The 71,120-nt window shown below is 34.4% G+C and overlaps 8 protein-coding genes across 8 annotated transcripts; 6 read left to right on the forward strand and 2 right to left on the reverse strand.

Moving 5' to 3' along the window:
• The first annotated feature begins 4,898 nt into the window (after positions 1–4,898).
• Positions 4,899–6,162, forward strand: LOC146914665 (uncharacterized). The gene is made up of 5 exons (XM_085722272.1): positions 4,899–5,012; positions 5,176–5,255; positions 5,350–5,564; positions 5,659–5,697; positions 5,787–6,162. The coding sequence occupies exons 3-5, from the start codon at positions 5,375–5,377 to the stop codon at positions 5,969–5,971; spliced, it is 414 nt and encodes a 137-aa protein (XP_085578398.1). The 5' UTR covers positions 4,899–5,012; positions 5,176–5,255; positions 5,350–5,374; the 3' UTR covers positions 5,972–6,162.
• A 534-nt stretch (positions 6,163–6,696) lies between these two features.
• On the forward strand, positions 6,697–9,445 carry LOC146914666 (uncharacterized; the record flags this gene model as incomplete). The annotated part of the gene is made up of 2 exons (XM_085721112.1): positions 6,697–6,829; positions 9,051–9,445. Coding segments are annotated over 2 exons (432 nt in total), but the record flags the coding sequence as incomplete, so codon positions are not given.
• A 1,263-nt stretch (positions 9,446–10,708) lies between these two features.
• Positions 10,709–14,905, reverse strand: LOC146914667 (polyadenylate-binding protein 3-like). The gene is made up of 8 exons (XM_085722273.1): positions 14,846–14,905; positions 14,508–14,752; positions 12,463–13,229; positions 12,215–12,292; positions 12,041–12,130; positions 11,483–11,767; positions 11,193–11,390; positions 10,709–11,094 (listed from the first exon to the last, which is right to left on the reverse strand). Exons 2-8 carry the CDS (start codon positions 14,740–14,742, stop codon positions 10,882–10,884), a joined length of 1,866 nt encoding a protein of 621 aa, XP_085578399.1. The 5' UTR covers positions 14,743–14,752; positions 14,846–14,905; the 3' UTR covers positions 10,709–10,881.
• A 6,939-nt stretch (positions 14,906–21,844) lies between these two features.
• Positions 21,845–23,069, forward strand: LOC146914668 (F-box/FBD/LRR-repeat protein At4g00160-like). The gene is made up of 3 exons (XM_085721113.1): positions 21,845–22,446; positions 22,480–22,705; positions 22,785–23,069. The coding sequence occupies exons 1-3, from the start codon at positions 21,845–21,847 to the stop codon at positions 23,067–23,069; spliced, it is 1,113 nt and encodes a 370-aa protein (XP_085577239.1).
• A 14,464-nt stretch (positions 23,070–37,533) lies between these two features.
• LOC146914669 (polyadenylate-binding protein 3-like) lies at positions 37,534–40,061 on the forward strand. Its single transcript, XM_085717451.1, has 6 exons — positions 37,534–38,294; positions 38,463–38,540; positions 38,634–38,723; positions 39,059–39,346; positions 39,439–39,636; positions 39,734–40,061. The coding sequence occupies exons 1-6, from the start codon at positions 37,539–37,541 to the stop codon at positions 39,866–39,868; spliced, it is 1,545 nt and encodes a 514-aa protein (XP_085573577.1). The 5' UTR covers positions 37,534–37,538; the 3' UTR covers positions 39,869–40,061.
• Positions 40,062–40,455: 394 nt separating this feature from the next.
• On the reverse strand, positions 40,456–44,179 carry LOC146914670 (uncharacterized). The gene is made up of 4 exons (XM_085717454.1): positions 43,976–44,179; positions 43,495–43,828; positions 42,219–42,347; positions 40,456–41,316 (listed from the first exon to the last, which is right to left on the reverse strand). The coding sequence occupies exons 1-4, from the start codon at positions 44,036–44,038 to the stop codon at positions 41,021–41,023; spliced, it is 822 nt and encodes a 273-aa protein (XP_085573580.1). The 5' UTR covers positions 44,039–44,179; the 3' UTR covers positions 40,456–41,020.
• A 1,036-nt stretch (positions 44,180–45,215) lies between these two features.
• On the forward strand, positions 45,216–48,925 carry LOC146914671 (DEAD-box ATP-dependent RNA helicase 39-like). The gene is made up of 5 exons (XM_085717453.1): positions 45,216–45,737; positions 47,721–47,810; positions 47,930–48,106; positions 48,398–48,538; positions 48,625–48,925. The coding sequence occupies exons 1-5, from the start codon at positions 45,291–45,293 to the stop codon at positions 48,784–48,786; spliced, it is 1,017 nt and encodes a 338-aa protein (XP_085573579.1). The 5' UTR covers positions 45,216–45,290; the 3' UTR covers positions 48,787–48,925.
• Positions 48,926–53,709: 4,784 nt separating this feature from the next.
• On the forward strand, positions 53,710–55,021 carry LOC146914672 (uncharacterized). Its single transcript, XM_085722274.1, has 3 exons — positions 53,710–53,904; positions 54,222–54,302; positions 54,434–55,021. The coding sequence occupies exons 1-3, from the start codon at positions 53,831–53,833 to the stop codon at positions 54,858–54,860; spliced, it is 582 nt and encodes a 193-aa protein (XP_085578400.1). The 5' UTR covers positions 53,710–53,830; the 3' UTR covers positions 54,861–55,021.
• The last annotated feature ends 16,099 nt before the right edge of the window (positions 55,022–71,120 follow it).

Raw genomic sequence — 71,120 nt, forward strand, 5'->3', positions numbered from 1 at the left:
GACACATAATTAGATAGTTAATGGTGTTTGTCACTTAGAGTAATAAATTAAGGGTCTAGATTAGAGAGTATAGCAGAAAACATAATGTATATTAAAGAGAAATATGTCAATTTTAGATTTAATTAATATAAATGACATATATAATATACAACTTACTATACTCCTTTTCCTTTCAAAAAAAAAAAACTTACTATACTCCTTTTGAAAACAAAATATTATTAAGACCCTTAAAATCAATTTGTGACAAGAATCAGGCACAAGTGTCTAAGTTCAAATATGTCACCAAAAGAATGATCAATTACTGGACTTTGGATTTTTATGCTAAGACAATATGAATTAAAGAATATATTAAATTCAATATATTTGGCATTAGAATTAATAAAATTGAACCTTCTAAAAAATTCACAATAGTTTAAGCTCAAATATTGAGAATACATGATTTGAAATAAATTATTCTCAATTTAATTGATATCTGATCCTTACAAGATTTGACAAAATTTTGAAATTCATGCATCAAAAATACAATATCAACAATTCTCAAAATATATTAGTTTATACAAGATATTTGATACAAGAATATAAGACTGAGTCTAAAGATTCTTCACAATACTAACACTTTAAAAGAATAATTTACATAAGTGTTATATTTTAGACTCAAATCTAAAGAATGCATGATTTAAAAGAACATATGATTCTCATATCAATTTACATAAAAAAAAAAAAATTAGAGATTTCAAAAGTGATTTAAATCCCAAATTTTAAGGGTATAAAATAAATCTAATCTTCTGAATATTTTGGGCACAAGATAAATTATATTTATATCTCAAAATAATATAATATAATATTTACTAGTTAATTAGGGATGTAAAATTCCTCATTGACACATCAATCTCAAGTTTGAGGGGGTAAGATTTCTCATAAATGTCAATCAAGAGTAAGGAATATTCATGTAATTTTCACACAACAAAAAATGTGAGAATGTTATATTTTATAATATAATTTAATTATACCCAAATAACAACATATAAAATATCTACATGTGTCAAAAAAAAATTCCAAAATTATACCAAAATAATCAGAATATAATAATAATTATATTATTCGGCACAAAATAAAATATTTAGAATATCGACCCAAAATCACAGCATAAAAAATTAGGTCTCACTGTGAAGACAATTTTATTGAAAATTTGGGTTTATGGCAGTTACGCATATTCAAAACAATCTCAAATGAGAGAAGAAATTTTGAGACTGACTCAACAATAATCGAATCAACAAATTAAGGATTCTTCTGATGATTCATATCACAAATCAATTATATAGAATTCAATGATTATAATATATATAAAAAATAAATTGATTTGGGTAAGATAGTTCATGCGATTAGGAAACAACAACATTCAAGCCGTTCAATTAACAAAGAAAGAGACGCGATCATGATGTTTAACAACAACATAGGATTTAACAAAATAGCCATAACCGTATCTATTTGGCTCTGATACCAATTGATGAAAGTTTTAATTTTTAGCCATAGATCACTAGATACAAATTATAGCATATCATCAATAACAAAGAAAGAACAAGAGATTGTGTACCTTTGAATTAGGTTGATGAAAGATAACCGTAGACAACGCCGACAACTATGAGAGGGGTAACTACCCTCATTCCGTCTAGCTCTAGGTTTTCTCACCAATCTTCAGAATAATTAACCGTCTAATGGGATGACGTTTAAATAGCTAAACGGCTGAGGGCAGGGACCTCTCATTGGGCTTATCTAAATGGTCCAACCCATCACGGTCCATTTAGTAACAAAAGCCCAATCACTCAAATTCATCATATAATTAGTGCTTATCACAATAGACCATAATTTATATTATGACATCAACTTATAATAATTGATTATTGTCAATCCATAATTGATTAATTAAATAATTAATCCAACACTATCATCATCTTGTCTGATTAGTCTTGTAGTATATGCATCATGAATTTTGAATTGATTTTTAATCTTGAAAACAAAGTTAAAATAATCATGAGCCTGGCTTTCTTTGGGTCTAAAAGCTACTTTAAAACAAAGTTAAAATATAGCCCTTTAAGAAAAAAGCTAAAGCTGTTTGGTTTCTTTATTTTTTTTTAGTTCTAAGGTTATTTTTAAGTTAAAAGTTGTTTAGCAAAATATTGTACAAACTTTGAATTTATTATTTTTTTGGTGGTGTCTGGGGTTCGAACCCGGAACCTTGTATATATTTATGCATTGTCAATAAATAAAAAACTTTGAATTCATTATGAATTAACATAATAAAGAAAAAAATGTCTAAAATATTTTTTGAAGGGAAAAAATGTTTAAAATATAAAAGATATATTTTTACAAATACTATATTTACTCAATGACGTTTATTTTGTGTAACATGAATACAAATTTGTATCATCATATAAAGGACTTGTTAAATATTTGAATAGGAGAAATAATTTAAGGAGGCTCAAATAATAACAAAAATAATATCAAAGTAGTTTGAAAAATTAAAAACAATAATCATCTTTTAAAAAAAAAACATAAATCATCACAAACTCAAACATTTCTACTCTCCATCAACGCAACTCCTATTTGATTTCTAACTTTATTCATGTAGCCTCCATCTTGTACTCTTCCTGGATCATATGAACTGATTTCTTCATTTATATTGTTTTCTTCGTCACGCTCAATCATATATTCAGAGATAACATCACATTTATTAAACTCTTCATCTTCAACTCAACACATTCGAATAAAGTTGTGGAGAGCTGTTGTTGCAACTATGATCTTTTGTTGTTTGATTAGTGAAAATGGTCGCATATCACGTTGTTTGATTAGTGAAAATGGTCGCATATCACATAAGATATGTATATGTGAGTGTATATATAATGAGAATAATTGGTTTTTTATTTTCCAATTATACTCTATAACAAATTTTGTTATAACAAATTTTGTTATAAGAATACCATATTTTTAGTGTCAGTCAAAAAGATAAGAATTTATATTATATAATATTATATTTGTTACATTGTTGGTGTCATTGAAAAAGCTTTGTTTAGTTTTTTTAATAAGAAAAAGATATGCACAGTTTGTTACAATACAAATGTGTAAAATATATATAAGTATAATTTTTTTAGGAAACTACACTTGTACTTTTAATTAAAATCAAAATTTTATAAAAATAATTATACGCATTATGCAACACTAAAAAAAATTATACGCATTAGCATAACAAAAAAAACAGAAAGATGAACATAAAGTATTACTCTAAACGCTAATGTGTGTATGTGTGTGTGTGTGTGTATTTCCATGGTTGAAGAAAAGGAATAAAAATATTCGGTGTCATTCATTGACAGCGTGAATAAAAATATTTGCGAGGTTGTGTTAATCAAAAGATATTGAAATTAATATATAAGTGATAAAAAGATAATAAAATTTCTTAAAAAATAGATAATAAACTTAAATGGAACCTCATTAAAAAAAATCAAATGGACCGGTTCAAAAAAATAAAATAAAATAAAATGGAAGAAAAAAACATATTGAAAAAATAAAAGAAAAGGTTGCCGGCGTGAGTTGAAGAGAGGTGCTTGTGAAATAAATTGGGGAGAAATAGTTTTTTGAAGTAGCATTGGTCAAAGCTTATTCCATTCCATTTTACGCATTCTAAAAAAAGTACTTTTTTTCGAAGGTACTTGATCTTTCTCCTTAAAAACGTAGAGAAGCTGAAAATTCTATATACTTGATCTTTCCCAATCACTTGGTGATTAATGAGTATTTTTTGTTGGTGTTAGTACTTTTTATGATAGAAATTACACCGACGTATATTTTGGGGTCGAAATTGTAACGCCAATTTTTTGTGGCCAATATATAACTAACATTATGTAATTTATATAAATATATGATAATATGACTTTTATGTGGTGAAACTAGTGCAATACTTATTTATTCGTTATTAATGTTTACGCATTTGATTTATTCATTATTCTTTATTGGTTATTATGTTTCATTTAACTTCATTCTAATGTATGATTTTATTTCATAAAGCTTTTGTGACCTGAAACATGTCTGAGGTTGCAAAAATTGAAGACCGTGTTAGATACTCCGCTTTTAAAAAGACAATTAAGGTTATGATTACGCCGACCGACTCTCTTGATGATTGAAGGCATAAGTTAACAATTATTTTGAGCATATTGGTGAAACTCAATATACACGTCACTTATTTTCTCAGATGCCTTGCATTGACCACCTTGGAGTAGATAAACATAAAGATGAAGACATGTTCAAAACGGCGACCTATGGGCCTTGACTTATTCAGGACGATAGCGACGTCGGATTTATGTTTCGGAATATGGTGGAAGATAATATATTATATTTGTATGTTCGTTCCATTTGCAACTGCATTGAATGTCACTAGAGATTTCATTTAACGGTATGTAATGTGTTGTTTAATTATAGACACTCTTTAATGTTTTGATGAATTTCAAACATCCGTGTAATTTTAACTCTATGTTGGATTGATTTAATTATGGATAACTGTAAAAGATAGTGCATTTTTCTTGTTTATGACCGAGTATAAATGTTGTACGAATAGTATTGACTCGTGAAATGTTCTGGTTGAATTTCAAGTAAAAATTGGCCGAAAATGGCTTGGTTCAATTATGCAGAACCCACCGTCTGCATAATTGTTTTCCTCGGCAGTTAACTGCCGATTGATTATTGAAACGGGCTGCAGTTAACTGCCGAAGAAACTTCTGCAGTTACGTGCCAAGGATTATTAAAACAGACGGCAGTTAACTGCCGATGGGTATTTGCATCTTTTACATGTGTGTTTCAGCCTTATAACTTATGTGAACAACAATTTTCAAACCCTTTTCCCTGGATCACTATATAAACACACAAACTCTTCGTTTCCTCTTCATCTTACGCCACACACTCACGCTGCTCCCAAAACCCTAACATACGCTTTATTTCTCTCTCACGGTTTCCAATGGAATTTTGGGGTAACCTCGTCTTTCTCCTTTCATCATCTATCTTTCTTCGCTGATTAACCATGATTTTGAGTTTTTTTGTTGTAATTACTCGTTTAATTAACCGAACCACTCTTGATTTTCGATTAATTTATCGTTGATCTGAACTCTGTTATTGTTAATTTTTATGTGTTAGGTGCTGAGGTTAAGGTTGGAGAAACTATCAAGATTGACCCGTATGATCACTTTAATGTAGCAGCTATTCACCTTACTCAGGTTAGGTTTGGTTACGTTAGGTTAGGGTTTTGTTGTTGTTATGAACCGTGTTTTTGTCTAGGGTTTCCTAAATTGCTGGTTGGTTATTGTATAGGTTGCACTTGGTGAAACAAATAAAGATGAACCAAATGAGTACGTGGTTATTTATCTCAAATTTGGTAACCAGAAGCATGTTTTGGGAAACCCTAAGTAGGGACAAAATTACTCAAATATCCCTTGATCTTCCTATGGAGAAGGAATTTGAGCTTTCTCACAATTCCAAAGCTACCAGTGTTTATTTCTGTGGATATAAAGCTATTTACGATGAAGGTGAATCTCTGAAATTTGTCATGCAATTGTTTAAGGCTAGATTAAGATTGTGTTGGTTGCTTAAACATCGTTGTATTGTCTTTGTGTTGAACAGATGGTGAAGACATCTCCTTGAGTACCAAAGAGCTGAATGGTATGTGTTTCCTCTCGGTCTGAATTATTTTGTTGGTTATTACTTTAGAAATAATCCTAAATAACCAATGTTTTATTTTGGAAAACCAGAGCCGAAGGAGGAGAAAGATGAACCAAAGGAGGAGAAAGATGAACCAAAGGAGAAAGATGAAGATTCTGACTATGAAACTGATGAGGAGGAGAAAGATGAAGATTCTGACGAAGATTTTGATGAAGATTCTGACGAAAAATTTGTTAGAGAGGTTCTTCCTGAAGATACAAAGCCAAAACCCTGAAAACCCCCAAGTCAGGGGGACTCTTTGTAGTAGTTGCAGCAAGTATGCTTTTAACAAAACCCGAAGCATATATTTGTTACTTTTAGATGGGTTGTGATTAACCTTTCTTACTTTGTTTTAGTTTATCGAGTAAATTGGGCTATTTATGCCATTTTTTGAATTGTTGCTAATCTGAAACTGTCTTACGGTAATGTTTACTGAAATCTACGTTTTACTGAATTGTACTCGCTAAAAAGTGGGTAGTTTTTTTTAACAAAACCCGAAACATATATTTATTACTTTTAGATGGGTTGTGATTAACCTTTCTTACTTTAGGACTGTAGAACTGTAGGACTAGGAGCATATAGGACCCTGGTTTGCTATGCTGAACACATAAAATAGTAAATTAAAGTTGTTGGAAGTGTTTGGAATTTTATTAGCTGATGTTGGAATGTGATCGCCTGATTTCACCAAACTGTTTTGATTTATGAAGTGAAGTGAGGAATAAATTATTTTCCTGAACATGAAGTGTATGACGTAACCACGGATTGAGCTGAACAGAAGATGATATAGAATGGTCTTAGACTTTAGTTTATCAGTTTATAGTAACTATATATACTGTATGAAAAAGGGTAACACTATAATCATGTAGCATATAGCAAAAGTAGTTCATTTTCACAGCTTTAGGTTGCTTTCGTTTTGATAAGCAGTGCTGGTTTTGTTGCACTTTGGATCGATTGAATTGAACAGAAGACGAATTTGAGCCTTTGGTAGTGACTGAGTTGCCCAATAACATGCTCAAGAAGCGCAAATCAGTGGATAATTCAACTTCAAGATGTGGCAGGCGTTTTAAAAGCCCGCTGTTCCAAAACTCTCAAGGTGAATATTCCTTATTGCTTATGTGTATGTGGTTGTAATCAGTAATTCAAGCTATTCAATTAGTTTTGATGATGTTAAGAATTGAAAACAACAGATTTTACCAATTGTAGTTAGTTAAAGAGAGATAAAAAATGAAACTAAAATCATTGCATTCGTCAGTTTGTTTTGCAATTTGATCTACTTGAGCTTCGCTGTAAAACAGAAGCGAAATAACTATATGTTTTTCATGATATTAGAGTTGGGCATTTAGGCTATATTTGCCGCTGAAAAACCATATATGCAGCAAAATTTTGACTGAATGGTACAACAAACAAATGACACAAATATATTTGGCTAATATACTCGTACAGACAGCTTTAATAGAGATTACTATTGTTGCACACGGATGATTATTCGAACACTCATTCACAACATATTGAACTTTCACTTACTTCCACACAATTTGGATTTTGTTTTGTCCCAATCAGTGTTGTCAAATAGCAGATGTAGCATAGCCGAATTTGAATAAACCGCAATTTTTTCCGATGCACAATTGACAACACTGACCCAAGCAATACCGAGACACTTAAATATGCCCCTGAAGCTCAGAAGTAAAAGGGAACTTTCAACAAACAGAGATTTAAACATAATTATTGATTGAGTAGCTTGCAATAATAAATTATTACCTAAAGCTAAATAATTGATTATGGAAAGGGCATAATTGATTATCATTCTTCTATAACTGATTTAAACAACTCTAACTCATTTCAAAATCCTTGAAGATTAGATTATAATATCTAATTCAGCAACTTTGTTAAACAAATTGTTCTTGAAAAACCATTGTATTCCACATATTTTGTGATCTATTAAAATTAAGTTCCTACCTATATTTGAACTTCCTTCAAGCCTTAACTTCCTTCAAGCCTTGGAATTTGATCTTGCCAATTACTTTGTTTGACACAGTGTTGCCAAATAGAGGCGGTAAAGCGTAGCAGAATTTAAACAGACCGCTATTGTTTTGTGATAGCTATTTAGTACAAAGTGTTGTCAAATAGCGGGCTCTATATCATTATCACATTTGTTTTATGATAACAAACAATCTAATGATAAAAACAATAAATTAGTCTACATGATAATCAGTCTTCTTTAATTTTACCTTTGTCAATATTCATACCAAAGGAATCTTGCTTCACATTGATGCAGAGGAGTAAATGAGAGACTGAAATCTTGAACTTCATGTTATATATAAATGCAGTATTATTAACTTAAATGAGTGTAAAACTTACTTTATTGATAGCATAACTGAGTATTTATTATATAGGCTTCAAGATGATTACATAAGGATAACAAAATAGATTAAAAGATATGATAAAGCTGTGATCTAGGATCTTATTTAAAATAGAAAAATCTTAACCCAACTAACTTACCGATAACATATCTTATCCTCACAATCCTTCCTGTAAACTGATAGCAAACAATAGGTACTGACAGGTACTTCAGGTACGCCTTTGGTTATTAAACATATATACATTTTCACTGAGTTTACCATGTAAAAAAGGCAGAATTGTCATCTTGCTGCTATATATTTCATTTTTATATGTGCATTGAGATCTGTAATCATCTTCACAGTATTGCTACAGGGGTAAATATTTCATTGTAATCCACCACATGCTGGTACGCCTTAGCCATTAGCCCTGCTTTATATTTGTCCACCTTGCTAAATACGTTCAATTTTGTTTTGAAATACGTTTAACAACAATCGTCAATTTCTTTCGACGATGCTAAGAATAGAAAACAGCAGACAAATGAACTAAACTCATTGCCATGTTACTTTCTTGTGCAATTTGATATACTTGAGCTTCAGGGAAAGAAAAAAGTTAATAACCATATGCTTTTAATGATATCAGAGTTTAATATTATTAGGCTGTTATTATTTGGTGCTGAAAAACCACACATAGAAATGATCGTTTGACTGAACGGTAGGGCAACCAGATGGAACAAAGTTTGGTGCTCCATTGATCTTCTTAAGGCAACACAGTGTTACTGTAGAGGGATGAGGAGTCAGATCTATGGGTTGTTTCACAATGTAGAAAATATAAATTTGTTTCCAAATTCTTTTCTTTAAAAAAATACATATAACTTTGTGATTGTGATATATGTAAGAGAAGAAAGTATAATAAGAGATAAGTCCTTACTTGAGTATATCGGTTGATTTGAATTAACAGTATCTTGATGCACACAGATGTAGGGGAGCCAGTAAAAGATCAGGGAAGAATCACATTATTGACTGAAAGCAATTCACAGAGAAATAACATAGCGACAACAGCTAATCAGATGACTCAAAAATGCAAACAAGCAATCAACCGTTCAGCCTCCAAATGGAATGATTACTTAACTGAGGACAACTTAGAACATGATGGATACAAGAAGAGAGGCTTTAACTTAAAGGACACTTCAGCTTCATGGAACAACAATGACATCTTAGAGGCCATAACTGGTGTGCAAAGAGTAGAAGATGATATCCACCCTGATTTCATGTGATTGGTATAAAATCAGGTGTTACATAAAAGTGTTTGATTCTGTATAAGTGTACAAATAGTCTAAAAACTCCTCGCATGTTTCTTCTGCTCTCATTTATATGGATTTCCAATGGTACGGATTTGGATACGGTATCATACTCATATTCAAGCTATATTTGTAATTGAACTATTCTTGCATGAATAACAGTTTTAGTACATACATTCTTATCCATTGAGTGTTGATGATTGTGCTTGAACTCATATCCGTCAAAGAAATAGTTAAGAAGAGATCACAAATCAATTTTTCTTGCACACTCATTCCAATCATGCATGCCATGTTCATTCATCTTTAGAATGATATTAATTATATTCCCTTCTTGCTTGAAAGAAAAATGTTGCATATGAAATTCGAATCTTTTGGAAATTAAGTTTGAGAGGATATGGATAAAACATCTTATTATGGTAAAAGTTAGTTGTCAAAATAAGTTATGAATTGCATTTATAATAAATGTATACTCTAGCCTCTAGGTATAATTTGGTGGTTCATTAACTTCTTTTTTTCTACACAAAGTGTGTGAAGCCTTAAGAAAAAAAAAAACAGACTTACTAGTTGAGGTAAAGAGACACCTTAAAAATCATCGGTTAAACCTGAAACACCTCAATAGATTTTATTTTATTTTTTGACAAAGAAACATCTCAATAGATGTTGACTGGGTTTTAGATCGTCCATATCTATCACACATTCTATAATGATTAATACATCAGCACAACTATTTGGGCTTCAATTAAATCCAAATTAATCGGAAGTATCCCAATATCTGCATAGTGTTACATATTAATCATCCTCTTGGAGGAAGTTTTTTGGCGGTTTAATGAAGGATAGCTACTCTGCGTGTTGCGGATTTGCTTGCTGCCACTGCTGCAAGTAGTTAATTTTGCCTCGTCCAAAAGTGGAATCTAACATATACATAGTATGTTTGAAACTCCTTTGAAATATAATAACATATCAAAGAATGATGTAGCAACAAATAATCGGATATTGGATAGTATACTTGACAAAACATTAGGCATATGCTGTTTTCACAACTATATGATATAATGCCTATCTTTTCTGAAATGGCATATGCTGCAAGTTTTGATCAACCAAAAAACACACATCAGCTAATGATATGCATACCATTGGGTGAAGATACACAACGGCCAACATCATCTGTTGTGTTTAACATAATAAGGATAAACTCAACCAAATAAGGCAAATGCTAATCAATCAGAAAGCCAGCTATAAACATTGGGTGAATTTTCACCGCAGATTTTGGAAACTAATCCACTTGGATTGAATTCCTCAATCTAAATTAGATTCACCTGCAGAAAACAAAATTAATTCCAAACAAGGGTAAAGGGATTCCCAACAAATCATTATTAATGTAACCAATCCAAGATGAAATAAATTCATCACACACATGAAATCCATAATACAAATATCCTGACAGAAAATGGGGAAAATCCTGACAAGTATCCAAAACAACATCTAAGATCATTTCATTCACTTAGTGATTAAGAGCCAATCTGATCACCAACTGCAGGACCTTGTGAAGCTTCACGAAGGAACCGCATAGCTTCAGACACCTTCATCTTCAGCTCCTCAGGTGAGTCAATCAGATGGATGACCTCCGACTGGTCCATTTCAAGCAACATTCTTGTCACCTTTGCAGTTTGATTGGTTGGTGTAAGACGACCGACCAGAGGAAACAAATGTTCTTCCAGCATCTGTTTAACCAACAATGCATTATAATATATCGACACAGTATTGCACTTCTGAGAAGAAAATTCAAAGGTTAACATATAGCTAGCAAATTTTTACATACCCGATGTTGATTTTCTTGAGTAGCAGAAGCCAAAGCTGAAGCAAGCGACTTGTTAGACAATGGACCATGATGGTTATTGTCAATGGAGGTTGTAGCACTTGCAGATGGATCCATCATTTGACTTCCGGGATCGACAGACATACCCACGCCATTTTGACCATTGTATTTAGACCCTTTGTTCGGGTTATGAGGTCGCATCTAGGTTCAAAATTAAATTTGTTTCAAATATTATGAGTTATTTAGTAATATTAATTACAAAACAAAAAAACTTAGATTTATGGAATAAGTACTTGGTTTTGCTTGTGTCTCACTTGCTGGAAGTTACCATCTGGACGCCCACCCATCCTATTCCCTAGATTTCCATGCCTTTGAAGGTGATATGGCGGCAAGTAATTTGGAGTAACAAAGCCAGTTCCCACACCTGACATGAACTGTGGCTGGAAACCGTATCCGTCTGGCTGAGGCGACATGAGACCAAATGTACCTTGCGCATAATAAAATTGTTGCGGAGCAAGTCTTTGTACACTTGAATTGTATCCAGTATTTCCCAATACTTGAATTGCAGAAAAATGAGCCTACAATTACACAAGCTTGTGAATCTAACTGTTGAATTTGTACAAAATACAATACAAGAAAGACTAAATTTGTTTAGGATTGAAAACCAAAAAAAATGAAAGTAAGCATGTTTCTGAAAAGACCAAACTTCTACTCACAGAGCAACATTTGGACAGGCACGACAAATAAAGCAAATTGAAAAACTTCTCCAAATCAAATTGTAATTGAATAATTGATTTATCCATAATATCATTATAAGGTCAATTTAAATAATATGTTTACACAAGCTTTACCTGCAATTGAGCTTTCCTGTCCTCTTTGCGTTGGGCCACAGAAACATATAAGGGCTTCTGTCCAATCATCTTCCCATTCATTTCATTGATCTAAAAAAAACATAATACAAATCAAGCATCTCATAAAGAAGGATATATTTGGTTGAGCAAAGTCTTTTTTAACAAATGACATACGGCTTTACTCGCTTCCTCAGGTGTGGAAAAAGCAACAAAACCGACGCCCTTGCTGCGGCCACGAGCATCAGACATTACCTGAAGAAACATATTAAATGCAGTTAAACTTTCAGATATTCAAATAATTATGAAGTGAGTAATGACACAAATGCATGTTACACACAACCATGGAGTATATCCACTCACATGCACTAGAGAAATAAATAAACAAAGATACGAATATTATTCAAAGATAAGTTTTGATATACCTTGCAAGATGTTATTGTTCCAAACTCAGAAAACAGCTCCTTCAGTTTTTCTTCATTAAGACTCTTATCAATGTTTTTCAGGTATAAATTAGCACCTTGTAATTTCTCATATCTTTTTAGCTTTTCTTGCTCAAAAAAAGCTTTCAACTCTGCCTCCCTTTCTGATTTTTTCTGAGCCTTCCCGACAAATAAAACCTTCCCATCATTAGTTGTGCTCCCATTCAACTTCTCAACAGCAGTAGCTGCTGAATCTGAGCTTTGGAAATTCACAAAACCAAAACATTTAGAGTTCCCATTCTCATGTTTCATTATCACAGCACTTGTTATTACGCCAAAAGTGTTGAAAAGCTGCTTAAGGTCCTCATCAGTATATGATTCAGAAAGGTTTTTCACATACACATTAGTGAACTTAGGTGATGACCTTTCTTGACGCCGAACAAAATACCCTACATAAACTTTCTTATCATTTATCAGCATGCCATCCAATTTTTCAATGGCAATTTTTGCAGACTTATCATTGTCAAATTGAACAAAACCAAATCCCCTAGATTGACCATTGCTATCCATAGCAACCTTACAAGAAAGCACATGTCCAAAAGCCGAAAAAGTATCATGTAATGCCTTGTTATCTATTGATGTTTCTAGATTCTTAATGAACAGATTTGCAAATCCAGTTTTCCGAATGAGAGGATCTCGATGAGAAAACATAATACGAATGGGCTTTCCATTCAGGGTAACATAGTTCAAAGTCTCCATCGCATTAGCAGCTGCAGTACAATTTTTTTGAAGTTAAAGAAACAGATATAGATAAAATAATGTTTTTATAGATGATTTTATAAATTGAACACATTTTTCTTTTATTAATGAATGCATTGTCTTATAATATGTACTTCAATTTCGAATGTAACTCAACATCACAAAATCAACTTATCAGCTGAATATTACCTCAAAATTACTATAATATAGCTGTGAGTAACATAAATTCTGATAATCTTGTTCTTCCCCACTAATTTAATTAAAAAATAATTCTTTCATCATGCTTATAACACAACCTACAACTCATAAATAAAAAGACTTCATCTTGTGATATCAAATGCACTCATAAACTACCCATAACAAGAGTAACAACTTAAATACTAATGTAAAACACAGTCTACGTGCCAATGGTAGTCATATTACTACTGCAGTTGCAGCCGCATTTGTCGTGTTTGACTACAACTTTCTATATTACCAAGGATCGCAACAATGATTTAAATCATGAATGATGTTGAACATGATTTCAAAGAATAGCCACATCAGAAATTGTGACTACGATATTTAATGTTCCCATGTTAGTAACGCGGCTGCAATGAATTATAACATTTAAAATTGGGATCGAAGAATCCCGACACAATATTAAAGAATCCCGACTTAACCACGACATAAAAACATAATTTAATTATTGGGGTTTTACTCAGAAAAAGGAATTTACTTCACTCCTTTTGTAATCAGAGTCATAAAAATCAATTAAGAATTGCAACAAGTTGTGCAAATCTTAACAACTTTAGTAGTCACGATGCCAAGGTTTATGATATTTCCACAATCACTTCATTAACGCAATTGCAGACGTATCAATCATACTTGACAACAACTTTCAACAGTATCAAAGAATTGCTTCCATGATTTCAATGACAAATGATGTCAAATAGGGTTTCAATCACAAACACAACAACAATTGTGGCCGCTTGGGCGTATTTGGCAGTGATTCTCTACAATATGAAATAATCTCAGACACAAACAAGACTTTAAAACATGATTATAAATACTAGGGTTCTACTCTTTCAGAAAAAATAATTGTACATTAGTAATCATATATAGGCATCAAATTTAATTAAGATTTGCCATAAGTTTTGAAAAACTTAACCCTTATTTTTTTTCTCTCCAAACAAAAAAAAATTTCAATAAGGTATTCACACAATCACAATGCATTCCATCAACAAGAATATATTATCCAAAGATCGAATTCAAAAAACACATAATAAAAGAATGAAACTCGAAATACAAACCATCACGAGCGTTTGAGAAGTTGACATAACCATAACGAAGAGATGACTGTGTCATCTGATCCCTGCAAATCCTAACAGAAACCACTGGAGCAATTTGGCTAAACAGTTCATACAGTTGAGCATCATTCACGTTCCCTTCTAGATCACCAACATACAAGGAAGCGTTCTCAAATCTTCCAGCACCGGTCAAAGCCGCGGGAACAACGATCTTTGGCGATGAAACAACTGCTGCCATTGCTTCAACACTGAAACAATATAACAGTAGAAAACATTTTTATTGTGAATAAAACTAAAAAAAAACAATGAAGAGAGAGAATGAGAAGAAAAAAAAAACATACAGAAAGGAAGAACTGGTTTTCTGGTTTTCTTTCAACACTGTAATAGAGAGAGTGTTTCTTTGGAGTGAATAAGGTTGTCTGATACAAGGTTTTTATATGTCAAGTTTTGCTGAATCGAATCGCAGCGTTTTATTTTAATATTTTTTTTTTAATTGTGACGCACTTTGACTTGACTTGACTTTGACAAAAGCATTATTTTCCTGTATTATTTTGTTTTGTTTGCTGCATGTTGAGTTGACCTTCACATAAATGTTTTTTATTTTTTTTTGAGGGAGCCTTCACATAAATGTTAAATTGTAAAAAAAAAAAAAAAACTTTATATACACTCACTAATGGAAGCTTCCTAATAAACTTATTTTCTAAATCAATTAATTAATGAATATTTTTTTATATATGAAGTTATTTGTGGACTTTTATATTTTTAAAATTATCATTTCATAAGAAAAAACATCATTTTATTGTCTATTAAAATCATACTATACATTTTATTGTAAAAAATAATTAGTATTCACTATTACGAATAGTCAAAATAAAAATATAATTTTATTTCACGATTAAATTCTTTTTTTGGTGTTGTCCGGGTTTACCTTGCATATATTATGCATTGTCTTTACCAACTGAGCTAAACTCACGGGGACATCTCACTATTAAATTCTAATGTTATAAAAAAAGTTTTATAAAAAAATCATTTAACTATTAATTAAAAGACTTGGTGTTCTGGTACACTAAAAATTTTCAAGTGTAATTAAAAGACTTGGTGTTCTGGTACACTAAAAATTTTCAAGTGTACCGTGAACAATGTCAAAAAATATCACAAAAATGTGACTGGTTAACTTTTTTTTTTGAACAAAAAAAATGTGGCCGGCTAACCGATACGCCATAATTGAGTTGTCCAAAAGATATAAATCGACTATTAAATTGCATACTTTCATTCGAGTTTTAACTCGAGATCTTGCAATAGTGTGTGTAAATTTTACGTGGTGCTTGTTATTTCCGTTCACAAACCAAACTTCAAACTTCAATATTTATTATTTTAAATTTGTATTTTCTTCTTGAATTTTAATAAATTGTTCGTTTGACTTTACCTTTATTTTTTTGAAAGAATTTGACTTTACCTATTACTTTATTTTTGTGTGTTACAATGACTATCTAAAGTAAAAAATTATAAAAATTTAATATTTTGAAATATTTGTCGAGACAAATCAAATAACATCTTACGTGCTAATATTTGTATTTATACATTAGTAAAACAGTATGGTCAAAGTAAGTCAAGTGAATAATGCACATTGCAAAAATTGGACATGTATTTTGAAACGGAGGGAGTATTTTAAAATTCAAAATTCTTTGAATCATAATTATATTAAATTTTAATATCTTATTGAATTTAATAGTTTTGTCGTCGTGAGCTCAGTTCAGTTGGTTGAGACCTTGCAAGGTCTGGGGTTCAAACCCAGGCCATCAGCAAAGAAAATATTCATTTTATTTAACTTTTACTTTATAATATTGATTTTTTATAATATTGATTTATATGAATTAAGAAATATTTTATTCAAGATTAATCTAGAAGATATTTATTTAAAATTCAAATTCAAAAAATAACAATCATCTCAATTTCATTTATTACTTCTTTTTTATTCAAGATTTATTACTTCTTTTTTTTCAAGATTTTATTCAAGATTTATTACTTCTTTTTTTTGTGGTGGCCGGGATTTGAACCCCGGACATTGCATATATAATGCATTGTCCTTACCAGTTGAGCTAAGCTCACGATGACAATGTCATTTATTACTATATATTTTAAAAAAATGATTGATTCAATTTATTTGAAATATTTAAATGTTAAATTTTTTTTTTTGGAGAGAATTTAAATGTTAATTTTGAATAGAATAATATAGATTGGTCGGTTCCTTTTAAAAAAATGTAGGTTGTTCTTATCTTAAGCTATGAATTAATGCATTATTTTATTTTGATTCAAGTACTTGTTTTTTTTAGGCACTTAGGTTGCACTTGTTGTGCAAACAAATAAAGAGTTGGACATGACAACTTCAATTGTATTGTGTTTGATTGTAAAACTGTTTATAGATATGAAAAACTATGAGGCAAGACACATGATAAAAAACTGAAATTATTATCCATCGTTAATCCATAAGACAACTTTTTGTTTCAGGTACAATTTATCTAAAATATCAAAACAACATTTTGTCCACCAAACATTGTATAAAACAAATATTTGTTCAATACCATAAAAGTTAATCATGTGTTGTTTTGTTTTATAAAGTTATGTTTAATATTTATTTTTTAGCAGATCAAATGGACCAAAGTATATTATTTTTTTGGCCACAACTTTTATTTGACTTGCAATAGTAATATAACCAAATGTTAATTGCGTTTTGGGAGTGTGCTCCTCTGCAAGGTTTCAGGTTCGATTCTCTCCGGTGCCAATTTGGGTGGGGCTATTTAGCTTCTTAAAAAAAAAATAAAATTTAATTTTTGGTCAATATATAACCTTCTTTTATTAAAAAAAAATGCAGTTATCTAAGGGATCATACACTCCACGACAATTGTGTTCAAGACTGTAAGAGTCAAACCAATCAATCACAGACGAAGTTCAAAGATGTAATTAAAGCCAATTAAATTGATTTTTTGTGTGCATATATATGTTTGAGTATAAACCTATCCAAACCTGACATCAATTTCTTCACATATTTACATGTAGAGGTGTTCAAATCTGAACCAATCTAATAAAAAAAACGTAAATCGAACCAATCAAAACCAAAATCGCAAAAAACTGCATTTGATTCGGATGTATTCGGATTGTTTTCTTAGTCAACGACATGGTTTGGTTTGGTTTGTGGTTTTTATTTTACCAATCGAACCAAATCAAACCAAACCACAACATAAGAAAAACACTAATTAAATATATGTTATCTAGACCAATATTCATAGAAACTAAACTCAAAAATATTTGTGTTACTTGAACATTTAGAGAATGATAAAATCTTAGGATTTTTATTTCTTGCAGAATAAGATTATTTTTTGGACACGTTTTTAATTTGGTTTATGTTGTTGAGAATTGTTGAGGCAAAATCCCTAATTAATTTTAAAGATAACAAACTTTAATGATTAAAGATTAAATGGACTTTGATTAATTCCTTGGTATTTAATTTGTGCTCTTGAGTGTTCTACTAAGACAGGAACAAGGTTTAAATCATACCAAGATACAAGAAATCAAAGGTCATTGAATTCATGAACTAACTCTGAAGTTCAGAACGTTAGTTTAGAAATGTTGATCAGTGAGTTGATTAGAACGTTCTAATAGAAGTTCAGAAGTGTGTTCATAAGTAAACCCAGATTCATCAAGAACGTGAAGAACATGCAAGTACACTTGACATGAATAAAAGGTCCAGAAAAGTACATCTGCATGGATCTATCAACAATAAAGGCATGGACAAGGAACTATGTCTAAAGAATCTTTAATGTTCATCTAAGACTATGAACATTAAAGTACTAGGAATATTCCGATAAGAATATTATCCTAGATGTTGCATTCACTGCACTTTAGTTGTGTCTTTACTATTAGGATTGATTACGTCAAAAGTAAGTCTTATAAATCATCCTAAAGTAAGAACAAAAGGAACATTCTGATGGTTAGAATGTTCATCTCTGCACATGCTTCCAGCTATGGACAGTGTAGTTGGTGGAAAGATGAAAAAGGTAGCAAAAGGAGATCTTGCATCAGAGACTTTATCCAGTAACTTTTGATGCATATGAAGAAGTAACTTTTTAAGGATAAAACCTGAACAAATCTTATGTCACGCATTGAACAAACCCATAAACTCATCAGACATTTATCATTGATGAACCCAGATGAAGAACATCATGAATATCAACATTCTGATGAAGAACACAACAACATTCTGATGTTCATCCTGGGAACACAAACAACATTCTGATGGTCTGAATGTTCACCCATATTTTCAAATAAAAGCTTGTGGGGCCCAGGACACATGGCATAACACCATTCGTCACCTTACAACGGCTAAATGAGCCCAAAAACTCTATAAATAGAGATCAAAGGCTCAACATTACTTGCACCATTGCACAACATACAAGAAAATAACTTGAATTATTTGAAGCTCTTGCAATTGAAATTGATCATCACTGAAGGCTCTTTTTACCTTCTTTGTAATGTAAATCAATACTCTTTGTTATCTCTTTTAAAGATAACTTCTTCTTCCCCATCCTCTAATTAATTCTCAAACATTCAAACTTCTCACAAATTGTAATCAACTCTCGTCTAGCTTTAGGGGTACTAAAGTGTTAGTTTGAGCAAAGGTTGTAAAAGTCTAAGTGGTTAATTTAGCAACAAGGTGCAAGTCTGCCGAGGCTTAGAGAATACAGAGTTGTAAGTGTTCACGTGAGCACAGATTGTAAGGTGCAGGATTTGAGAGGCTATCTCAAGCATCATAGTGGAAACTCTCACAAGATTGTGAGGAGTGGACTAACCCACATTGGGGGAACCACTATAAATTTCTGTGTATTGATTCTCTCTTCCCTATACTCTTTAAGATAGGGGAAAATGCAATTAATCCTATTATTATTTTTAGTGTTAATTATAGAAATTAACCCTGTAATGTAGTAGAAGTTTGAAAAATGACCTTGTAAAATAAAAAACACATTCTAACCCTGAAATTTGAGATCATTATTTTTTTTTACCCTATAGTATAGTTTTTTTTTTTTTAAAGAAAAGGAATATGCTTATAGCATTTCATTAATAATAAGAGAGTTTATACAATGAGATACACGATAATAAATAGTGGGACTAGCGGTTGATGCGGCAACCCTAGCAAGGGTGTCAGCTACCTCATTTGCTTGTCGCCTGTTGAACTCAACCTTAGAGTTTGAGAAGTGTGTGCTGAAAAGACTTCTGCATCCTGAAATTACTTGTCCAAATTCCGTAACATCAACCCGATGATGGTGGAAGGAGTCTATTGTAATCTTCGAATCCAAGATGACATCGACGTCGTCAAATTGCATGTCACCAAGCCATTGTAAGGCGTGGAATAAACCCAAGGCTTCTCCTATAACAACAAAATACACAGGAGAGAACAGGATAGTTTGAGCCAGTACAAAGGTACCTTCATCATCACGGATACATATTCCAATATTTGTTCTATTCAACTTATCCAAAAATGAAGCATCAACATTACATTTCAGACGACCTCACTGTGGACGCTACCACCTGTCTAAAGCCATATCACTTGTTGTTGTTGAAGAAGAAGAAATTCGAGTTGTAACTGAATTGCCTTGTCTTATCAGTGTTATTGTTGTCGTCTAATCATTACAAACTGAATTTATTGAAATGTTGTTTCGACTAGCTATCGAAAGATTAGGGTTAGCTACATGCCAATCCTCCGTAAGGTGACAAGCTCGATCTACTACATGAGCATATGTTTCTGTGGCATCTTGCCAAAGTTTGAGATTTCTATGCTTCCAAAGGCTCCAAAGGACAGTTGCAAATCGTTGACCAAGATCTTGTGAGAGCTGATGTAACAATTTGAAAATGGTATCACCTGCTGAATTCTTTTTGAGAAAGACCTCGTGAACCGCATTCCAAAGACCAATCTTAAGCCAAACCTGCACAGTAAAAGGACACTCAAAATAAATATGTGAAAAGTCCTCATGCAGGCCACCACAACTCACATAACTTGTGGTAAATTGCAGTCTTTTATCTAGAAGTCGAACTCGGGTAGGCAAATACCCATGACACATTCACCAAATCAAATTCATTACTTTTGACGGAACTTTCAGTCTCCAAATAACATACCAAAATCCTGGCCTTCGAAGGTCAGAAACATCTACAAATTCTTCCACACACAATCTATAAGCACTCTTGACGAAACAATGTTTGAATAATAGAGTCATCTTTATCAGGACTAAACACCTGTTGAATCACTTCCAGGTTCCAACGCTTCGTCGAGACATGCATCAAACTACTCACAGATAAATCCCTCACATAGTTAACACCCATAATATTTCCATTTATGCGATCCCCATTCAACAACTGAGGTTCATCAAGTATTGATATAGAGTGACCCGTACCAATAAACTAATGTGCCCCACCACGCACAATGAAGCACTCCTTCAAAATACTTACAGGTTGAATTTTTTTATGATTCTTTTCAAGCATGTTTATGACGTTAAAACATGACTTTACACAAAACATTAAAATTTTCCAACTAAGGACGAATTAATTATGAATTTTTGAAACGACAAAAACTCAAAAAAATAAAACAATGAATAGAAATTGAATTGAGCTTATTGTTTTCAAAGACATCTATAGAAATACATAAGAAGGATATGCAAAGTTTTGTAACATTCAATTTATTTTTCAACCAAAACGTGCGAAAATGAAAAAAAAATCTGAGTAAATGTATACTCACGGGTCAAATTTTGTTCTATAATTTTGTAGGCATGGTCAAAATATCATAAGAACCTTCATATCAAATTTTGAAGTTTTTAAATGAGATACAAATTAATTATGAATTATCTTAAGAAATTCATAATTATGGGGAATAAAAATTCGTAATAAATTCGTCATAGTTGAAAAATAAAATTCTTTGTGTAAAGCTATGTTTGAACATCCTAAAGATTCCTAAAAAAAATCATGAAAAAAATTCAATCTGTAGATCACTTTTTTGGATCACATGTAAATTATAGGGTAAAAAATAAGAAGAATTTCAAATTACAGGGTTAGAATATATATATTTTATTTTACGAGATCATTTTTCAGGGATCAATTTAAACAATTAATCCTTTTTTTTATTTCTCATCGTTTGTTTAGCACGAGTTTGTTGGTAGATTTAAATTTAAAAAAAAAAAAATCTGTTAATTGAGAAGAAAATTTTTTAGCGGCTTTGTTGGTAAAAATAAAATATAAAAGATAACCCTACTTTCGGTAAAGGACAAAAGTTACTTTGGTACAGAGGTCTCTCAACGATGGAAGACTCAAGAAAGATGGATAGGATCAGTGGCTTACCTGATGAATTATTATGTCACATACTCTCTTTTCTTCCAACCAAAATCGCTTTCAGTACCACCGTTCTTTCGAAGCGGTGGACCCCACTTTGCCACTCACTCGGCATTCTCCGCTTCGACGATGAAACCGTGCATGACTACGCCGACTTCAATTCTTTATGTGGTCTTATAGATAAACTCATGCTCTCTCCTCGTTTCTCAAACCAATCCATCAAAACTTTTAGCCTAACGTGTGGTTTTATATTAAGTGATCACATCATCTTGGATGCATGGGTAGAAGCCGCTAAACGACGTTGTATTGAAGAATTTCATCTCTCCATGGGTCCCAGCATCTTGCATGACACAATTTTCACATGTCAAACCCTAGTTGTTCTCAAACTTAAGATGTTACGAGTTGAAGCTGAAAATTTGTGTGGTGATCTTCCGTCGCTCAAAACCCTACATTTGAGACTTGTTCGTTTTAAAAATCAGAAAGTTTTCCAACAAATTCTTAATGCTTCTCCTAACCTAGAAGATTTGAGGACTTATCGTGCTGAATATGTCGAACCTTATGAAAACATTGCGTTAGAAAGGTTTTATTCCTTGTCCCTGGCTAGGTTGGTTAGAGCTGAAATCCGTGCAATTGATGTTCCTTATAATGTAGTTAATAATGTTGAGTTTCTATGCATAGATGACGCGCAAGATATTAGTTTGGAAAGCATTCCAGTGTTTCCAAACTTAATTCACATTAAACTAAGGTTTTGTTACTTCTTTCTTGGCTGGGATGGCATAGTACAATTGCTCCAACATTGTCCCAAGCTTCAAATTCTTTCTATTAGTAAGGTTTGTTGAGTAATATATTTGTTTGCTTGTTCTGTTTTAAATATATTTTGATAAATCTTGCTTTTCATCTCTTTGACAGTGGAGGTCCAGCCCATCCAAGGAATGGAAATGGCCAAATTCGGTTATTGAATGTGTTTCGTCTCACCTCAGATCATGTACAATTTCAAACTTTGAAGGATCGGCAAATAACCTTCGATTTGCAAAATATATTTTGCAGAATGCGAGGCTTTTACAAGCTATGACAATCGACGTTACTACTAGGTCCTCATATGAAATCCTTTTGGAAAGGAGTCAAATTATAGAAGAATTATCACGTTGTCCAAGGATTTCTCCAGCATGTAAACTTTCATTTCAATATAAGTAGTAACTAGAAGTATCAATGTTTTTCGTTAGTTTCTATTCTTACGATATGAAACCATTTATTTTGAAGAACAATTTGTCTTCTAGTAAAATTAGCTCTTTCATTGATGCATTCAGGATCGATAACAATTCTGTTTGGATGCTTTTAATTTTATTTTTCTCTATTGTATTGAAAGTGAGAACTGTTCCAAGTAATTTTATTAGTTACTTCATTATATCAGTGTAGGTTTACTCAACGAGTAGCTCTTTCATTGATGCATACGAAATTTATGAATCCTATTTTTGCATTTAGTATTTTGTTTTCATGATTATGTCTCAGTTTGTGGTATAATATTGAGATATAGTAAGCTTCAACATAACTCTTATAGTTTTCTATGGTCTGAATCGTTTTAATTTTACTCTCTTCAAAACTGCACAAATAATGTAACATATAAGTAGCAACATTTGAACACTCGTGATCATGGTTTACTGTGTTTGCTGTATTGGTTGGTTTTTTCATATTTAATTTGCTATGGTTCCTTATGCCTTTGCAAAATGAAAATCTAAGATAAGCAATGATTTACCTATTTGGCTTCTTAGAATATGCGATTCGACCCAACACAAACTCACAAAACCGACTTGTGAGGTAAGGACTGCCCACACTTATAATGAGAACCTATGTATTAGAAATTAGAAACTAGTGTTATAATAACATGTGAGAAACTTGATTGGAACAATGTTTATAGTGATGAAAATTTTACTATCAATTTGAAATTTTACTATGTTTAAAGTATGCAGTTGATCCTGATTTGTTCTTGCACTTGCTGCCGTTATGGAAGACTGTGTTTGGTTATACAATGGTTAGAATTAAATTTGATTTAAAGCGAGTTAAACGTAAATTGGTTTATGTTGGCAGTCAAACCACGTTCGACTGTTCCAAACGTGCATTTAATGGTTGCCAATGCGGAATCAAACTGATGCTAAGCCAATTTCTGTATTCAACTGTTCACATCATTGACAATTGCAGGTTGGTTTGGGCAAAGTATATGCTCCTTTTACTATTTATAGTTCGGTGAATGAAGCACTCGCGTTAATCATATTAATTTTACACTTTTGCTGTTAAAAAAAAGTATATTGATTTTACATGTTTTGTAATGCTTACCATAACTTCTGAATCAAGATTAAGCAGAAGGTTCCTACAATCTATATTCTACTGTTGTATCCATAGACAAGCACTACTTCTATGAAACAATGAAAGTTAAATGATCCAAAACTACACATCTAAGATCATTTCATTCACTCAGTGATTCTGAGCCAGTCTGATCACGAACTGCAGGACCTTGTGAAGCGTCACGAAGGAATCACAGATTCACATCGCCTCAGTCACCTTCATCTTCAGTTCTTCAGGTGACTCAAATGGATGGATAAACTCTGATTGGTCCATTTCAAGCAACATTCTTGTCACCTTTGCTGTCTGATTGCTGTCTGATAAGACAACCCATTTTAGGTTTAACTTTTTAGTAAGATCATGATATTAGCGACAATATATTATAATATATCCACATAGTATATATTGCAACTCTAAGCGGAAAATTTAAAGGATAACATATTGCTAACAAATTTCTACATACCCAATGTTGATTTTCTTTAGTAGCAGAAGCCAAAGATGAAGCAAGCAAGTTGTTAGACAATAGACCACGATGGTGATTGTCAATAGAAGTTGCAGCAATTGCAGATGGATTCGTCATCTGATTCATCTACAAATCTCGCCTAGTGAACCGCCTTTGGCTACCGGAGACCTTCAGTGTGTTAGACTGATGTGATAACCGCCTCTGTTAATTTCTTTTATGTTTTATATGTATTTCTTTGTGTACATGAGTATAAATGTCAAGAAAATTGCTCCTGCAGAAATGCAGTTGAGACGTGCGAAGGAACAACGTTATCATTGCAATGAGACAAGAGCTACTTAGTTTTTCAGGTAGAGGAAGATAAGTCACATATTCTAGGTCTAGGGCCTCGTGATGACTCAACATTTATCCTTAAAGGATTTTTGTATTGGTACCCTGTAGGTCTACTAATATCGTACAGCCAATTATAACTCAGAGCTTCAAGCTTCTTATTCAACCTGCAAGATTTAAAGTTCTCATAAAAGGATTTCTTGATGACTTGTAGGTGTATGTGCAAGGTCATTTGTTGCACTTTCAAGTTTATATGCAAAATATATTTGATAGGTGACATTCTTTCCCGAAGAGGTACATGCGAAAATGTATTTCGAGTGTAGGAAAGTTTATAGAACAATTTTTCATGTTTTATTTTTTACTTCCCTTGCTTTGTAGAGGTTATAACTACTCTATGAAATTATTTGATCGTTCAGGTTGCAGTTGCTTTGTAGGTCACAATATCTGATGAATATTTCATCAAGAGGAAACTATATCCAAATGTTGACTTCAACTCAATGAATATTTTGAATTTTCGTCTTGCTCTTCAATTTGTTTGATTTGTTCTTCTGCTTCTTCTAGATTTTCACAGAACATGAATCATATAAGTGATCTTTCATTTCTTACATCGTGAAAATATCATTATTTGAGTTCCCTAAAGAACATTGTTTCTCCGCAAGGTTTATTCTTGAGAGGAGCCTATTTGCTTATTTCATTGGGTGAACAACCGAGAAGGAATGCATGTATCACCCATGGTTAAGATATAAGACCGCAGATAAGTGCACTGTGGATGAGTATTAAAACATTTATCCATGAAAACATGAACTGTTACCGATGACTCACTTCCACGGTTGAATTTGTCCTCAGTGTAAAAGGACATTTTCACGTAGAGATTTATACTCATTACCATCGAGTATGAAAGGGACATGAATCAATAGATTCTTTATTATAATCTAGATTAAGATTTTTTGACCTATATGATTGAGAATTTACGACGGTAACATTGATAAACCATGTCAATCTAAGTGTACGATTTCTTCTCGTCCCTTTTCTGTACTATTTCATTTCCGTGATTTTTCTGCATATTTGCTCTATTGATGTGCTTTATAGTTGATTATGCAATCAGTAATTCTGGTATTGTGCGTTTGAATTTGTTTTGCAGATTGTTTGCAATAATTTATTTTGTATATATATTGTTAACCACGTTGGTATGATATTTGCAAACTGAGACAATTTTAAAACAAAAGTAGCGTTTCGACATAATTTTTTGAAAACAAAATAAAATATAAAACAAGAGACCATTTCAGAAGTAAAAGAAACAGACCACAATGATCCTCCAGCACTCTATCTCTTGTTTTAGTATGCTGGTTTTTTGTTTTAATTTGTCTGCAGAATATAACTCTTGAAGAATATATATGAATTCCTTGTTAGAACGAACAAGGTAGCATTGCAGTAATTGAATATTGTTTGAAATCAATCAATCCAATAACATGAAAGGTTTATGAATTCCTTTTTTATGGAGCATCTGGATGAAACGTAATGCAGTGCGCCAGCGCTGTGTTTCAGGTGAAGCAGTGATTTGTAACCTGACAGCAGCAAATATAGCAGTGGAAAGGCAATTTGGATGCTGCAATTTTCCTTTCCAGTAATACGTAGCAATTTTTGCGGTGATAAAATTAATTTGGTAAAATTGGGTGATTAAAAGTGAGTTGAATGTAAATAAAATTATGCGCCAAAGTCTAACTTCAACTTATAATCAATTCTAAGGGAAAATCAGTTATAGCTGTGAACATCAAAACACGTCAAAATCAATTTTGCCTCATCTAAAAGTGAAATCAAATATTTGCCTCATCTAATAGTGAAATCAAACATACATGTAGTATTTGGAATTCATTAAATATATATAAAAAGATGTGGCGGCAAATGATTGGATATATATCATTCACTGTTTGTTCTTATTGTCACGACTATCTTATGTAATTCCTATCTTTGCTGGAATTGCACATGCTGCTAGTTTTCATAATCATAAAACAAACACTATTCAATCAAATGCATGCAAGAAGATAGTCATTGGGCAACATCATCAGTTTTATTCAATCAAATAATAGAGAAAATGCTGATCATTAGAAACAATACTGTGCATTTGCCCCACAGAATTTGAAAGCTAATCCACTAACACTCTAAATTCGATGCTTTATTAACTAACAAAAAACAAAAATAAATTACAAACACGTGAACAAAAATAATTATTTCACATTAACATAAACATGAGCTTAATTATGAGAAGTTGAACCAGAACAGCCATGTGTCCGAATTAATCAAGGAAGTCACAGTTGTTGCAATATATAAAATAAGGCTGATGAACGACCAATCTGAGATATCCCGAGTGAACTAACCTAAAAGTCACGAAGCCAATCAGTTCTATAAATGTATGAAATACTCCTGTAGGGAGTAGCTTCAAAATTCTTATGTTTCTTGCCAGAAGAGACTCTTGGAGTGATGTTATTGCTGCAGGTCTCATACAATTATACTATCAATCCATTCGTGAGCAGGTATTGGGACAAATGCATGCAAAACAGTTGTCTGGTAATGCATCATCCAATAAACATACTAAATTCGGAGATGCAGCTAGATGCGACAAGTTAGCTACCACATTACTGCTATTGGGCCCAAATCCTGATAAGTTATTGGGAGCCACATCCGACAAATGTGAAATAACATTCGGGGATGTTAAAGTATATTGACCGCTAACATTCCCAAGCAAACCAGTGACAACTAAGTTAGGAGTGGCTGAACTGCCAACACTGTAAGGCCGGCGTCCCATCTGTGGATCAGACAGATGATAGTTTGGCGGTCTTTGCCGGTGTGAGATAAGAGCATACGAGGGTAAAGTTGATCGAAAGTTACTAGGTGCTCTCTGATATTGAGGGAGAAAAAGAGATTAAGCATCTAGATGTGGTGTTGGGGCACGTAACTCAACACCTTGAATATCTTGAAGGTAATGCTACCACTAATAGTAATAAAAATGGCATGAATAATATTGATTTCAACGATTTAATTTACTATTCAAAACACTCTTACGTGAATCTTTACGGACATAAATTACTTTACATTTAACTCACTTTTAGCCTGAATTATTTACAAACTCAATTCATTCAAAATCAATTCTTATCACCGTAAAACAAAACACACTACAAGGCAAGGATGGTCTAAGATGTAAAAAGAGGTGGTTGTCAGTATCAGGGACTAACAAGCTCCAATTCAAAAAAGATCACCAAATCTATATTATCATTTTATTAGGAGTTGAGCAGCATATAATCATTTGGTGGCCTGAAATGACTGTTGAGTTCATAATTGACTCTTCAAACTTGCACAAGATGGCAAACTGATCAATAATTTAGCGTATGAAAGTACCTCCTACTCCAACAATTAAAAACTTCACTTGGAGAATGTGTACCAACAAGGACTCTATTAAGAATGAAAGGTGTGCCTTCTCCTTCAAACTGTATAAGGTGGAATAATGCCGAAGAAAGTACTTGGCATCACAAGGTTATGTGTCCTGTGACAGTAGAAATTTGGCAGCACACAGGAATGTGGTACTATATTGACAGGCAATGTTGCAGATGGCTTCCATCACTTATTTTTCAAAGTCGTCTAAGATCACATCAATGTTGCAGATGGCTTCCATGACTTGTTCTTTAAAGTCGCGTAAGATCTTGGCTCCAGTAAACTTTATTTCTGGTGCACTTTAATGTGGATTTGATGGCACGGTCGTAACCTGCAAACAATGGGAAAGGAGCAAATGTGGCTTACAACACTGCAAGTAGTGGCAGCAAGCAAATCTGCAACATGCAGAGTAGCTTTTCCTCATTAAACAGCTGGGAAATGCCCCAAGAGGATGATTAATATGTAACCTTAATGCGGCCATTAGCAATGGCTTTGTATGTTTTGGAAATTTGGAATGTGCTTATCCTTGGAAGAATATGGTTTGTTACCCTTGTTCAAAACTAGCCTACCCCGAAGGTTAATTTTACATGCTTCTAACCCTCGGAAATAAGCATCATTCGTAATTTTGATAGGCAGTGTTTCCCCACGAATTGATGGTTCTGGAAGTGGTTCAGAAAATTGTACCTGAGGGCCTCGGAGGGTCTGTGCAAACGACTGTTTCAGAGTGGCAGCCGGTGCAGGAAAAGCATGTGTTGCATTTGCGAGAGGCATGGAAGAAACGGCCATTGCAGATGAGGGAGACAGTGTCGTCACAGATGTTATAGAGGAGACTGGAATAGTTGATCGGAGCTAGCAAGGAAATAAAAATTGAGCAACAACTCTGCACCGTTTGAGAAACAAAAGAATTGATGAAATGGAATCGCCTTTGCAATAACAAACGAACAGAAATTGAGAAACAATCAATGTACAAATGTTGAATGGACGGTGGAGTAACTGATGTTGACATCACCCAAAAACCAAGACAACTTAAAACGGTTGTAAGTAATTGAATAAGCTGATCACCTAAAGCATGGAAGGCAATTGGCAATGAAAATGTTGGGCGACGCTCATGCTAGGAAAACCCTAGCAGAGTGTGAGCATCATTTACAATTATAATAATCAAGGTTGTCAAAATCGGACTTTACTTCAGTTCGAAAGGGAATAGCAAAATATCGCAATCAAAATCGAAGGATTTTAAGGACTTTTGTAGAATCATATAGGAAATTGTAAAATCGCAATCAAAATCGATGAATTTTACCCAAAAAAATTAATACTAAATATATATTATAAATGGTATATAGTCATAAATGACTTTTTCTTTTTTTTGAACAAGCAAAAATGGAATATATATTAACCACAAAAAGCAACTCCTCTAGCACAAGATGTGCCAAAAGAATTACTGAAGGAACACAGTTTCGATTACACAACCACCAAACAAACCATTATGTGATGCCCAAGCATTGAAACGGGCTCGAACACCACCTATCTGTGCCAAACCTAAAGGCAGCCTTCTTGGCTTTCATCCAAACTAAGGACATATATTTCACTTTATCTAACAACCTGGGAATAGGGGTTACAACATTATTGAAAAACCTATCATTGCGCTCATTCCATAAGACCCAAACGCACAATAGCCAAATAAGATGAAGGAATGACCGTTTTGCGCTGCCAACACCTGTTAAATGCACGAATTGAAGAAACTGATCGGCTATAACATTAGTGTCGACACCTGTAATGCCCAACCAATGACGCACTAGGGGCCATAACGATGAATATATATTACATGATAAAAACAAATGATGTGATGTCTCCACTAAGCCACACTCTGAAACACACAAAGAAGCCTCTGAAGAAATAACCCGTCTGTGAACTAGGTTGGACTTATTTGGCAATCTGTCACGAAGCAACCTCCAGGAAAAGATGGAGACTTCAACGACACCTGATTATGCCAAATCAACGATGTTGCAGGATCCGTAAGAGGAGTATCCTTTGTAGTCAGCAAATGATAGGAACCACAAACTGAGTACACTTCAGAAGGCTCCCGCAACCAAACCCACATGTCTGAAACATTAGAATGCAAAGAAACATCAAGCAATAAACTCCTACATTCCTCTAACTCCTCCTCCCACGCCCACAATCTCCGCATCCACTTCCACGCCTCCCCTCCCTGCTGAAGACAAAGAGAGAACAAACTCGCCACTGTAATGAATTTGTTCTCATAAAGATCAAATAGGTGAGGAAACCTCAGACACAAAGATGCCAACCCTAACCACTTATCAAACCAAAACAGAGTATCGGAACAATCCCCCAACTTCTTTGACACACACTCCCCAAACCAGCCTCCACCGATATCACCGTCCCCATCCCTAATCTTCGACACCTCCCTCCACCAAGAAGAACAACTTCGGCCCCCAACCTCCCACCTACTTCGCCATAACGGGCGACTAAAACTCGATACCAAAAACCACTCCTATCAACAAGCATCCTCCAACACCACTTTCCTAACAAAGCCTGATTAAACTCCTTCGATTGTCTCACCCCCAAACCTCCAAACTCCTTATGGAGGCACACATTATGCCACCCTATCCAAGATATTTTCCTATGATCCTCACTCCCACCCCAAAAAAATTTATTAAACAAGGATTCAATGGAAGAGATTATACCTGATGGAGCTTTGAAAAAGGAAAGCGCATAGACAGGCAGAGAGGTCAGGACAAACTTTAAAAGAACCAGACGACCGCCAAAAGATAAGAAACGACTATTCCAACCAGACAGCCTAACTTTAATCCGATTCACAATAGGATCCCAAAAACTCAATCACCGAGGATTACCTCCGATAGACATACCAAGTACATGAATGGCACCTTGCCCACTTTGCATCTTAAAACAAATGCCGCCTCATTTAACCACGAGGGTGCAATATTGACACCAACCAAACTGCTCTTATGAAAGTTCACCTTCAAACCTGACATAGCCTCAAATGAAAGAAGAGCAGCCCTTAGAGCACGGACATTTGGCCAACTTTTAGTTCCCAATACCAATGTGTCATCCAACAATTGAAGATAGGACACCACCACCGGATTAACTTCCCCAATAATATAACCAGTAAACAACTGAGTCTAAACCAAAGAATTCATCAGAATATTAAGACTCTCTGCAGCCAACAAGAAAAGAAACGGTGATAAAGGATCGCCTTGTCGTAATCCCCTTTTTAACTGGAACTTGTCTGTCGGACTACCATTAACAAGCACCGAAGCCGTGGCTGTACTAACACACTCACTTATCCACTTTCTCCAAAGAACCGGGAAAGACATACGACCCAACACAGAATCCAGATAGCCCCAGTCAACAGAGTCATAAGCCTTTTCAAAATCCACCTTAAACAACATAAGATATTTCTTTAACTTTCGAGCTTCATCCACAGCCTCATTAGCTATAAAAATACCGTCAAGAATTTGTCTATTTTTAACAAACGCTGATTGAGAATCCAAAATTACAGAACCAATCACCCCACGAAATCTATTAGCTAATAATTTTGCAAGAATTTTATACAGACTCCCCACCAGAGAGATTGGTCGAAAATCATTAAGGCGCTGTGGGCTATCAACTTTCGAAATAAGAGCAATAAAAGTAGTGTTAATACCTTTGGGTAATTTACCATTGCGGTGGAACTCAGATACAAAACTCCAAATCTCATCCTTCAACTCTAGCCAAAAATCCTTGATAAAACCAAAGTTAATTCCGTCAGCTCCCGGACCCTTGTAACTATCACAATCCCACACAGCTTCCTTAATTTCATCTAGCAAAAAAGGTTTGATAAGACCCACACCCTCCTCAACATACAAAGTTTGAAACTGCAAATTAGCAATACTGGGGCGCTCCATAACATCAGCTCGAAAGTGATTCTGAAAATGCCCAAAGACTGCTTCACAAATGGGGTGAACACCTTCCACCAAGACCCCATCCACCAAAATAGAACACAACGAATTACGACACCGCCTGTTAGCCAAGTCATAAATGACTTAGTTTATAAGAAATCGTAAAATCGCAATCAAAATAGATGGATTTTGTCTATTTTGGGATTCTACTATGGATTTAAATCGTTGAAGGTGAAGAAAGTCGCAAAATCCAGGAATTTAGGATTTAAGTCAGGATTTTGACAACAATGATTATAATAACTAAATTATATTTACCAAAATTGGTGAAATAAAATTGGGTTAATTGTTCAAATTGATCTTGTAATATTGATAAGTGCCAAGAAGTGTTAATTTCATGTTATATTTCATGCACTTTTTGTTACTTGTTTTACAAGTTATTGAAGGAAAAGCCGAGAAATAAGTGTTAAATGCCTTATTACGCTTTATATATCTTACTCTATCCTTTTATGCAGGAATTAGCCTCAAGACACTGATCAAAGACCAAAAATCATGAAAAAGTACTATTTGGGCAGAAGCTGATCCAGGAGGCATGCAACTCGCACTCAAACTCGCAACTGCGAGTGCCAATGCGAGCAGCTCGCAACTGCGAGCTCCCTTACTCGCAGCTGCGAGTTAGGGCGGTTTGACCTCCTCATTTATGACGTGGCAGCATCTCATTGGACTAGAAGAATCACTCGCATCTGCGAGTGATGCTGCTCGCATCTGCGAGCTCAAGCAGAACAGAGGCTATTAAATGCCCACTTGCTATTCCTTGAAATTTATTATGTTGGGATCTTAGCTTGATATTTTTCTTAGTTTCTCTCTTAGGTTTTAGCTTTAGATATTTTATAGAGAGAAGTAAGGTAGATCATATAGAGTGAGAGTGGTTTTGGAAGTTGGATTATTATTCCTTTGTTGAGACATCACAAGTGTAATGAATCCTTCCTTTTCAATCCATCCTTGCAAGGCTTCCATGATGATGTGTAGCTAAATACCCTTTGTTGGGATGAGAGGTACTTGATCCTTGCTAAACATGTAATCTTTTGATCTTGCAATATATGGTTCTAGCAATTTATATTAAATATTGTTGTTATTCTTGTGTTAATGCCTTCAATGAGATTCAAGATGCTTTGGACACAAACTCTTGAATCTAGAGCTAGAGTAGCAATATATCTTAGGTTAACTTACTTGACATCTTTGTTAATCTTGTGATAATCACCATAATCAAGAGTTAAATGCTTTCGGATACTTAATCAGGCTGGACACGGTCGATTAGGTTATTTGATCGACTTTGTTATCGTTTAAGGGATTTGGACACGAATGTTTAAACGATATCTTAGAGTTAATTACATCACTTTGGACACGAAGGATAGTTTAGAATTGATTGTGATAATGTTGTTTATAAAGCTAGAATTCGTATGGATCATTAGGTTACGTGTGACGCTTGGTTAAGGAACGCTACTCCTAACAAGTTTCAATCCTTATTTATCTCAACTTTTACTTTGTGCAAATTAGTTTAGCTAATCACATTTCAAACAAACAAATACTCTTAATACTTGGAATGATAATTGATGTTAAACTGTCCTTGATAACGCACTATTCGCTGTGGAGACGATACACAAATACTTATCTTGTTTGATGCAAAACTACTTCATCAAATATGCACGAAGTCTAGAAAATGACCCTTTAACAATAAAAACACACTAGTATATTTACCCGGCGTTGCCTGGGTTAGACATATAATTAAGGATGACCAAAAATTTGTCATTTGTCTGTGATATCCGCAAACAAAATTCACGACGGACAGGTACATGACAAATATCTTAATGAGTACACATGAATAGAATAAAATAAATCATATTTTAAGTAACCGTAAATTAGTAGAAGCAGTGGTGGATGAAATTAACTGGATTTACTAACATTATTAACTCACATAGAATAAAATTCCTTAAAAAAAAAATCACATTGAATAAAATAAACATTTTTGAAGTATTGAGACTCTATAGAAATTAGGGTAGGCGAGTTTGCATGGAAATTAGGGTAGCCGAGTTAGCATGGAAATTAGGGTATTCTGTTTGTAAACTTATTAAATAAGTGTACAACAACTTATCAAAAAAAAAGTCTACAGAAACAATACATATATACAAACGATGACACAACAGGATATGAATGAAAAGCTCATCAGTGAGGAGAAATATTAGAGATTGCTGCATTTTAGAGGGAATTTGTTAGGTTAAATTGGTCCGCTGCATTTTAGATGGAATTTGTTAGGTTAAATTGCTGCTAACCTAATGCAGCATTTTAGAGGGAAATTATTAGATTAAGTTGTTGCAGACCTAATAAAATTAATAAATAAGGATATTCCAACCCTGTAATTTGATTTTTCTTCTTTAATTTTTTTCTCGATATTCTTCTTATTTTCGACCTTTTAATATACGCGTAATTAAAAAATATGACTTTAAAGTTGATTTTTTTTCATAATTTTTTTGAACAATTGCAAGTTTACGATGTCAAAATATGATGTTTCACAAAAAATTATAACTTTCAGACAAGATACCAATTAATTATAAATTTTTAAAGAACAAAAAATTCAAAAAGAAAACAACGGAAATCTCGACTTAGAAATCGAATCTTGAGCTGACTATTTGTATAGACATCTATAAAAATACTTAGATATGATCATCAAAATTTTATAGCATTTGGAGTAAGCCTCAATTAATTTAATTTTTTAACCAAAACTTGCAAAATTGGAATTTTGTTCCGAGTAAGCATATACTCACAAGTCAAATTTTGTTCTCTAATTTTGTAGGTATGGTTAGAACATCATAAGAACCTTCATCATGAAATTTTAGATTTTTTAAACGATGGATGAATTAACTATAAATTGTCTAAGAAATTCATAATTATGGGGAACGAAAACTCATAATTAATTATTTTCTTGTCGAAAAGTTCTATTTTTTTGTGGAAAACTGTAATTCAACGTCCAAAACATGCACTGTTTTAGACTTCGCGTATATTAGAGGGTCAAAAATAAGAAGAATCTAAAATTACAAGATTAAAATGTGTTTTTATTTTTACAAGGTCTTTTTTCAAACTCTACACATATTACAAGGTCAATTTAAACAATTAACCCAATAAAATTTAGCTTTTTTTTGTATAAAAAAAGCTTTTCTTTTTAATTTTATTACTCATAATTCATATTAGTGGATATAATTATTTTCTACGATAAAATGTAAATTGTACGGTATAATTCTTATAAACAATAAAATGATTTCTTTTTTTTATGAAATGATATTTTCCAAGATAAAGAAATCTAAAAATAACTTCTTATTTTTCCCCTAAAAAAACTTCTTATTTCAAAAAAGTAATTGTTATTAATTCAGGAAATAAGTGCATCAATAGACTTCAATTTATGAGTTTAACACAAGGAAAAAAACAAAATTTTTGTCAAAGTCAAGTCAAAGAGTGTCAACAAAATTTGACATACAAAAACCACGTATCACACAGGAAACCATTTCTTCCATACTACAGTTTTCTGCTGCTTCAGATACATAGAACATTTCCCTAATTTTTCATCTATATATAAGGGATAAACACACTAATCACAATCACACAGAAAACCATTTCTTCCTTACTACTGTTCTCTGCAGCTTCCATAGAAAACCAGTTCATTCTTTACTGTAAGTTTTTTCCTTCTCATTCATTTTTTTTTTTTAGTTTTATTCACATTAAAAATATCTTATACTGTTACATTGTTTCAGTGTTGAAGCAAATGGCAGCAGTGACTTCATCACCAAAGATAGTGGTTCCAGCGGCTTTGACCGGTGCTGGAAGTTTTGAGAATGCTTCTTTGTACGTTGGCGATCTTGAAGGGAACGTCAATGAGGCGCAGCTGTACGAATTATTCAGCCAGATTGCTCCAGTCGTTTCTGTTAAGGTTTGCAGAGATCAGATGATGCAGTTATCTCTTGGCTATGGTTATGTCAACTTCTCCAATGCTCGTGATGGTTTGTATTTCAATTTTCATTCTTTTATTATGTGTTTTTTGAATTCGATCTTTTGATTATAATGTTTTTTTTTTTAGGGGAATCATATATTCTTGTTGATGGAATGCATTGTGATTGTGTTTATAACTTTTTAAAAAGTTTTTTTTTTCTGTTTAGAGAGAAAAAATAAGGGTTAGGTTTTACAGAACCTGCAAATCTTATTAAATTTTATGACTATATATGATTACTATAGTACATACGGGTCATGTTTTAAGTCTTACTTGTGTCTGAGATTCTTTCATATTGTTGAGAATCACTACTTAAAACCCTAGTACTTATAATCATTTTTTAGGTCTTACTTGTGTCTGAAATTCTTTCATATTATAGAGAATCACTACCAAGTACGTCCAAGTGGCCACAATTGTTGTTGTGTTTGTGATTGAAACCCTATTTGACAGCATTCGTCATTTAAATCTTGGTAGAAATTCTTTGGTACTGTTGAAAGTTGTTGTCAAGTACGACTGATATGACTGCAATTGTGTTAATGAAGTGATTGTGGAAATATTTTAAACCTTGGCGTCGCAACTACTAAAGATATTAAGATTTGGACAACTTGTTGCAATTTTTAATTGATTTTTAAGACTCTGATTACAAAAGAAGTAGAGTAAATTCCTTTTTCTGAGTAAAACCCTAGTATTTAAAATTATGTTTTTATGTCGTGGTTGAGTCGGGATTCTTTAATATTGTGTCGAGATTCTTCAATCCCTCTTTTAAATGTCATTAATCATTGCAGCCGTGTTACGATCATGTGAACATTAAAAATCTTAGTCACAATTTCCGATGTGACTAAGATTGTGTCTGGCTTTATTGGCTTTATTGTATGTACAACAGCTTAATTGTGTTGGGGCTGAGGAGGTGGGTTTAGGCTCATATTGTCTAGAGATATAACATTTGTTGTGCTTATAAACTTTTGACGTAATATTCAACTGATAAGATGATTTTGTGATGATGAGTTACATTCAAAATTGAAGTACAGATATATGATTAGACAATGCATTCATTAATAAAAGAAAAATGTGTTCAATTTATAAAATTATCTATAAAAACATTATTCTATCTATATTTGTTTCTTTAACTTCAAAAAATTTGTATTGCAGCTGCTAATGCGATGGAGAATTTGAACTACGTTACTCTGAATGGAAAGCCCATTCGTATTATGTTTTCTCATCGAGATCCTATCATTCGGAAAACTGGATTTGCAAATGTGTTCATTAAGAATCTAGAAACATCAATAGATAACAAGGCATTACATGAAACTTTTTCTGCTTTTGGAAATGTGCTTTCTTGTAAGGTTGCTATGGATAGCAATGGTCAATCTAGGGGATTTGGTTTTGTTCAATTTGACAATGATAAGTCTGCAAAAATTGCCATTGAAAAATTGGATGGCATGCTGATAAATGATAAGAAAGTTTATGTCGGGTATTTTGTTCGGCGTCAAGAAAGTTCATCACCTAAGTTCACTAATGTGTATGTGAAAAACCTTTCTGAATCATATACTGATGAGGACCTTAAGCAGCTTTTCAACACTTTTGGTGTAATAACAAGTGCTGTGATAATGAAAGATGAGAACGGGAACTCTAAATGTTTTGGTTTTGTGAATTTCCAAAGCTCAGATTCAGCTGCTACTGCTGTTGAGAAGTTGAATGGGAGCACAACTAATGATGGGAAGGTTTTATTTGTCGGGAGGGCTCAGAAAAAATCGGAAAGGGAGGCAGAGTTGAAAGCTTTGTTTGAGCAAGAAAAGCTAAAAAGATCTGAGAAATCACAAGGTGCTAATTTGTACTTAAAAAACATTGATAAGAGTTTTAATGATGAAAAGTTGAAGGAGCTGTTTTCTGAGTTTGGAACAATAACATCTTGCAAGGTATATCAAAATTTATCTTTGAATGATATTCGTATCATTGTTTATTTATTGTTCTAGTGCATGTGAGTGGATACTCCATGGTTGCATGCAACATGCATTTCGGTTGTTACTCACTTCGTATTTATTTGAATATCTGAAAGTATAACTGCATTTAATATGTGTTTTCAGGTAATGTCCGATGCTCGTGGCCGCAGCAAGGGCTTCGGTTTTGTTGCCTTCTCCACTCCTGAGGAAGCAAGCAAAGCTGTATGTCGTTTATTCTTTTGTTAAAAAAGACTTTGTTTAACCAAAATATATCCTTCTTTACGAGATGCATGATTTTTATTATGGTTTTTTTAGATAAACGAAATCAATGGAAAGATGGTTGGACAGAAGCCCCTGTATGTTTCTGTGGCCCAGCGGAAAGAAGACAGGAAAGCTCAATTGCAGGTAAAGCTTGTCTTTTATCTTGCAAATATATCATTTAAATATATCTTGTACAATTTGGCCATTTGCTGAAATATATCTTGTCTTTTATCTTTTAGATAAAGTTTTCTTTATCGTTTTCATTTGTAGCATTGATTTAGTAATAAGTTATCAATTTCCTATTTTTGTCTTGCCTATCCAAATCTTTCTTGTGGAGTAGAAGTTTGTTCGTATGATGGTCTTTCAGAAACATGCTTACTTTCATTTTTTTGGTTTTCGATCTTAAACAAATTTAGTCTTTCTTACATTGTATTTTGTACAAACTCAATAGTTAAATTCACAAGCTTGTGTAATTGCAGGCTCATTTTTCTGCAATTCAAGTATCGGGTGGAAATGCTGGATACCATCCAAGTGTACAAAGACTTGCTCCGCAACAGTTTTACTATGGGCAAGGTACACTTGGTCTCATGTCGCCTCAGCTAAACGGTTACAGTTTCCAGCCACAGTACATGCCAGGCGTGGGAACTGGCTTTGTTACTCCGAATTACATCCTGCCATATCACTTTCAGAGGCCGGGTCATCTTGAGCACGGGAGGGGTGTGCGTCCTGCTGGTAACTTCCAGCACGTACGACAGAAGCAAAACCAAGTATTTATTCCGTAAATCTAAGTTTTTTTGTTTTGTAAATAATATTACTAAATAACTCATCACATTTGAAACAAATTTAATTTTGAATCTAGATGCGACCTCCTAACCTGAACCAAAGGTCTAAATACAATGGTCAAAATGGTGTGGACGTGTCTGTAGCTCCCAGAAGTCAAATGATGGATCCATCTGCAAGTGCTGCAACTTCCAGTGGCAATCATCATCATGGTCCGTTGTCTAACAACTCACTTGCTTCAACTTTGGTTTCTGAAACTCAAGAAAATAAACATCGGGTATGTAAAATTTGCTATCTATATGTTGACGCTTGAATTTTCTGCTTAGATTTACAATAGTTTGTCGGTATATTATAATGTATTGTTGGTTAAACAGATGCTGGAAGAACACTTATATCATCTGGTGGATCGTCTTACACCAGGCAATCAGACAGCAAAGGTGATTGAGGCGATTCGATTCCTTGGTGAAGCTTCAAGAGGTCCTGCAGTTCGTGGTCACATTGGCTCATAATCACTAAGTGAATGAAATAATCTTAGATGTTGTTTTGGATACTTCTATCAGGATTTTCCTGTTAAGGATTTTATTTGTGTGATGAATTTATTTCATCTTGGATTGGTTACATGAATGATTTGTTGGGAATCCCTTTCCCCTTGTTTGGAATTAATTTTTCTTTCTGCAGGTGAATCTAATTTAGATTGAGGAATTCAATCCAAGTGGATTAGTTTCCAAAGTCTGTGGTGAAAGAAAATTCACCCAATGTTTATAGCTGGCTTTCTAATTGATTAGCTTTTGCGTTGTTTGGTTGAGTTTATCATTATTATGTTAAACACAATGGATGATGATGGCTGATGCGTATCTTCTGGTATGCATTTGATTCAATAGCAATAATAAGGAGAATCATTATTCTCTACTTAAGAAATTGCTTTAAATTTTCTGTTTCTTCACTTTCTCTCAAATTGTTCTATCATTGGAGAGTTATTTATTACGTAATAAACTACGAACATCAGAAAAATAGCACATAACAGAGAATAAAAAATAAAACAAAGCAACAAAGAAAATATGCAGAAAAATAACAGAAATGAAACAGTGCAGAAAAATTAAAAAGAAAAGGAAGGAGAATAAATTTTACACAAGATTTACACGATTCGATCAATGTGACTGTCCCAAATTCTTGATAGAGAGTAGCTTCACTATTGATCAAAATATTGAAATATATTATAGTAAAGAATCCAATGATCCATGACCCTTTCATACTTAATGGTAATGGCCTGTTGAAAGTATCCTTTCACTATTAGCACCAAGATGGTTTGGAAGTGATTCATTAGTGACAGTTCAATTTCTCATTGATCAGTGTTTGTAAAACTCATCCTCTTCTCTAAAATGAGAAAAATTGATTTGTTATCTCTTAGCTATTTGATGGATAAGAGTTCAAGTGCAATCATCAACACTCAATGGATAAGAATGTATGTACTAAAACTGTTATTCATGCAAGAACAGTTTGAATACAAATGTGATTTGAATACAAGTATAATACCGTATCCAAACGCGTACCATTGGAAATCCATTTAATTGAGAGCAGAAGAAACATGCGTTAAGTTGTTAGATTATTTGTACACATATACAGAATCAAATGCTTATATGTAACACCTGATTTTATACAAGTCACATGAAATCAGGGTGAATATCATCTTCTACTCTTTGCTCACCAGTTATGGCCTCTAAGATGTCATTGTTATTCCATGAACCTGAAGTGTCGTTCAATTTAAAGCCTCTCTTCTTGTATCCATGTTCTAAGTTGTCCTCAGTTAAGTAATCATTCCATTTGGAAGCTGAACTGTTGATTGTTTGTTTGCATTTTTGAGTCCTCTGATTAGCTGCTGTTACTATATTATTTCTCTGTGAATTGCTTTCAGTCAATAATGTGATTCTTCTCAGATCTTTTACTGGTTCCCCTGCATCTGTGTGAATTAAGATACTGTTAATTCAAATCAGCCCATATATAATGTAAGGTCTTATGTCTTAGTAGACTTTCTGCTCTTACAAATATCACAAAGATATATGTATTTTTTATAAGAAAAGAATTTGGAAGCAAATTTATATTTTCTGCGTTGTGAATCAACACAGAGATCTGACCCACACATCCCTCTACACCAACACCGTATTGCCTTAAGAAAATCAATGGAGCACAAACTTTGTGCCATTTGGTTTTTCAGTTGCAAATAATAGGTAGGAATTTAGCTTGTAAGGATCATAGAATTTGTGGAACAAACTGGCTCTTCAATAACAATATGTTTAACAAAATTGTTCAATTAGAAATTTTGATATAATCATCATTCTTCAGAGATTTTGAAATAAGTTTGAGTTGTTTAAATCAGTTATGAAAGAAGAACCAATTACGCCCCTTCAGACTTCAGAGATTTTTGGGTTTTCACAGTAAATAAAATGGAAAAGCTGACTTGGATCCGCAAACCGCTCCGCAGTTCTGCTATAGAAGCTGGTGCGGCTGCTATTTCAAACCGCAACACTACGACGATAACCGTAGTGGTCTATCGCTGCAACGCTATGCATGGCCGCTATTGACTACTCTGCATTCAGCTTTAATCAATAACCAATAATTGCTAGTTAATCGATCAGTAATTATGTCTAACAAAGTATGCCCTTATGTTTTTCCTTTAAGCTGAAATAGATCAAATTGCCTAACCAACTAACAATTATATATTTTAACCTCACTTTGACTCTCTTCAACTAACTACAAGTGGTAAAATCTGTTGTATCCTACTCTTCGCATCATTAAAACAAATTGAATAATTTGAATGACTGATTATCACTTGAGACACATAAGCAATGAATGAATACTCACCTTGAGAGGTTTGAAGCAGTGGACTTTTAAAATGCCTGCCACTTCTTGGAGTTGAATTATCGACTAATTTGCGCTTCTTGAACATGTCCTTCGGCAACTCAGTCACTACCAATGGGTCTAAGTCATCTTCTGTTCAATTCAATCAAAACCAAATCAACCTCTACAACTGTGAAAATGAACTACTTCTGCTATATGCTACATTATTATATGTCTCCTATTTCACATAATGTTTATAACTGTCCCTATTTAATAAGCTGAAGTCAAAGATCATTCTATAACCATTTGTTTCGTAAAAGTCGATTTGTACATCCAAATTTAAGCATGGCTATGTCATGCACTATATGTTCTGCACAATAACTTGCTCCAGTAAACGAACAACACCATCATTTCATTTCATAAATCAGAACAGTTCAATGAAAGCGAGTGATTCACATTCCTACTTCAGCTAATCAAATCCAAACGCAAACTTAAAATGCAAGCCTTCTTTGTTCAGCAGCTTTGATTCACTATATTATGTTCTGAAGCAAATCCTACGATTCTAATAGTATATTTTTTATAATTGATCCTAAAATTAAACCATCATGCTCAGCTCAACTCAACTCGTATGACATGATAACTGAATCTACAACTGTTAGAATAATAAACTACATAATGATCTTACAAAAACTCATGTTTGTATCAGTGTATATCTATGTTACACCAACACTACAAATCAAAGGTGTGTCTGGTGTGTGACTTCGACACGCACGAACAGTGATGCACACGATTATATTCAATCACTTCAATTTTCACAAATTATTATCAATGTCTGTGTCGTGTCAGCTGCCTGTTATGTTGCATCGACACTACAAATTTAAGGCATGTTTGGTGTCTGACTTTGACACGTATTAGTGTCCGACAACGACACATAGTTATATTTGATCACTCCAATTTTCACAAATTTACTAACGTCTACATGTGAGTGTTATTGTCTTGTCGGGTATGAAGCACTTACAATTACACATACCCCAAACACAACACGGACACAACACGGAAAAAATGATAATAATTGAATGAAATCACATGTGTCAGTGTCATATCATGTCGATGCTGGACACGGACACATGTTGGAGACCAGACACGCCTTCTATCAGAAATGACGGTGTGTATGTAGACGTGTCAATGCTTCACAATGCATACTTCAAGTTTTACTTCAATTTAATATTATGAAACACTAAAATTCTATAACAATATATCTTATAATTGAAATTAAAAAAAATAAAAATAAACAAATAACCGTGTTGCTGTTGTTCGTTTCTCTCGGTAGTGCGACGATCGTCGTTGTCAAGATACACACTCCAATCAGTAGTACACTTCTTCTTATTGTTGAAATCAGCTGGAAGTTCAGAATCTCCGTGAGCGTGTTCCTCCGGTGTAGGATTTAGGGTTCCGGCAAGGAGCCTCTGTTGTTGATCATCTTGTTCAATTGATTTTCTGGACATATTAACGGATTGAACGAAGGTGCGAATATCTTTAGCTTTGTAACCTTGAGCGAAGATTTTGCGAACTGATTGTTTGTGATTGCATACAACGCAGCTCCATTTGTTGCTGCTTTTCTTCTGTTGTTTTACCTGAATGAATTCAATGAATTTTCAGAGAAAATTGAATTTTCAGAGAGAGAAAATTGCAGAGAGAGAGAGAGAGAGAGAGAGAAAGAGAGAGAGAGAGAGAGAGAGAGAGAGAGAGAGAGAGAGAGAGAGAGAGGGAGAGGGAGTAACCTGCATGGTGGAGCAATTGAAGCATTGAAGAGCGATGAAAAGTGTTGATGACGAAGACGCCATTGTTGAAGAGCGATGAAGATCGAAAATTTGGGGAAAAAGTTTCTGTGAAAGGTTTTGTGTTTGCCGCCTAATTTTTTGAATTATATGGAAGGTTTGGGTTGTTGGGTTACTTTACCAATTTCAACTTGAGTTCATCGTATAGGCTATGTTTGATAAAAAAATAAAAAATAGTAAATATTTGGTTACACATTAAATACTTGAGTAAATGGTTATTTTGGTCATCGACTCTACACCTCTAATTCGTTAAATACATAGTAATTTTTGAATGTGCACTACTTAGTTTCTGAGATTAACAACTTTTGTTAACTGATGAGGTGTCACACAGACTAAAATGAAAATAAAAAACTAATTACTTTGGTCCATGAACCGAAAATTAATATCTTTCCAAAATGAATCTCAAATCTCTGAATCTCTAAATTCTGAATTTAATCCCCAAATTCTTAAATTGCTAAATCTCATATAATTCTCTCTTTGTTCAAAACCAATTTATTTTTTTGTTGTAGTTAATCAATGCAGATTTGTGGTAAGAAAGGAACATAGATTTGTGGTAAAAAAGGAACATAGTAAACTCCAATTTTTTTGTGATGTCAATCAAAAGAGTTTAGTTTATATATTGTGGACTATTATAATTAATATTATGTCTCGCGTCTAATGTGATTTTAGTAAAAAATATATGTATGTCTCGTAACTGTCAACCAATTGAGTATGCCTCCAAACTTTGACTTAACTAAACATGATCCAAATAGCTTCAACCGTATCTTAATTTATGTTAAAACACATTTATTGAACATGCATTTTGAAACATAAGGGGGAATTAGATGATATTTAGGGATTAAATTCGAGATTTAGGGATTTGATATTCAACTTGAGGATATTGATTTTCAATTGAGGGTCCAAAGTGAATATTTTCTACTTTCACTTTAGCCCTGTGACACCTCATGCATGCCACCTCATCAATTGAGAGAAGTTTTTAAAGTCAGAGACTAAACTGATAACGGAATTATAGTAAGATATAAATTTGAAGTGTAGAATGAAAATGCAGGGTGTAGCTAACATTTTGGATAAAGTAATTCCCATGGAATTCTACTTGGCTTAGAATGGTTCATTTTGTCCAACTAAGCAAGCCCAACAGAATCAAACGTCAATACAAAAAAAAAAAAAAAAAACATAAACCTTTGTTTTGACGAAAAGAAAAAACCTTGGCAGCACCGAAACCTCAATCTCTGTTCCCTCTTTCCTCAAAAGAGAAGCCATGAAAAGAAGAATCACAAAGCTTCTAAGACTCTCTTTTTCATCTCTACAATCTCAAATTCATCACCAACCACTCTCAAAATCACTACCACCCCCTTCTTCTTTCTCAACATTTTCCAACTCTGAAAGAGATTCACTCATTCTCCAACAGTTCAAACAAAGAAAACTCAAAGGGTCATCAAATTCAGTTTCAAATTCAAGTTTTGATACTAATGATGAGAAAATGGTTCAAAAGGGTTTGAAAAATGATGATACAATGGTGGTTGGTGGCTTTAAGGAGTTGGGTTTGAACGATGAGCTTGTTGAGGTGATGGAAGAGATTGGTGAATTTGTACCAAGTGAGATACAATGTGTTGTTATTCCAACTATTTTGGATGGGAAGAGTTTGTTGTTGAGTTCACCTTCTCAGCATGATAGGACTTTGGCCTACTTGTTGCCTCTTATTCAGGTTCATTTTGTTCTCTTTCCTTTCTAGGGTTTTGACCCTTTGCAGTTTTTAAGCTTGTTTACTTAGTGTATGTTTGGTTCTGCAGTGACAAAAATTGATTTTGAATGGATTGGTCTTGTAAAATTGATTTTAGTTTTAAGTGGGTTAGAATGCATATTCTCTGAAGCACATAAACTTTTGATTGATGGCGTCTTTGGTGTCCGACATGTGTACTAACACGTGTGATTACATTGGATTATGTCATATTTTCAAATTATTATCAGTGTCAACCTGTGAGTGTCAGTGTCGTGTCCAGTGTCCGTATCCATGTTTGTGCTTCAAAGTGTATAGTAGATTATGTTTGGATACATCCTGTAAAATTGAGTGAACGATAACTTTGACTATAAAAATGAAGGTTTGGTGTTAAAAGTAATAAATCATAGTTTTAAGTTAGAATCGATTCTAGATACAAAATCATAGCAATAAATCAAATGTTCTCAATCCGGAAGCGTTGACTTTGTGTGTAATGTGTAATGGCGCGGAAGAATCGTCGATTCATCTATTTTTGCATTGTGAGGTGGCTAGTTTGGTGTGGTCCAAGTTGATGTTGTGGTTGGATTGGCACTTTGTGATCCCTCCTAACCTAACCTCTTTGTTCATTGAGAGTGTTGGAGTAGGAGGAGTTGGAATAAAAATAGGTTGAGAGGATGGTGGTTGATTTGGACCACAACCATATGGGTGTTGTGGAAAGTAAGGAATGACAAAATTTTCAATGATATTAACCATGAGGTGGATGAGATAGTGGAGGAAGTTAAGGTGCTTTCTTGGCGTTGGTTGTTGTATCGAATTAATATTCCGGTTTGCCTATACTACGAGTGGTGTTGGAATCCCTCATATTGCCTTGGTAGAGTTAGGCAACGTGCCTAGCTGGTGTTGCTTTTAGACTGTGGCCGGTTCTGGTTTTCCATAAGGTGGATGAGATAGTCGTGGAAGTTAAGGTGTTTTCTTGGCGTTGATTGTTGTATCGAATGAATATTCCGGTTTGCCTATACTACGAGTGGTGTTGGAATCCCTCATATTGCCTTGGTAGAGTTAGGCAACGTGCCTAGCTGGTGTTGCTTTTAGACTGTGGCCGGTTCTGGTTTTCCTTTGGGCTGGGCGTGTTTTGTGCTGGTAGCTCCCTGGCTGTTTTCTGGTTTCGGAATAGCAGGTCTGGCAGGCGCGCGTTCTGGTGTGCTGTGTTTTTTGGCCTGCTGAAGCTTCGGCTGGCCTATTCTTCTGTGGTGTGTAGCTGTTTGCTGTGGTTTAGAGGGTGCTTTGTGGCACCTGTTTTCTGTTGGCTTGTGAGCTGTGTTATGCTCCTCTCCTGTTCTGTTTTCAATGCTTAGGTGGTGAGGCTGTATTATGCGTGTGTCTTTGTAGCATGTATAGTTACGCATCATTATTTGGTATGTTGGGTGTCCGGCGTTTCCGTCTATATGCGGTGCCGTTGTTTGTATTTTTGTTGCGTTTCCGCGGTTTTATGCTCCTTGCATTCTTCCGTCGAGAAAAATATTTGCGATTTCAAAAAAAAAAAAAAAAGATACAAAATCAAATCTAATAGTCATCGTCCAAACATATCAAACTTAATTATACATCAGTAGAATCAATTTTGTCTCCTCTAGAAGTGGAACCAAACATATACTGAAAAATCCATTTACATTTTTCATTTTCTGAAATTTGTGTTGATTTTGAAGTGCTAATAAGGAGATGGAAAACTTGTTTGACGAATAATTGTTATAGCTGGGGAGAATACATATCCAGAAACAATGAAGTGCTAATAAGCTTCAATAATTAAGCTTTTATGAGTTAGTCTGCGAAAACGAGACATACACTGTCATTGTAAATTAGCTTTACACTGATATCATGCGTAAACTAATTAAATTGCCATGTCTGCCAGTTTTGTTCCTTCTACGTTCGTTATTTCCTTGTCTAAAGATGGATTAAATCCGTTTACTTTTATAGCTGCTAAGACGGGATAGAGAGTTGCTTGGTTCGAATTCAAAGCATCCTCCAGCCGTTGTGCTTTGTGCTTCAGAGGAGAAAGCTGAACAGGTCACTCTATCCCTACTACACAGTACACACTATCATGGTTTTGTCTGATTAGTCCTGTAGAGTATGCATCTTGAATTTTTGAATTGATTTTGATTTTGACAACTTGTTTTGCGTTGCAGTGTTTTAATGCTGCAAAATATATCATCCATAATGCAGAGTTGAAATCTGCCAAGAATTCTGCTTCATCCGATAACGAAAAGTCAAATTCCTCAATTGGCTTAATGATTGGTACTCCATATGAGATTCTTCAATACATTGAAGAGGGGACTGTTATTCCTGCTGAGTTAAAATACTTGGTCAGTGTTACTTATAAACGAGTTAATTATGTTTCATTCCCCCAACTGATGCTAATGTCCGGTTTTAGTCCCTATAGGAATAAAACCATCTTTTTTGGTGCTTAATGTTCTGAAATATGTTGCTTTATTTTAGTCTCTATAATTTAATATGGACCAAAGCTGAACATATGTTAAGAGACTAAACACATAAACAACCCTACTAGTATTAATCTATCTAAAGGCTTTTAGTTTACCAGTTCTTGGGAGCTCCAAACATTGACCAAATTTGTATTTGTCATATTCGTTAAGTAGGTATTGGACGAAGCAGATTCCATGCTTCGTGACAACCTTGGTCCTGAAATCCATAAAATTATCAGACCATTACAACATCATGAGCCAAAATCCAGTGCCAAAAGATTGCAAACGATCATGGCAATTTCAACTATAGCCGAGGTATGATTAGTAGATATTTCAACTATTGCATGCTTAGGCTTCCACCATACTGGTATGTTTATGAATTGATCCTTTTCGTATGGCAGGTTTTGGGTGACGATTCGCCGATTGTGAAACGACTTGAGCATGATCATGCCGGAAATATTTCTGCATTGTCTATAGAAATGGAGGAAACAGAAGTTTTTCATTTGACACAGTCTATGGATGCTCTTAAGAAAAAATTGGAAGAGGCCATGAATTCCCTTTAGAAATAACCCTTCTTATTTTGGTTTACAATATCTCTAGGTTAGTGTACATGTATTAAATTTAAATATTTTGCTGAAAACTATGAGTATGGTTCCCCTTTACTTGAAACTATGAGTAATATATTTATATTTTCGCACTGAATTGTAGATATGGCATCTTGGGGTGTTGCAGTAATCGTTGTAGCTTTAAATTCTCAGATTGCACATAGACATACTATTGACATTTTTGAAATATCTAATCTAACTTTAAAGAAAGTCCCTGGCGCTGGGGTGTTGTTTTGTTTATTTGGGACCAATTTCCATCTTGTGAGTTTGGCTCCTAGTAATGATATTGGCTGAGGACAATAACAAGTTAGAACTTGGATTGAATACATGCTTTAAATTATAAGACATTTCAACCCTTCTTAGAGGACATATATACCCTGCGAGCAAAGAGTAGAAGATGGTATCCACCCTGATTTTATGTGACATGTACAAAATCTGGTGTTACATAAAAGACTTTGATTCTGTATAATTATACAACAAAGTGTATGATGCTAAATTCACCAACTTCTTTAACACAATTGAATGGATATGTCCTATTCTGTATAGGCCAGTTAAACCCTATTCTATTCTCATGTATTCCTTGTTAATTTCTAATTGTCTTGCCTTTTTGCTTACTTGACTATTGTCATGATATGAATTTTACATGAAATTATAACTTTAATTATGATGCAGATGGTTATGAGACATCCATATTTCTAGCTATGATCCAAGTCTTAAATTAATTTGATCTTGCGAAACACGTAAAGGAAAAAATAATTAAACTTAAAAAAATAAAATAAAATCAAAGGAAAAAACAAATAAACCTTCCCAAAGTTGGTATCCAGTAATGGGAGCTGGAGCTGCTCCCTTCGATTGATCGGTTAAAGAAGCTGGTGTCGTTGTTTTCGTTAAACACCCACAAACAATATTCCTTTATTGGGTGTCTAGTGGGTGTTTACAGAAAACAGCTACACCGGCTCCTTGAACCGATCAAGTTATGGGAGCAGCTCCGGCTCCGGCTCCTATTAACGGGGCTCCAACTCTAAGAAGGTTTATTTGCTTTTTCGCTTTGATTTTATTTTTCAGTTTAATTATTTTCCCTTTTAAATATTTCGGAAGATCAAATTAATTTCACACTTGTATAACCCACTTGGGTTGGCCTAGTGGTATTGGCTTGGGACCTGGGAGTGTGCTCCTCCTCGAGGTCTCAGGTTCGATTGACCCTAGTGCCAGTTTAGGTGGGCTAATTTAGCTTCTTCAAAAAAAAAATTCACACTTGTATAAATCTTTAAAGCTCTAGATAGATGATATATTTCAAAAATTTCAATTGCATGTCTATGTGCAATGAGAGTTCAAAGCTCCACCCACTTGGGTTGGTCTACTGGTATTGGCTTGAGACCTGAGAGTGTGCTCCTCCTCAAGGTCTCAGGTTCGATTCTCTCGTGCCAATTTAGGTGGGTTAATTTAGCTTCCTTCAAAAAAAAAAATGAGAGTTCAAAGCTACGTTGATCATTAAATTTTTATTGCATTTACGTCTTACTATAACTACAACACCTGCTCGATGTCATATCTACAACTCGGTGTGGAAAAATAAATATATTACTCATAGTTTTCAGGAAAAAACATTTAAATTTAATACAGTGTCAATTTAGGTGGGTTAATTTAGCTTCTTCAAAAAAAAAAAAATGAGAGTTCAAAGCTACGTTGATCATTAAATTTTTATTGCATTTACGTCTTACTATTACTACAACACCTGCTCGATGTCATATCTACAACTCGGTGTGGAAAAATAAATATATTACTCATAGTTTTCAGAAAAAACATTTAAATTTAATACACGTACACAAACATAGAGAAATTGTAGATGAAAATGTTTTTTTTTTGAACAAACTAAAATGGTATATATTATAAACAAGGTATGGATACCGTGCACAAGATATGCAAAAAGTACCGAACCTACTCACAAACTACAAAATGGTGCTGTGTTCAAAGAAAGCACCAACAACAAGTAACAATCAATTACAGAACAGCACCGATACAAGGGACTGGATTTTTCCACCAATCATGATAACTATATGTAAAAGATGGTTGTAAAGCCTTCAACCAAAGAAAGGAATTTAGCTTAACTAATTCAACCATTGAATGATGATCAGCTGCCTTATTATTGAACACGCGGTTGTTTCTTTCCTTCCAGATAACCCACACTGAAGCAAACCAAATTATTTTCAAGAACAAATAAGTGACCCTCGGAAGACTAGCCATATTAGTAAATTGTAATAAATGTTGACGACTGTCGCCTGGGAGCACCGCTGAAAGACCCAACCAATGTAAAACACAATACCAAATCAAACTAAAAGTGGTGCACCCAAAAAAAAAATGAGCTGCGGTTTCTGGTGCACCACAACCGGAAACACATGCCGACTCTGATAACTGCAAAGCACGGCGCCTCACCAAATTGTCTCTGGTAGGCAACCTGTTTCGGAGAAGGCGCCAAACAAACAAGGACACCTTGGACGGAATGAACTTGTGCCAAACATCATCAACTATCGACCTGTCCACTGGGGAACCATTGTTAGTTAGAAAACGATAAGCCTCCCGCACCGTGTAACCAAGAGTGGGATTGAGTAACCACTTCCAAGTATCTGGAACATTTTCCTGCAAAACAAAGTTGTGAAGTAACACCGAGCACTCCCTCACACTATCCTCTTCCCATGCCATCAATCTACGACGCCACTCCCACCCCCTACCACCAACCTCCCAACCTCCTCTCGACATCTCCTCCACAGAACACTCCTTCGACACCGCCAAATCAAAAAGACGGGGGGATTTAAACCTTAAAGGAATATCCCCTAACCAAATATCATGCCAAAATAATGTATTCCTACCATCACCTACCACCCTACGAACGTTATTATCAAACCACCTCCCAACACCCTCACCCAACCCCTCCCGCACCCTAGACACCGACTTCCACCACGCCGAGCAATGGCACCCTCCCTCTAAGATCCGCCCCCCACTCTCACCATAACGGGCTTTAAGAACTCTATACCACAGCCCCTCCTTCTCATTCAACATCCTCCAACACCACTTTCCCAACAACGCCACATTGAAAGCACCTATCCTCCTAACCCTCAGCCCTCCATCCTCCTTTGGAGTACAAATTGACTCCCAATTTATCCAAGCAATTTTCCTAGAATCCTCACCCCCACCCCAACAATTTTTTTTAAAAATAGATTCAATAGAAGAAATTATACCTGTGGGAGCTTTGACAAAGGAAAGAAAGTAAACCGGAATGGAAGACAGGACGGACTTCAGAAGAACCAGACGACCTCCGAAAGAAAGGAATTTATTGTTCAACGACGACAGGCGCGAGACTATTCGATCAACAACAGGTTTCCAGAAGCAGAGTTTCATAGGATCTCCACCAATAGGCAGCCCCAAGTAGATAAAAGGGATAGTTCCCCTTCGACAATGCATAGCCAACGCAGCTTCCGATAACCAAGAATTCGAAACATTGATACCTGTCAGCATACTCTTATGAAAATTGACTCTCAATCCCGATACCTCTTCAAACAAAAGCAGAATTGACCTCATTGTTCTAACATTCAGCCAGCTTTTTTCTCATTGTAGATGAAAATGTTATTGTTAATTCTAAAGAGAATTCATGACCTCTTCCAATATTTACCTGTAAGAGCATCAAGAGACTATGTCAAATGTAAAACACTTCTGTTTCCTCCATTTCTATAGAAAATCCAGATATATATTTCCTGCATGATCACGCTCTAGATGTTTCACAAGGGGCGACTTTTCACCCAAAACTTGTCATAGGAAAAGGGTCGATTCGTCAAGGGTTCTCATCAAGCATGAAATCTTCTTCGTCCAATATCTACATAGATTAATACTAACTAGGGTTGTTTATGTTTTTAGTCTCTGAACACATTCGCCTGATATAAGACATGTTGTCAATTTTCCGAATCCTTTCTTATAGGACCCTTTCAAATTTGCAGACACATTAATTATTATTTTTTACCAAATTACTGCTAATTATTGTACTTTTTTTTTGTAATTAGCAACAATTACTATATTGGAAAAGTGAACAGCAAAGTTCCTAAAATATTTGAAAATAAAAGTGATATTTGAAATGTTAGTTATGATTTTTATAATAGGATTGTAGAAATTGGGAAGGTCATGTGAAAATAATTACCCTTCAACGTTTTCATCCATGTAATAAGTTTATCCAACTTGCTGAAATCCAATAGGTTGCCCTCCTTGTGCTATTAAAAGGATAAAAATGAATAAAGTTTGATTATATGATAAAATTTTAAAAGAATTCATGAAATTCCCTCAAAAAAAAGAATTCATGAAATAGAAAGAATGGTGGAACCATGAAATCGAAAAAATGAATGAAGTTTGGTTATATGGCTAAATATTTATATTAATCCGTTGAAAATAACACAAGTTCCATGCTTTTTTTTTTTTTTTGAACAAGGCAAAATGAAATATATTAACAAAAGACTCTGCTTCCTAACACAAGTTCCATGTTAGCTAACAGTTAAATAGACCTTAAAGAAAGTCTTTATATTACAAATTGGTTTATATGATTGTATATATCCAAACCTAATTTAGCAACTTAGAGATATGAACTAATAAAATTAAAAAAGTTAAGAAAAGATATATAGGCATTCAAGCTCCTTTCAAAAAAAAAAAAAAAGGCATTCAAGCTATGCCTCATCACCATTAAACTCTTAAAATATTTATTTATGTTAATATTTTTTTATTGAGGGGTGTTAATATTTTGTTATGTAGTATGATACTATTATTTAACTATTTATTATTTCAATTTCCACTCTGGCTGCATTAATGTATCCATCCCTATATACGATTTTACTTTTAGGCCCAAAAGGTTAGATCACTTTCTTTGAAACCCTAATTAACAAATAGGAATCTGGAAACATCAAGTATACCCACCTAGCCGGCAGCCGCCTCTCTCCTACTCTCGTGTCTGACCCAACAGCCGGTTGCTATGAAGATCGCTCGTCTTTTATACTTCTCAATTGGCATAGAAGGTAGCATGAAGATGTCGAGGAAGAGGAAGATGTAAGTACTATCAGTTTTTCTTTTCTTCTTTTTCTCTTCCGGTTGATGTTGTATTTTGTTGTTGTTATTGGATTACAGAAATAAAATAACAATAGTATTTCTTTATCTAACCTTTTCAAAGATGATTTATTTCTTTATCTCGAATTAATAAAATAACAATAGTATTGTGACAGTTCTCTTTTTTACAGTTGACTAACGGCAGGGATCTAAAGCAAATTTTTAACAAAGTGCATGTACCAAAACCAAACAAAAAAACTTGTAGAGACTAAAATCAAAATGTGCTGCAAATGTTAATTAATCATTATCACTTTGTATAGGATGGCCACTATGCTGCCCCGTGTGGACATGCGTTTGAGGAAATTAACAAGAACAAAGAAGAAGAACAACAACGACAAAAAGTAATTTAATCTTCTACCCTCCCCCCCTGTGTGTTCTCTTCTTCTTCTCACTCTTTTATTATATTCTTTCTACGCACAACTTCTTAAATTGCGACAAATCCTTATTTTGATTTGCTTTCAAATTTGTGCAGGAGAAAGAGTGACAAAATGGATTATCTCCGCGCACATGTTTCAAGCTACCAAGAATTTAAGAGTCTGGTTGAGCAGTCTGTGATTAAGGGAGGCGTGCCTGCAATCTCTTTTAACATATCCGATGACGTGGATGAACAATCTTACCGTTCTATGCTGTGTGATGTACTCGCTTACAACTCAAAATTGGGTCGACATGACAAAATTGAAAATCCAAGAGAGGATCAACGCCCACTTCTGGTTGTGCGTTGTTACACCGTAAAGGAGATGGACAATGTTTACAAGGCTATTGGCCCTTATTGGAGGGCCATTATGGCTGAACGGTCACGATACAACATTTCCAAGAATGACAAGTTGGCGAATAAGATGTACTCCTTTCGGGCACGAAATGGTATTTTGGATCACTACCATGATCCAGATTGGGCATGATTGGAATCTTTATGGTAAAACGTGGGGATTCAAATTCCCGACAATTTGCAAGCAAATAATGGGATTGCATAATAGTAATTCTGAAGTGGTTCATAACTTTAATGCTCTTTGTCTTTGCAACTTATTTATGTGTATGAAATCCTTGTTTAGTTCGTTTCTAACTTTTTTTTTTTTTTTTTTGGTTACAGTTTCTAACTTATATTTTATGACGGCAAAAGTTTTTGTTTTTAATACAATTTTTTTTTCTCAAAAAAAAAAAATACAATTTTTTTTTCTCTTGTCTTTTATTTTTTTTGAAAGGGAAAAATGACATTAAAAGTTAGTGATTCATGCATCACTGCATTTTATTCTATTAAAACTTGTGTCCATTAGCATTTTTCTACTATATTTTTATGTTGATTTTAAAATTTAAATTTGAAAATTATTAGATTGTTATGGGGTAATTTGCAAAAAATAATATTCAACTTAGTTAGTTTTCAAATTTGCTATAATGTAGGTATATATTTAGTTTTATATTGAGGTGAATTCTAAGGCGAGGGTTCAATTAAATCTCTCACCGGTGGACCATTGTAAACAACAATTGAGAGCAATTAGATTAATCAATCTCACATATTTTATTATACACCCTATGTACTAGATCTTTTTAGTCTCTTCCCTCCCTTCCATCTTTTTCTAGCCTTTTCACATCCCCTCGGTTAGGGGTGAAAATGGGATGGGCCAGGCCGGGCTTTGTAAGGCCTAAGTCTGGCCTACTTTAAAAATTCTAGGTCTGAGCCTGACCTAATCCGTCATAGGCTTATTTTTAAGGCATGACCTGACTTTTTAAAGGCTTAACAAAGCTTGAAAGTCTATTTAAAAGTATATTTTGTTGGAACTCTAGTGGCTGTTAACCTTAGCTGGAACTTGGCCTTTCAATTTCACTAAGCAAAATTCTGACCCATGGCACTAACATGTGGTTGTCCGTTTATACTACAAGGAAAACCACTATAAGTTGTACCCTTTGGTCATTTCCTCTATGAGATATCCTTTTCTTATCCTTGCAATACAAAGCATATTCGTTTATTCCTCGTACTACCAATCATTGACGTCAGCTCATAGAACTTGATCATTAAGCAATAATAAGTTAGGACGACATGGGGTCGTATAATTGTATGACCACTCTGTACGATATGCTAAGTTGTATCTCCTCACAACTCCTAACGTTGTATCTTCGTACATTGCCAGACTCTTTTCCACGCTGCAGTTGCTTAGATCTCCAGTGCATTTCCTCATCATGTTCCACAAAACATCTACAACAAGCATTACTAGTTCAAAATGATTAATTAACAATAAAAACTACTCTAAACCATAAATTCCTAAATAGACATTGATTAGATGCTTTAGGACATGCAATCACTCAATTTCTCATAGAATAAGGAGAATAAGTACAATGTGATAACCTACAAAATTGCCAGTTATCACCATTACTTGAGGCTTAACCTCATTACTTGCTTGGTTGTTGTATTTTTATTTTCATTTTTTCTCTATTCGGATCTCTTTTGTATTGACATTGTTGTTCGACTCTCAGTAAGTCCTCTTTTACACACCTTGTGTAGAAGGACTTACTTTGTTTGGTAATATATTTCATTTTACCCTTTTAAAAAAAATGTATGAAACTTAATTGAATTAAATACAACCTAAATTTTTTTGGATCAGAAACCATGAATTAAATGTATCATGACCTTCAATATACAATGCATTCAACTAATGCGTAGTTTTAGGGAAAATTAAAAAAAAAATCCCTAAAAAAAGTGAAAACTCAAAATTATTTTTAAAGTGTGTGTGTGTGAGAGATACACCTGTAAAATATTGACGGGTCTTGTACCCTATATTGGATGAGTTTTATGCTCCATAGAGATGAGTCCTATACTCCACATGAGATGAGCTTTGTGCTTCATATAGGCGGGTCTTGTACCCCATAGTTACATATCCGGATGGGATTTGTGCTCCGGTCTTGTGCCCCATATTAAATGAACTAATAATCCATAAAATGATGAGATTTGAATTGATTTATTTGTATTAATTATATATATTTTCAAAGACTTTTTTAGAAAGAAAGTGGATACCATGGTCGAATATATTTTTCGGTTACTGCGCCAAATGAGATCAATACTCGTTTTCGAACTTTTGTGTATTATTCAATAGGATTTCGTATCTCATTAGAGTGTTGATTTCATATTTAGAGACTGGGACATAATACATCAGGGACATTATTAAATAGATTGAAAATAAGTAGACACAATGCCTATGTCATACTCCTATCTTAGGATTGGTTATTAAATGCCCAATTTTCGAAACCCATATTCCGTTAAGAATTTTTCAGCTGGATGGAACTATTCCTGGAATTTCTTAACCTGTTTTTCGAACAATTATTATAATTTCTTTCATTTTAGTTTTTATTTTATTTCATCATCAAATAAATTTATATTCCATTGTTTGAACTACAAATGTTGAACCCTTGATATTATACATTACATTTTTGCATGTAACACCTAAGATGAGACTGACGATGCAGGTGCTCAAGGTATGACAATGAGCAGCTCTTGGCAGCAACTAGGCAAAGAGGACCGAATTGACATCGAAATGAGAAGGATCCAGAGACTGTGCAGGTATAAGAATGGATAGTAGAAGAAAGACTTACATGAATTGTTTGGTACTATCCATATCAACAAGATGCATCTTTATCTTTTATAGCCTATTCCGTAAGAACTCCACAGTTAAGCGTGCTTGTCTTGGAACAATGTTACGATAGGTGATTGTTTGGGAAGTTTCCCAAAAACCGTACGAGTGAGGACAAAACACGATAAAAAAAACTCGTGTTGGTTTGTTGGGTCAGATGACAATACTTAAAATCGTCTAGGATGTTACATTTCTCACCTTCAGAAACTTTGTACCAATATCATGTTAACCCAAATCTCTAAAAAAGAACCATGGTAACCCAAAACAATATAATAAATAATCAATATTTATAAAAAGTGGTAATGGTGATATACGGTTGGTAAGTGCTAGAAAGTGTTAAATTCATGATATATATTAAAGCACTTTTGGTTACTTGTTTTACAAGTTATCCAAGGAAAATCTATGAAAAGGTGAAAAAAATGCATTTTTATACTTCCTATATCTTACTTTACCCAATGGTGTAGGAATAGAGTGAACAAGACAAGAATCAAGGAAAGAAAACCAAAAATAAGTGCATGTCACCAGCGAAGTCATGTCACCATGGCGGGAATGGAGTTCCAGAGACCATGTATTTTGAAACCAGAGCTCGCCACAAACGAAGTTATGCCGCCATAGCGGGAATGAAGTTCCAGAGACTATGTTATTTTGAGATCAGAGCTCGCCATGGCGAGAAATTCCTGCCTAGCGAGTTAAGGCGGTTTGGAGCAAGTGGATGATGACGTTGCAGAAACTCACTGGCAAAGAAAGCTCATCTCACCGGAGCGAGCATATCCTGCCCGGCGAGAAAGCAAATTTCTGCAGAAGTATAAAAGCTCATTTCTTTCATTTTAGACATTATCTTATCTTCATTTTCATTTTAGAGAGAGAATAGGGTGAAAATATCTGTACTTCATAGGGCAAGAGTGTTAGAGGGTGGATTCATCAAGAAACTTTGAGAAATCAAGATCTTAGCATGATTCTTCACCATTTCTTCCATGATTGTAATGTTATCATGACAACGATCAACTAAATCTCATTTGTTGCGATTAGAGGTACTTGATCAAATTTAGAATGTAATCTTTTGATCTTTTAATATACGATTCTAGCATATTACATGATATTGAGTTTATTCTTGCTTTCCATTCCTTATCTTTGATTTAAATGCTATTGAAATATACTTTTGAATCTAGGTTTAGAATATTCATCTATCAAAACAATGATTCTAGACATAGGATTGATGTTTTGATAATCGCAGAAAGTATCGGATCTTAAAGCGTTGTCTGAGTCACAAGACTTTTTCTAACTGTGATGATCGCACGGACAACACTTGTGTAACATTGGCATTTTAATGGTGGTTTCTTTTAATTTGGACCACCTAGAGTTTGAGTCCAACTTGGACCAGTTGGTTGTGAACCATAGATTTATTATTAATATATTCTGATGGATGAGATTGAAAGTTGAGTACTTGTTCATCAAGTTGCAAAGTGTATCACGCTTACCTACACTTGGGTGTACCATACCTTTACTATTTTTTTGACATTATACATATATAATTTTTTTTCTTGAATTAGGTTTTTTTTTCTGTTGACTTTGTATTTATATATGTGTGAAAATGAGCCACAAAAATGCAGGCCTGGTTTATATTCCATTAAATGATAAAATAAAATCAATTTTTTCTGTAAGATTGTAGCTTTTACTGTATATTTCTATTATTTTTTTATTTTATTTTATAAAATTGTGGCCTATTTTTGCACAAACAAAATTGTGGCTTTTACATTCCAATATAAAATTTCTTGTCATTGTACTTTTTTTTATATAAAATTGTGGCTTTTACAGTGCATTCCTTTAAATATTGTCATACCCCAATTTTTGACCTAAGGACCCACATTCATACGTCGTTTGACCCCGACCAGACTCAGACCTTTCAGTAAAAAATTCGGCAGAGAGGTATTTTGAAATACCTCATTTTTGGTTCCGAGTCGGACCCTCTTCTCTCTTTATTTTTTTTTTATTTCATTTTTAATTCGATCTTTTATTTAAGTTTTTTTTGTTAATTAACTAACTTTAATTTTGTTTAAAAAAAAAGTCTTTCTTTATTTTTATCTCATCCTTTTTTAGTCTTTATCCCTTTTTCTTATTATTTTATTTTTTAGTATTTATCCCTTTTTTATTATTTTATTTTCTAGTCTTTATCTCTTTATTATTATTATTATTATTATTATTATTATTGTCCAACAAAATCCAAAAAAAACATGCATATTTATCTTTAATATCCATTTTATTTTATTTATGTTATTGGATAAGTCTAAAATTGTCCAAATGGTCCCAATACAAAGAATGCAAGCTGGAAAACGTTCTACCCAGGTTCTGTAACAAACGCGTTGCAACAAATCTTCTCCAAGCCACAAATTTCTTGCTCATTTTCAACAAACCCTAATCAAAATCCCTTCACTATAAATAAAAACCTGCACACACAGTCTTGACACACACAATTTCACCAAACAACACAATTTTATTTTTTCAAAACCTTTGTTTCTTTGCAATTTTCAATTCAGCCGCTACACTTGTTATTACTTTGCTGTTGCTACTTTAATTTATACTCCCATTCATTCAATTTCAATTTACTGTGCACACGTATGCTTCTATTCATTATAATTCCATTGATTCCATGCTAATACATAATATTTTGATTCCGATTCCAGTCCTATATTGTTTGCTAGCTGCCGTATTTTGATAATAGTTCTGAACGATATTTTCTTTTCAATAGCAACTTTCAATTGTCCTTTTTATTATTTGCATTCACGTCACTGTTCCTAATTTATTTCACAAGTGATTAGTTCCCTTATTTCAATTTTCACGTTACTGTTCATAAGCATAGCTTTTCCCTTTATTTTCTTTTCATTAACGTTGCGGCTTTTGCTTCTTAATTCCAATTCATGAATTGAATTTCCGACTTGCTGCAATTAACACTACTGTGCCAATCCATTCAAATTGCTCTGCACATATATAATTGTACTCCTTTTGATTGGATTTCTTTATTTTCAATTTGCTGCTTGTTCACTTTCATTCATATTGGTGCTTGATTTCATTTATATTGCTGATTGTTTCACTTGTCGTGGCCACATGTTTGTGCTTAGTTATTATTATTTGTTCGTTTAGCCCATTGTTTTGCAGTACGGATCCTTACATAACAGTTCGCATCGAATTGTTCGAAGGAATTTATACTCAAATAAAGTTTCCAGATTTTCACAGCTCTCTATATTTCCATTCAACCTCAATTGCTTGCAATCGCTATTGCCGTGGCTGGTGGCCCCTTTGCATTTTTTTTTTAATTTCTTCATGCATTTTTATTTTCTCTAGCATTTTATTTTTCTTTCCCATGCATATTTTAGGATTAGATTCATTTTATTCCGCTCCGTTAGTTTAACTTTATCCAATTATTCAAAAAAACAACCAAAAACATGCAAATAGTTCAAAATCACAAAAATATTTTCTTAAATAAACCTTGATACTAAATCAAGTGACCGTCTTTTTTTATTTTCTTTTCTTAATCAAATATCAATCAATTTAACTTATTTTGAGTCTATTTTCTTTAATATTAAAAAACACAAACAAATACTCTTTTGCCACTTTGGCTTTCTTCTATTTTAAAACCTTTTTTTCAAAACCAATAAAAAACACTCAACCAATCAAACGTCAGTTTTTTCCACGAACTACGTGATTTTGATCCCTCACGGGTACGTAGGCAAAGGACTTGTCCTTCCAAATCAATAAAATGTAGATAATTAGGTCTTCCTTTTTTTAATCATTTCAAATTCTTTTTTTCAAGAAAATAAGCAAGTTATAGCACATTAATTAAATAAAATCAAGAGGTTCCTGTAGAGTACTACGGACATAAAGGGTGCTAACACCTTCCCTTTATGTAACCAACCCCCGAACCCAAAATCTTTCAAAATGGGGTGCTTGATCTTTTTTCCCCTTTTCTTAAAAATTAAATGTTCAGTCGTGAAATAAATCAAGTGAGTCAAAAGCTAATCAAATAGCCTTGATCTCCGAAAAATGACGCGACAGAAATGGCGACTTCACTGGGGACCCCCTAAGAGGGTTGAGCCTAACTTGGTCTTATTTAATTTTTGTGCTATAACTTGCTTAAAAAAATCAAAAAATAAAAGATGGAAATTCGTGTATATATTTGTTCTTCCTTCTTCTTTCTCCTTTCTTAAACGTGAGTGGTGAGATAAGTCCTACACCCGGACTTGAGGGAAACATAAGATAGGATGGTGGTATAATCAAAGTCCCATACCGAGAGTAAGTTTCGGGATATGGCACATGTGATAACCCCACTCAACGGAGGTCTCTTGGAAGTAATTTATGTCGACATGAGTAGTCGTGATTGGCATTGCTATTTTCAAGTGACTGTTAATGTTGAGGACCTTTAGTTACCTTTAACCCATCTTGGCCTTTTAGAACGTAGTGCGGTGGCTAATCAAGAGTAGTCTTGAGTTGGTTGATACGCGATACTACACTCAGACGAGACTTTCTTACGAACGTTGTTGGACCGGAAGTAGTTCCGCAACCCGATAATGTTCGGAAGTGGTTGACAACTCTGGGAACTTGGTAGAACCCTTGTTACAAGTGAAAATAAAACCATAGTACTTACCAAATGGCGTTGTTATCCCTAAGCTCCAACATTGTATACCTAACCTCACCATGCATACATGCATTCATTCATAAAAACTTTTTCTCATCAAAACATCGAAGGACTTAGATAAGTTGTCTTGTAAACATCAAAGGTATTGACCTTGTAAACAGGAACACCAAGAAATACAACTTTAAAAGTCTTAACTAGACTTTAGCTTTGTTAGGGACTTTTCCCTTGACTTTGCTTTTACTTTTAAAAAGGAAATTGTTTGTAATATTTTCAATTATCAAATGAAACAATGTTCCTAATGATGTTTACATCACTTTGACGAATCCTTCAATAAAATATAAATGTGTCCATTTTTGCATAAGCATATCATGCATCATTTTGCATTCATAAGTCGCAAATCCAGAGTCTCACACAAATTTTCTTTTCAAGAAAAAGGTCAGCCCGTTTCAAAAGGTGGCCCCACGTATCCCCTACAAGCCTACCCGCATATGCAAACACTCGTGCAAACAAAAGAGTGAACATATCTGTTTGAACAAGAGATCACAACACTCCAGGCCGAGTCAGAGAGACTGAGCACCCTGGTGGTTTCACTAGTAGCTTCACAGAATCAGCCACAGTTCCAGCAAGGGCCTGAACGCCCACATCAACAGCAGCCTCGACAACAGGCTCCAAGGATGCAGTTTGATCCAATCCCAATGACATATGCGGAGCTGCTTCCCATCTTGCTCATGAAGAACCTTGTCAAAACTAGAAAGCCTCCTCGAGTGCCTAACGAGTTGCCGGCTGGGTATCAACCTGACCTCTCATGTGCCTTTCATCAAGGGGCACCCGGCCATGACATCGAGCACTGTTTATCTTTGAAGATTGAAGTCCAGAAGCTGATTGAAGCCAATATGTTGCTCTTTGAAGGTTGAATTCAGATGTGCAAATTAATCCACTGTCAAATTATATTGCCTAATATTGTGACACATGGAGTGGATAACTGCAATTGGGTCGGTTTGATGTTCCTCATACTGCTTATTTGTTCAAATAATGTTTGTTTGTTGCTTTTCGCTTTTCAAAAACATCCTCTCGTCCTGCCCGAGACGAAAGTAAACTTGTGTAGGGCTTTTGCTTCATGTTTTCCCATCATTAATAAAAAGGTCGTTTTGATCCCGACTTTGATTTTATTTTGTGCTTATTCTGGAAAAATGGTAATACAAAAAAAAACCAAAAAAAATCATTCTCAAATATCTGCATAATCATAACTTATACTTACTTGTCGAAATCAATAAGCAAATCATGCATTAATAAACCCGTTGAACACATTAACCATTTACTCTCTTCCAACTTTGAGTTTCCTGTGTCCGAAGCTAAAGAAGGGAAGAATGAAAAGACTCTCGACAAGATCTCTCACATACTGGGGCATCTCAGCCCTCGAAGCTGTCAAAAATCAAGCAGATTGTCCAGAAGATGGCATTTACTTACCAAAAAACTGGTATGAGATGTTACAGTTACCTTACCTGGGTATCATGCTTCAGTACACACTTCAACGGGGCAACCCCCTTCTTCCCTCAGTATACAGCATGGAGGTCGTGCTTTCCGTGGAGGTCAAAGTCCCGTCGATAGGAGTTCTGCTAAAGTCCAAGCTTGATCGAATATAAACGCATGACGACCTTGTACAAATATATCAAAAGAGGTTTGAAACAAGCTTCTAACAAAAAGGTTTGTCCTCGCGAACTTCAAGAAGGAGACTTCATGCCTAAAAAGTTATTACTTTTCAACCAGACTCCAGGGGCAAGTGATGCTTAACTATGAAGGCCCATGTACAATGACTTTCGCAACTACGGATGGTGACAAACTCACGCGTCCTATGAACGCTGATGCAGTCAAAAAATACTCCGTAAAAAAAAAAAAGCTCGATAAGTCGCAAACCTAAAAAAGCGGCTTAGGCAAAAATGAGCGTCTCGGTGGACTGAAAACCCGAAAGGGCGGTCCAGGCAAAAGTTAGAGACATGAACAAAAAAAAATGATTATCCTGATAGATTGAAAACCCGAAAAGGGCAATCTATGCAAAAGTTAAGGATCATGACAAGGTAACTGCATCCGGTCCGGCACAATTCACTTGGGGCATATTTGCTATCAAAGGCCTCCGATTCGAAGCATCCGCAAATCAAAGACTCGGAACTGGGGCATTCAAAGTTGTCAGGGAGTATAATGGTTATTGTGTTCAATGTACCCTTCCCATATATTTACCATTTTCCAAATTTTTCAAAGATCTGTGGGGCCATACCATTGGCAGGCCACCACTCAATTCATCAAAATTTGAGCCTGTGCCCAATTACTTGGAACTCCCATTTATTCTATTTGCAAAATTTCTTCTATTTTTGATGACATTACTTGAAGCAAAATTTTTAAAAATACGAAACTTTTTTTTTACATCTTTTGAAAAGTGTGAACAACAAACACACTCTCTTTGAACTCGTGAGTAGTTGAAGCGTACATCAACATCCGCCTCGAAAACGGTTACGTTCCAGAAGAGAAACATGGCTAAGCACAATGAAGAGGACCTCTGCTTCTTTCACAGTAAAAAAAAAAACACAAAAAAGAAATACAAAAATGATCGCTAAGTTGAAAACCTGAAAAGGCGGCTTAGGCAATAGAGAGCGTCCCGGTGGACTGAAAACCCGAAAGGTCGGTCCAGGCAAAAATTAGGGGCACAAAAAAGGAATATACTCCCGGTGGACTGAAAACCCGAAAGGGCGGTCCAGGCAAAAGTTAGGGATTTTCAAAAAAATATATACAAAAAATGACTGTTGAAGCATGCGGATGAAAGCACTCTGCGCTGATTTACAAATGGCGACTTCTTCCAAACTTCTGGTCAACAATGGGCTTTATCCCCAAGAGGCATCAGTTGCTACCTTGTGCCGGGTTTTACGCCATCAACGGCTCGATTTGTTCACAATAGTATCATCTCCAAGAAAGTTTGCCGAGTGTTTGTACTGCGATGTCAGTCTGCCTCCCATCTTACCTGTCTTGTCCCGTTCCATCGAGTCCCCTATCATATACAGTTCATACAATCATACAAGTTACATTCATACATCCATACAATCATACATTCATACATTAATACTTTCACACATTCATACACTCACGCATACACAACATATACACAGTATCATTCACACATGATCGCATTAGTCACCAAAATCTTGTTTCGGTCGTGTCTCTTCAGTTCGGTCTTTACTTATCATTGCGTCAAGCAGCAAATTTCTACACATGAACATCTAGGATTTACCTTCTTATCATCAGAAGTGTCATCCCAGTGTGTCTGGTCCAGAGATGTCACTCATTATAAGCCTGGTGGATTTCGGCGAACTCTTACAAAGCCCGGTGGATTCCGGCAATCTTTTACAAAGCCCGGTGGATTCCGGCACAACCTTGCAAAAGCCGAGTGGATTCTCGCAAAACTCTTATGAAGCACAGTGGATTCTGGCCAACTTTTACCAAAAGCCGAGTGGATTCTCGCAAAAGCCGAGTGGATTCTCGCAAAAGCCGAGTGGATTCTCGCAAACCTTTTATCTTGTTTCAAGCTGCCAGTCCCAAACAACGGACCGCTTGAGTTTATCTTGTTTCAAGCTGCCAGTCCCAAACAACTGACCGCTTGAGTTTATCTTGTTTCAAACTGCTAGTCCCAAATAACGGACCGTTTGAGTTTATCTTCTTTCAAGCTGCCAGTCCTAAACAACGGACAGCTCGAGTCTATCTTTATCTTCTTTCAAGTGGCAAGTCCTAAACAACGGACAACTTGAGTCTATCTTTATCTTGTTTCAAGTGGCAAGTCCTAAACAACGGGCAGCTTGAGTCTATCTTTATCTTATTTCAAGTGGCAAGTCCTAAACAACGGGCAGCTTGAGTCTATCTTTATCTTCTTTCAAGTGGCAAGTCCTAAACAACGGACAGCTTAAGTATATCTTTATCTTGTTTCAAGTGGCAAGTCCTAAACAACGGATAGCTTGAGTCTATCTTGAGTCTATCTTTATCTTATTTCAAGTGGCAAGTCCTAAACAACGGACAGCTTGAGTCTATCTTTATCTTCTTTCAAGTGGCGAGTCCTAAACAACGGACAGCTTGAGTCTACCTTTTATCTTGTTTCAAGTGGCAAGTCCTAAACAACGGACAGCTTGAGTTTACCTTTATCTTCTTTCAAGTGGCAAGTCCTAAACAATGGACAGCTTGAGTCTATCTTTATCTTCTTTCAAGTGGAAAGTCCTAAACAACGGACAGCTTGAGTCTATCTTTATCTTGTTTCAAGTGGCAAGTCCTAAATAACGGACAGCTTGAGTCTACCTTGTTTCAAGTGGCAAGTCCTAAACAACGGACAGCTTGAGTCTACATTTTATCTTGTTTCAAGTGGCAAGTCCTAAACAACGGACAACTTGAGTTTACCTTTATCTTGTTTCAAGTGGCAAGTCCTAAACAACGGACAGCTTGAGTCTACCTTTATCTTGTTTCAAGTGGCAAGTCCTAAACAACGGACAGCTTGAGTCTACCTTTATTTTGTTTCAAGTGGCAAGTCCTAAACAACAGACAACTTGAGTTTACCTTTATCTTGTTTCAAGTGGCAAGTCCTAAACAACGGACAACTTGAGTCCACCTTTATCTTGTTTCAAGTTGCAAGTCCTAAACAACGGACAGCATGAGTCTTTTTTTATCTTGTTTCAAGCTGCCAGTCCTAAACAACGGACCGCTTGAGTTTACCTTTCGTCATGTTTCAGTTTGGAATCACATCTTATTTTCAAAAGTGTCATCCCCAGCGTTAGCTGTTCAAGAGATGTCGCTAACAGTGTTGTCTTCATTATGCTATCGTTCCAAACCAATACGGTAGTAGACAATCTTTCCCCAGTGAAACTACATTCCCCCCTAGCGGAGTCAAATCCCTATTTCTTCAACGAATTTGGGTATCCAGTTGTTGTTTCTCGTCTCAGTCAGGTCAACTTTGTCGTCCTACATTCATACAAGCATTTCACGAGCATTCATAGCATCTTAGGTCCAAAATTGGTGCACTTTGTATTTAAGTCTCTTCGCTCCGATCGAATTAAAGATTCCATCTTCAAATCTCCGGACGAAGAAACTTAAATAGGGGCATCTGTCATACCCCAATTTTTGACCTAAGGACCCACATTCATACGTCGTTTGACCCCGACCAGACTCAGACCTTTCAGTAAAAAATTCGGCAGAGAGGTATTTTGAAATACCTCATTTTTGGTTCCGAGTCGGACCCTCTTCTCTCTTTATTTTTTTTTATTTCATTTTTAATTCCATCTTTTATTTAAGTTTTTTTGTTAATTAACTAACTTTAATTTTGTTTAAAAAAAAAGTCTTTCTTTATTTTTATCTCATCCTTTTTTAGTCTTTATCCCTTTTTCTTATTATTTTATTTTTTAGTATTTATCCCTTTTTTATTATTTTATTTTCTAGTCTTTATCTCTTTATTATTATTATTATTATTATTGTCCAACAAAATCCAAAAAAAACATGCATATTTATCTTTAATATCCATTTTATTTTATTTATGTTATTGGATAAGTCTAAAATTGTCCAAATGGTCCCAATACAAAGAATGCAAGCTGGAAAACGTTCTACCCAGGTTCTGTAACAAACGCGTTGCAACAAATCTTCTCCAAGCCACAAATTTCTTGCTCATTTTCAACAAACCCTAATCAAAATCCCTTCACTATAAATAAAAACCTGCACACACAGTCTTGACACACACAATTTCACCAAACAACACAATTTTATTTTTTCAAAACCTTTGTTTCTTTGCAATTTTCAATTCAGCCGCTACACTTGTTATTACTTTGCTGTTGCTACTTTAATTTATACTCCCATTCATTCAATTTCAATTTACTGTGCACACGTATGCTTCTATTCATTATAATTCCATTGATTCCATGCTAATACATAATATTTTGATTCCGATTCCAGTCCTATATTGTTTGCTAGCTGCCGTATTTTGATAATAGTTCTGAACGATATTTTCTTTTCAATAGCAACTTTCAATTGTCCTTTTTATTATTTGCATTCACGTCACTGTTCCTAATTTATTTCACAAGTGATTAGTTCCCTTATTTCAATTTTCACGTTACTGTTCATAAGCATAGCTTTTCCCTTTATTTTCTTTTCATTAACGTTGCGGCTTTTGCTTCTTAATTCCAATTCATGAATTGAATTTCCGACTTGCTGCAATTAACACTACTGTGCCAATCCATTCAAATTGCTCTGCACATATATAATTGTACTCCTTTTGATTGGATTTCTTTATTTTCAATTTGCTGCTTGTTCACTTTCATTCATATTGGTGCTTGATTTCATTTATATTGCTGATTGTTTCACTTGTCGTGGCCACATGTTTGTGCTTAGTTATTATTATTTGTTCGTTTAGCCCATTGTTTTGCAGTACGGATCCTTACATAACAGTTCGCATCGAATTGTTCGAAGGAATTTATACTCAAATAAAGTTTCCAGATTTTCACAGCTCTCTATATTTCCATTCAACCTCAATTGCTTGCAATCGCTATTGCCGTGGCTGGTGGCCCCTTTGCATTTTTTTTTTTAATTTCTTCATGCATTTTTATTTTCTCTAGCATTTTATTTTTCTTTCTCATGCATATTTTAGGATTAGATTCATTTTATTCCGCTCCGTTAGTTTAACTTTATCCAATTATTCAAAAAAACAACCAAAAACATGCAAATAGTTCAAAATCACAAAAATATTTTCTTAAATAAACCTTGATGCTAAATCAAGTGACCGTCTTTTTTTATTTTCTTTTCTTAATCAAATATCAATCAATTTAACTTATTTTGAGTCTATTTTCTTTAATATTAAAAAACACAAACAAATACTCTTTTGCCACTTTGGCTTTCTTCTATTTTAAAACCTTTTTTTCAAAACCAATAAAAAACACTCAACCAATCAAACGTCAGTTTTTTCCACGAACTACGTGATTTTGATCCCTCACGGGTACGTAGGCAAAGGACTTGTCCTTCCAAATCAATAAAATGTAGATAATTAGGTCTTCCTTTTTTTAATCATTTCAAATTCTTTTTTTCAAGAAAATAAGCAAGTTATAGCACATTAATTAAATAAAATCAAGAGGTTCCCGTAGAGTACTACGGACATAAAGGGTGCTAACACCTTCCCTTTATGTAACCAACCCCCGAACCCAAAATCTTTCAAAATGGGGTGCTTGATCTTTTTTCCCCTTTTCTTAAAAATTAAATGTTCAGTCGTGAAATAAATCAAGTGAGTCAAAAGCTAATCAAATAGCCTTGATCTCCGAAAAATGACGCGACAGAAATGGCGACTTCACTGGGGACCCCCTAAGAGGGTTGAGCCTAACTTGGTCTTATTTAATTTTTGTGCTATAACTTGCTTAAAAAAATCAAAAAATAAAAGATGGAAATTCGTGTATATATTTGTTCTTCCTTCTTCTTTCTCCTTTCTTAAACGTGAGTGGTGAGATAAGTCCTACACCCGGACTTGAGGGAAACATAAGATAGGATGGTGGTATAATCAAAGTCCCATACCGAGAGTAAGTTTCGGGATATGGCACATGTGATAACCCCACTCAACGGAGGTCTCTTGGAAGTAATTTATGTCGACATGAGTAGTCGTGATTGGCATTGCTATTTTCAAGTGACTGTTAATGTTGAGGACCTTTAGTTACCTTTAACCCATCTTGGCCTTTTAGAACGTAGTGCGGTGGCTAATCAAGAGTAGTCTTGAGTTGGTTGATACGCGATACTACACTCAGACGAGACTTTCTTACGAACGTTGTTGGACCGGAAGTAGTTCCGCAACCCGATAATGTTCGGAAGTGGTTGACAACTCTGGGAACTTGGTAGAACCCTTGTTACAAGTGAAAATAAAACCATAGTACTTACCAAATGGCGTTGTTATCCCTAAGCTCCAACATTGTATACCTAACCTCACCATGCATACATGCATTCATTCATAAAAACTTTTTCTCATCAAAACATCGAAGGACTTAGATAAGTTGTCTTGTAAACATCAAAGGTATTGACCTTGTAAACAGGAACACCAAGAAATACAACTTTAAAAGTCTTAACTAGACTTTAGCTTTGTTAGGGACTTTTCCCTTGACTTTGCTTTTACTTTTAAAAAGGAAATTGTTTGTAATATTTTCAATTATCAAATGAAACAATGTTCCTAATGATGTTTACATCACTTTGACGAATCCTTCAATAAAATATAAATGTGTCCATTTTTGCATAAGCATATCATGCATCATTTTGCATTCATAAGTCGCAAATCCAGAGTCTCACACAAATTTTCTTTTCAAGAAAAAGGTCAGCCCGTTTCAAAAGGTGGCCCCACGTATCCCCTACAAGCCTACCCGCATATGCAAACACTCGTGCAAACAAAAGAGTGAACATATCTGTTTGAACAAGAGATCACAACACTCCAGGCCGAGTCAGAGAGACTGAGCACCCTGGTGGTTTCACTAGTAGCTTCACAGAATCAGCCACAGTTCCAGCAAGGGCCTGAACGCCCACATCAACAGCAGCCTCGACAACAGGCTCCAAGGATGCAGTTTGATCCAATCCCAATGACATATGCGGAGCTGCTTCCCATCTTGCTCATGAAGAACCTTGTCAAAACTAGAAAGCCTCCTCGAGTGCCTAACGAGTTGCCGGCTGGGTATCAACCTGACCTCTCATGTGCCTTTCATCAAGGGGCACCCGGCCATGACATCGAGCACTGTTTATCTTTGAAGATTGAAGTCCAGAAGCTGATTGAAGCCAATATGTTGCTCTTTGAAGGTTGAATTCGGATGTGCAAATTAATCCACTGTCAAATTATATTGCCTAATATTGTGACACATGGAGTGGATAACTGCAATTGGGTC

The sequence above is a fragment of the Medicago sativa genome, chromosome 6 (assembly GCF_051527215.1).
Source record: "Medicago sativa cultivar Bolivia chromosome 6, Bolivia_mono, whole genome shotgun sequence".
NCBI classification, from domain to species: domain Eukaryota; kingdom Viridiplantae; phylum Streptophyta; class Magnoliopsida; order Fabales; family Fabaceae; genus Medicago; species Medicago sativa.

Bases quoted from the DNA above. Each gene is read 5' to 3' on its own strand.
- LOC146914665 (XM_085722272.1), top strand. From the start codon at position 5,375: ATGAACCAAATGAGTACGTGGTTATTTATCTCAAATTTGGTAACCAGA. The intron at 5,565-5,658 runs GTGAATCTCTGA...TGTGTTGAACAG, and splicing joins TAAAGCTATTTACGATGAAG to ATGGTGAAGACATCTCCTTG. The intron at 5,698-5,786 runs GTATGTGTTTCC...TTGGAAAACCAG, and splicing joins GAGTACCAAAGAGCTGAATG to AGCCGAAGGAGGAGAAAGAT.
- LOC146914671 (XM_085717453.1), top strand. From the start codon at position 45,291: ATGAAAAGAAGAATCACAAAGCTTCTAAGACTCTCTTTTTCATCTCTA. The intron at 45,738-47,720 runs GTTCATTTTGTT...TTACTTTTATAG, and splicing joins ACTTGTTGCCTCTTATTCAG to CTGCTAAGACGGGATAGAGA. The intron at 48,539-48,624 runs GTATGATTAGTA...TTCGTATGGCAG, and splicing joins CAATTTCAACTATAGCCGAG to GTTTTGGGTGACGATTCGCC.
- LOC146914672 (XM_085722274.1), top strand. From the start codon at position 53,831: ATGAAGATCGCTCGTCTTTTATACTTCTCAATTGGCATAGAAGGTAGC. The intron at 53,905-54,221 runs GTAAGTACTATC...CACTTTGTATAG, and splicing joins ATGTCGAGGAAGAGGAAGAT to GATGGCCACTATGCTGCCCC. The intron at 54,303-54,433 runs GTAATTTAATCT...AAATTTGTGCAG, and splicing joins AAGAACAACAACGACAAAAA to GAGAAAGAGTGACAAAATGG.
- LOC146914668 (XM_085721113.1), top strand. From the start codon at position 21,845: ATGGAAGACTCAAGAAAGATGGATAGGATCAGTGGCTTACCTGATGAA. The intron at 22,447-22,479 runs GTTAGAAAGGTT...GTCCCTGGCTAG, and splicing joins GAACCTTATGAAAACATTGC to GTTGGTTAGAGCTGAAATCC. The intron at 22,706-22,784 runs GTTTGTTGAGTA...TCTCTTTGACAG, and splicing joins AAATTCTTTCTATTAGTAAG to TGGAGGTCCAGCCCATCCAA.
- LOC146914667 (XM_085722273.1), bottom strand. From the start codon at position 14,742: ATGGCAGCAGTTGTTTCATCGCCAAAGATCGTTGTTCCCGCGGCTTTG. The intron at 12,293-12,462 runs GTATATCAAAAC...ATGTTTCTTCAG, and splicing joins GAACAATAACATCTTGCAAG to GTAATGTCTGATGCTCGTGG. The intron at 11,768-12,040 runs GTAAAGCTTGTG...GTGTAATTGTAG, and splicing joins ACAGGAAAGCTCAATTGCAG to GCTCATTTTTCTGCAATTCA.
- LOC146914670 (XM_085717454.1), bottom strand. From the start codon at position 44,038: ATGGCGTCTTCGTCATCAACACTTTTCATCGCTCTTCAATGCTTCAAT. The intron at 42,348-43,494 runs GTTATTTGTTTA...TGAATTGAACAG, and splicing joins AAACGAACAACAGCAACACG to AAGATGACTTAGACCCATTG. The intron at 41,317-42,218 runs GTGAGTATTCAT...TAATTCACACAG, and splicing joins ACTGCTTCAAACCTCTCAAG to ATGCAGGGGAACCAGTAAAA.
- LOC146914669 (XM_085717451.1), top strand. From the start codon at position 37,539: ATGGAGAATTTGAACTACGTTACTCTGAATGGAAAGCCCATTCGTATT. The intron at 38,541-38,633 runs GTATGTCGTTTA...TGGTTTTTTTAG, and splicing joins CTGAGGAAGCAAGCAAAGCT to ATAAACGAAATCAATGGAAA. The intron at 38,724-39,058 runs GTAAAGCTTGTC...GTGTAATTGCAG, and splicing joins ACAGGAAAGCTCAATTGCAG to GCTCATTTTTCTGCAATTCA.